The following is a 71,189-nucleotide window of genomic DNA, read 5'->3' on the forward strand; positions in this document are numbered from 1 at the left end:
CATTATTGATGCCTTTCGCATTCGTGATCATTTATTGATGAAACGTTCCTTTTTCTTAGAAATGAAGCATCTGTTTATTGTTATTGTCAGCTGGTGTTTCCAAGGGACTCTCACAGCCCCAGCTCCAAGCCAGTGAATGGTGGATGCTTGACTCTCGTACCCTCTTTGAAAATCCCAGCCATTATGAGGACAATGCCACCGAGACAGCCCAATGAAAACCAAGGCCCAGTTGTTTTAGGATAACATCTACTAGCTCCCATTATAGAGCCACCTCCCACTCTGCCAAGTGCTGTACAGACACAGAACAAAAAGGCAGTCCCTGTCCATGTGCTAGGTGCTGTACATCTATATTGTAAGAGACACAAAAGCTTGTAGTCTAAGGCCTTGTGTACACTGGGGGCAGCCTGTACAGTATACAGAGCTCCAGGTGGCAGTGAAAGAGAGGCTGCATCCTCCCCAACGTGTGCAGCTACCTGCGGCAGTGAAAATCTCTGGCAGTGGGACGCTAAAAAAATTGCTATGTAGCTGTGGAAATTTTGCTTGGATACGAAGAGAACTGTGGAGGGTACATACCCTGGGTCTAGCATATCTCTACTCCCCTGTGCCATACCTGACCATACGATTATCATTCCCATTTGACAGAGGTGGAACTGAGACCCAGAGGCATTAAGTAACCTGACCAAGGTCACTTAGGATGTCTGTGGCAGAGCCGAGAGTTGACCCTCCATCTCTTGAATTCCAGCCCAGTGTCTTTACCCAGCGCTCATCCTTCTCTTAATGGGGTTGTGACGCTGGGAGATTAAGTTCCAGCTCATGCCAAGATCCCCGTGTCTCAAGTGAGCACTGACAAATGCACAGCTGGAGTCAGCCTGGCTCCCCTGGGTGTCAGTGTTGTGAAAAGCCGTATTCGAATGATAAGAACGTGTTTAGTGTTTCAACTGTATTGAACATTTATAAGTTGCTGCCGGTCTTCATCTCCCTTATGGCATCTGTAGCCCATATTGAGAGGTCGTATTATGAGTCTCTTTTGACTAACAAATCGCCAGAAAGGAGAGAGAGAACATCTTTGAGGGGCAATGAGATGTTGAGGGTTTGTTCATTCTTTTCCTGTTGAGTTCCCAGTGGGATATTCTCCCATGTGCATGGGTACAACTGCAGGATGATGCCTCCCTCCAGAAAACAGAGGTGAGACCTGAGATCCTTGCTGGAAGAGTGAGCCACGGGCTCTGATTCTCTCTGCCCTAAAAGAGGAAGGGACAAAAGTAGACTGAGGCTCCTTTGCATCCTGGGCAGGGGCCCTACTGCCCCCTGGTGTCATTTAGAAGGGCTGCTCTCCAACAAAAGATGTCATGCCTTGCCAAAAGGAAAGGGCCATCAATACCAGATGGACTATTGTGGGACACTGCAGCTGGAATTTCCTCACCATCAACAAGAGGACAAAAGACTTTTGTTGTCCTGCTCCCCCCGCCCCCAGATGAGCCTTGCACCTGGCCTCCTCCCATCAGCTGAGTTTCTCAGCACGGGGCAGGAAGCAAATAAAATCCCCAAACAAAAGGGACTTGGGATCTCTGTCCTGCTTGGACTCTGGGGGTACAAAGCATTTCGAAGCATAAACAAGAGAACCCCTGCTGCTGAGCCTGGGTTAACCCTGACCTATGGGATTGCTGCATATAAAAGCTTCTATTCCCCTTTGAAATGCACCACTGTAAGACACATGCATCTGTGTAACCATGTAAGTAACTCTCATTTCTTTTACCTAGTGAATAAATCTTTAGCAGTTCATGACAGGATTGGCTTCAAGCCATGTCTCCTGTGTTAGTTCTAAGGTGCAATCGAGCTGGGGGGACAGATCCTTAGGAAATTGGGACATCCTGAATATTGCTGAGAGTTGTGGTGCAAGCAATCAGCAGCAGGAGTGGCCCGAGGCAGGCTGTGGCAGCTGGCCCCCCAGGCGGAACGCGGGATTGGCGCCCCCGCCTGCACGGCCGTCAATGGAGCGACATCATCATCGAGCGCCCCGTGCACCCCGTGATGTCATCATCGGGCACCCCGTTGAAGGCAGCACCCTAGGCGACGGCCAAGTTAGCCTATAGTCACAGGCCGCCCCGGATCATCAGCTGTCACGTTGGTGGCAAGATAGCTGGGATTGGGAGTGCCAAGGGGACTGTCTGTGACTCCGAGTTAAGACTCCTAGAGCAGCGGAGGAATTTAGATTTGATAATGGGATGGTGAGATCTTCGTCCTCACAGCTGATTTGTAGGTTATGTCCCAGTTCCTCCCTAAGGTTGGTACGCATGCTCTTAAGTTACTGCAAGCCCCGGTACAACTATCCTGAAACGAACCCGTGTGGATCTGTCCACTACAAACAATTTCCTGCAGTCGGGGTAGCTCCATGCACTTCTGTCTGGGTCCTATCGCTGAACAAAGTTTCTGCAACGGCTGAGTCCCACTGGGCAGCGCCAAGGATTCAGAGAGCAAAGTTTATCCGGCCTTGCCCCCAAGCATTCCATTTTGCCTCTGTGTATGTATCGCTCTGGAACCGTCCCGTGATCCCTCCATAGGCTAATAAGATCCATTTCCCTGGCGACCACTCGGCTGGGAAAACACTTGCAGGGATGAAGACCCAGCATCCTTCAATGAGCTGAGAACGGCATGTTGACAGAGCAGCCTGTGCTATTCTTTACCGCCCATTAACTCCATTTGGGCTCTAGAGACGCTCTTTCTGTCTCGCACAAGACAGCCAAGACTGAGCACAAGGGAAACGTACGGGCCTGAGACGGGAAGAAAATAGCCGAGCTGTATCTGAAACAGTTTCCTGGCTGCGATTTCTGTGCAATGTGACTTTTATTACCAGCCATAGAGAACCTAGGGAGCCAAAGAGACCCAGTGTTTTCAGACCCGTGCGGCAGCATCTCTCTCATTCTTTCGGGGAAAGAAGAAAAATTACATGCTTTATATTCCGGCAGCCCCACCCTTTCCCTCACATAAAGCAGCAGCCCCTGGACCGGCAGAGAGCTGCCTTTTATTAGCAGGCTGAAGAGGGATCTAAAGTATTAACAGGAGTAAAAACGAATCCCTTTCCCAGCAACTCCAGAGAGGCGAGCGTCGGGTGTTGTGCAGCAAGGGGACTGGTGGAGGGGTGCAGAGATGTTTGCATGGAGGCCGTGCTCCTGCAGGAAGAGATCACCCACCCTAGGCCAGGCCTGCCTCTTTCCCTGGCCAGAAGGTTGGCATTCACAACCACCGTAGAGGGGCCAGATTGTCCACGTGCCTCCCGCTGCAGTTCCCAATGGAGCCTGCAGGGGGCGGAATTCTCCGTGGTTCTCAATGTGAGGTGCCACTGTAGTAGGCAGCGCCATGAGGAACCCTGCTGATCCCTGGGCTGGTGAAGAGAGGCACCCAGAGGAGCTCAGAGGGAGGGAGGGGAGGAGAGTGGAGTTGTCCTTGGTGGGGCAATGAAATGTTAATGCTTTTCCTGTCGAGCCCCCGGTGGGGTGTTCTCCCCTGTGCCTGGGCACGGCTGCTGCCCTCCAGCAAGCAAAGGTGGGGCCAGATCCTGGGTCTCCGGCTGGAAGGGAGAGTGAAGGGATCTGATTCTCCCTGCCCTGACAGGAGAGGGGACAAAAGCGGATTAAGGCTCCTTTGCTTTCCCCATACTCTGTGACCGGGTCCTGCTGCCCCCTGGTGTAATTTAGAGCAATCTAGCAGCTGCTCTAACTCCCCGCCCCGTCCCAGCAAGCTGTGAACAGACACAGTGAACTCCAGCCACCATCCCGATCCAACGCCCTCCCTCACCAGGGACTCGGGCCATGAGAGACCTTCCCCCAGCTCTCCCATAGCCAGGTGTTTCCAGGAGATAATCTCACCCCTGTTAAGGCCCCTTTAGATTGGCAGGGAGACTCCACATGAGGAGCCGACTCCACATGCCTTGGCCTCTGGCGCAAAGGAATCAGCTTCACCCATCGGCAGCATTGGCTCAGCCCTGCAACCTTTTGCAAGCCATTCAAATCCCTGCGGGAGGCTATTAGAAACCCTGCCCTGGCTCTCTGGGGAAGTGAAGGCGTGTGTCCTTTCCTCCCCATGCTCTTGCAGGGTGCTCCCGCAGAAGCTGTGTCTCAGCGATGGGAAATGCTTTGGGAGCCCCACCGGATGAAAGGTGTTAGGGCAGGGATGGGCAACCACAAATAGTGGGTGGGCTGCATGTGTGGCCCCTCCTTCACCTCAGTGGGCTGCAGCAGCCGTGGCCAACTGGGCTCCACCTGTGGTCTACAGACCCTCTGTCTGCTCCCCCTCCCCATACACTGGGGCACTGCAGCCCCCGCACGTACCTGCTCCTCCCCCTTCCCCTCCCTCCCCACACTTTTGGCGTGTGCAAAGCAGACGATTTGCGTTCTGTCCCCACTCCTCCCCCTGCCTCCCAGAGCTGGAACACTGCAAACAGCTGATTCACAGCATTCCAGCTCTGGGAGGGAGGGGGAGAAGCAGCGACCTAGCACGAATCAGGTGATTTGCGGCTCCTCCAAAAGTGCTGGGAGGGAGGGGCAGGCGTAGGAAGTGCGGGGCTCCGGGGCCTCAGTGCGCCAGAGGCTTGTGAGGGCAAAGGGCATCCAGGGAGTCCATGGGCCACAGGTGGAGCCCCTGTGGGCTGCATGCAGCCTGCAGGCTGCCCACCACTGTGCTAGGGACAAGTCGTGTCTCAAGGCACAGCAATATGGCTGTAAGTGGGCGTGTTACCCAATAGAGAGAGCTGGGGGGGTGGAACTAGAACCCACAACGCCCCTTTGCCAGGCACCAAGAATGCACACCAGATTCCTGCAACGCTTTCTTTTGCATAATACCCACAATTCCTGTCCCTGGGGCCTCTTCGCAGGCTGCAGAAAAATCCAGCCTCCTCTCCGGCCACAGTTAACAGTTCTGCCAGCATCCCAGGGACTGACTCGGTTTGTTAATCCTGCTGGAGCTGCCCTTGTCCCCCATAAGCCTAGCTGGGCCCTGCGAGGTGAGGAACATCCCTTTGGAGCACCTACATGTGGAACTTGGTTTGCCAACTGGACTGCCCCTCCCTTCTGATCAGCTGTTAACAATGCAGGGCAGGTACATACACTGCAGGGGATCCACTGCTGATTGAATGCTGTGCTGCTTCATGCCTAGCTAGGACCATTTACCAACCACGTTCTGTCCCTGATCTTTGGCAAGGGGGAGTCAGAATCCCAGAGAGAAAGGTTGAGCTTTGATCTCTGTAACAGACCAAACTGGATCCAAAATTCTGAGCTGTGGGGGGCTCCAACGTCCAAGCAGAATTTTCCAACCCTGGGCACTATCTCTGTTACACCTGCCATAACACCCCCCATCTGGGCATCAGCCCATGCACCAAAGAGCAGCATCAAGCATGGTGGAGGAGTAACCAACTCCCTGCCTCTTTATTAAAGGGCTGCTGCAGGAATACAGCACGGCTAGCATAGAATCATAGCACACTAGAACTGGAAGGGCCCTTGAGAGGGCATCAAGTCCAGTTCTCTGCCCTCACGGCAGGACCAAGCACTGTCTAGAGTAGACCATCCCTGACAGGTGTCTGTAACCTGCTCTTAAACATCTCCAGTGATGGAGATTCCACAACCTCCCTAGGCAATTTATTCCCGTGCTTAACCAGCCTGACAGGACGTTTTTCCTAATGTCCAACCTAAACCTCCCTTGATGCAATTTAACCTCATCGCTTCTTGTCCTAGTATCAGAGACCAAGAAGAACAATTTTTCTCCCTCCTCCTTGTAACACCCTTTTAGGTACCGGTACTTGAAAACCGCTATCAGGTCCTTTCTCAGTCCTCCCTTTTCCAAATTTTCCCAAATGGGACCAAATGGTCCGTTGTTGATGAGGTTCAACAAGGACAAGTACAGAGTCCTGTACTTGGGACGGAAGAATCCCAAGCATTGTTACAGACTGGCTAAGCAGCAGTTTGGGAGAAAAGGACCTGGGGATTACAGTGGATGAGAAGCTGGATATGAGTCAACATGGTGCCCTTTTAGCCAAGAAAGCTAATGGCATATTAGGTTGCATTAGGAGGAGCATTGCCAGCAGATCTAGAAAAGTGATTATTCCCCTTTATTCGGCACTGGTGAGGCTACATTTGGAGTATTGCGTCCAGTTCTCAGCCCCCCACTACAGAAAGGATGTGGACACGTTGGCGAGGGTACAGCGGAGGGCAACCAAAATGATGAGGGGGCTGGAGCACACCACCTACGAGAAGATGCTGAGGGATTTGGGGCTTGCTTAGTCTGCAGAAGAGAAGAGTGAGGGGGGATTTGATAGCAGCCTTCAACTACCTGAAGGAGGGTTCCAAAGAGAATGGAGAGCAGTTGTTCTCAGTGGTGATGGGCGGCAGAATGAGGAGCAATGGTCTCAAGTTGCAGTGGGGAACGTCTTGGTTGGATATTAGGAAAAACTATTTCTCTTTGAGGAGGGTCTCTTCCAGCCCTAGAATTCTATGATTCTATGATTCCCTTACTCCTCATGAAGAGCAGGAGTAGAGGCACTGAGCAGGGGTGGAGGTACCCTCTGAATTCGACTTAGGGGGTCTATACTAGACCCACTAAATCAAACCAGGGAAGATCGATCACAGGAGCATCGATCTTCCATGTTGTGTAGACATGCCCTTGGTGGAGTTGACTGACTTAGAGGCTTCATAGGGGTAACCGAGTTAGTCTGTAAGGGGAAAAACTTAAAAAACAACAAATAGTCGAGCAGCACCTTAAAGACTAACAAAACATGTAGCTGGTATCACGAGCCTTAGTGGGCAAAACCCAGCTTCTTCAGATGACTTAGAGGGTTCACTGTGAAATCTTTGGAGGCAAGGTGCTCCGCTCTCTTATCTAGTCTCTCTCTCCGTGTCTCCTGAGAGGAACAGTGACACTGTCTCTGCCTGACTACAGCAGCGGGCTCAGAGCCTAGCCACCCCCCCTCAAGACTCAGCTCCCTCCCTAGGAACGTTTGGCAAGGAGCCGAGCCCTCTGCTGCTGCTGGAACCCTTCCAAAGCTTGGCTGTGCGGAGTCTATTTCATTCTTTGATTGTTTTCCTTAAAGGCAGAGAAATAACTCATCTCAGCAGGGGCGTAGATCTCACAGGGACATCCAACCTACAATACATTTAATTGAAGTACATTACACATTACACAGGTACGAGCGAGTCGGCGGCTTCTCTGGGCCCCTGAGCAAGGTGGGGGCAAGGAGGCGGCTACGGCAGAAAGCCGGGCGGCGGAGCCAGGCCGCATGGAATTGTAATGGCTTTCCCAGAGACGCTGTCCTTCATTTCATATTTCAGACACTTTTGGAGGGAGGGGGGGACCACCCTGCGCACCATCTGGGAAACCAGTTCTGGGCCGTGACCTGCCCAATCTCTCCCTGAAGGTAGGTAGGATTTATTTCAAAGGACGGGACGCTGGGAAAGCTAGTATGGATTGGAAGAAGTGCTAAAATGTTCCACAGGGTCCTCCGCTGCCTATCAACATGGCTTAGAGAGAGCAGGCCACCTGCGAAGAGAGCCGAGCTAGCATAGAAAGCCTGTGTACCTGCTGGAAAGGGGGAGATCTACCTGCAATGAAGTGCCGGCGGGTATCAAGTATGTTACCCTTCAGCTCAGAAACCCTGGATTGTTTTAAGAGGGGATCTACATTCTGCCCTTAATACTACGCATCTCCGTATGCACCTCGTACCCTAAACGGTTGCTGTGCACTATTAAACCGCTGATTCGTTCCACCCCAGAAGCGGTTGCATCTCAGGAAGAGCTGGAGCGATTCCTGTGTACTATATGTCACTAAGGATATGTCTAGACTACATGCCTCTGTCGACAGAGGCATGTAAAATAGGCTACCCGACATAGTCAATGAAGCGGGGATTTAAATATCCCCGGCTTCATTAAAATAAAAATGGCTGCTGCGCTGTGCCGGATCAGCTGATTGCCGGCACAGCGCACGAGTCAAGATGCAGATCGGTTGACAAGAGAAGCCTTTGTCGACCGCTCTTGTAAACCTCATTCCACGAGGCATAAGGGAGCAGTCGACAAAGGCTTCCCCTGTCGACCAATCTGCATTTTGACTCGCGTGCTGTGCTGGCAATCAGCTGATCCGGCACAGCGTGGCAGCCACTTTTATTTTAATGAAGCCGGGGATATTTAAATCCCCGCTTCATTGACTATGTCGGGTAGCCTATTTTACATGCCTCTGCTGACAGAGGCATGTAGTCTAGACATACCCCAAGTGCCTGGCTGTCTAAAAAGAGGGCTTTTGTGCCCTGTAGAACACACTGAAGCTGAGCAAAGCAGACAGCTGTGAACACATGGCAGTAATGCTTTATGTTCTGCATTGGCTACCTGTTAGCATGCAGGCGCAGTTTGGGGTGTCCGATACAGCAGCATAGTCGATCTGTGGAACTCCTTGCTTGAGGAGGTTGTGAAGGCTAGGACTATAACAGGGTTTAAAAGAGAACTAGATAAATTCATGGAGGTTAAGTCCATTAATGGCTATTAGCCAGTATGGATAAGGTATGGTGTCCCTAGCCTCTGTTGTCAGAAGGTGGAGATGGATGGCAGGAGAGAGGTCGCTTGATCATTACCTGTTCGATTCACTCCCTCTGGGACACCTGGTATTGGCCACTGTTGGTAGACAGGATACTGGGTTGGATGGACCTTTATGGTCTGACCCAGTATGGCCGTTCGTATGTTCTTATGCTGATTGTCCTCTGTCCCCAGGGCAGAAAAGAACGGCAACGGGGTCGGAGAAATCCTGGTACCTGCTAGTGCACTCGATCAAGGAACATTTTGCAATGCCTGTGGACTAGAGCTGGCGTGTGTGTTCAGTCCCCGTCTGACTCTGATGACCCAGAACCGCGGAATCTCTCCCTTTAGAGAACATATGCACTAATACATCCCGTGGTACTGCACAGTGGAAGAGAAAAGCTCATTTTCTTCACGGCTGGAAGCTTATCTCCCGACCACAGGTGTTTCTATTAGCAGCCACCACTGTCATTTCTAAACATTAAAAGTCAATTGGGTCTGACAGCTGTCCATTGCAGACTGTCCAATGTATCAGTAGCACACAGTAGCTGAAGAACAACAGGAGCTCCTACAAGATTTCCTCTCAAATCCAAAGGATCACTTTTAAAATGGGAAGCAGGATCACCAAGGGGCATGTGGCGCATAAGTGACAGGGGAGAGTGGGTGCAGGGAGACTAGGAGGGGGTAAGGGAGGACACTCCATTTAGTAACTGAAATTTGGTGGGGGCACAAGGAGCTGGCGCATCTCTCAAGTGCTACCACACATCACCTATGAGGCAGAGCGTTTAAGTATAAACCACAGAATGTCACTCAGGTGATAGGGGGCCCCAAGGGGATATGATAGAGGTCTTAGAAATTAGGAGACTAAGGGGTGGATAGGATAGAGGCCTATAAAATCATGACTGTTGTAGGAAAAGTGAATAAGGAGAAGTTATTTACTTGTTCCCACAATATAAGAACTTAGGATCACCAAATGAAATTAATGGGCAGCAGGTTTAAAACAAACAGAAGGAAGTATTTCTTCACTCAGCGCACAACCCGTGGAACTCCTTGCCAGAGGATGTGGTGAAGTCTAGGACTTTAACAGGGTTCAAAAAAGAGCTAGATAAATTCATGGAGGTTAGATCCATCAATGGCTATTAGCCAGGTTGGGTAGGAATGGTGTCCCTAGCCTCTGTTTGTCTGGGAATGGGTGACGGGGAGGGATCATATGAGGATTACCTGTTGTGTTCCCTCCCTCTGGGGCATCTGGCACTGGCCACTGTTGACAGACAGGACACTGGTCTAGATGGACCATTGGTCTGACCCAGTGTGGCTATTCTTAAGGGCAAATACACCTCCCTCAGAACAGAGTTTCACAGGCAACTTACACATGGGAAGCAAGGCCCAAGAGATGGGCCGATCAGGAGAAGCCCAAGGTCCCTTCCATTAGGTCACACAGAGCCAGTTACATGAAGGCCTCTAAAGGCCACCCTGGTACCACAGGATGCCCCAAAGGGTATTGGGCCAGCCTGCTGAGTGTGGCCCCCTCCCCTTCAGACAGAACACCTTGCTCGCAGGCCGCTGCACAGGGTACAGGGAGACAATGCACTCGGATTCCCCGGGCACAGCTCCGGTCTGGCCTCCCCTTGAAAGTGAAGCCAACCTGACTAGGTGGCTCAGGCGACTGAAAAATCCATACCACTGAGTGGGGTAATGAACCGACCTAGCCCCCCTGCCCGGGGTACACAGCGCTGCGTTTATTGACCCAGCTACTGCCTCTTGGGGAGGTGGGTTAGCTATGTCGAAGGGAGAACCCCTCCCGGGGGGGGGGGGGGGTGAAAAGCATCCACACTCGACGTGCAAGAGAGGTGCAGAGGCAGTGGTGCGGCGAGAGCATTTTGAGTGTAGAGAAGTGCGTCAAGGTGCCCTGAGGCTGCTCCGACCTACCCTAGAGGCAGGGCAGGCACTAGCCAGTCCTAGAATATGGGATGCAAAATCCCTGATCTCCTGTCCTGAGCACAGGAACAGAGTAACTTCATACAGTGTGATCCAGGGCGAAAGCATAAACCACATGAGTCCCCCCCACAAAAAATACAGCTGCACCATGGGGGGGGGGGGGGATTTGCATTTCTTTATTCCCCTTTCAGTCCCCCATACTTTCAGTGCCCTCCCCGAAATGCGCACAACTAGCAGTTCCCTTGCCAGCTTCCTGCGTGGATTTGCACTTGGCCGATTTTATGGAAAGGCCTCGTTTGGCTCCTCTCTTCTCCAAGGCTATGTCTAGACTGCAAGCCTCTTTCGAAAGAGAGCGTGTAGACTGTACGCGGAATTTCGAAAAAGCAAGCCGCTTTTTCGAAAGAAAGCACCCAGTGAGTCTGGATGCTCTCTTTCTAAAAAGCCTGTTTGCTTTCAAGAACGCCTTCTTTCGAAAGAGCACTTTCGAAAGAAGGCGTTCTTCCTCGTGGAATTAGGTTTACTACCGTCGAAAGAAAAGCCGCATTCTTTCGATTTAATTTCGAAAGAACGCGGCTGCAGTCTAGACGCAGGTGAAGTTTTTTTGAAAAAAGGCTACTTTTTTCGAAAAAACCCCTGAGTCTGGACACAGCCCAAGTGATTTCTCTTCATGCTAGTAACTGACCTTCCATTCAGCTCTGGCGGCTTTCACAGCACACAGCGTTCGTTCAGCACCATCTTGCTAACTCCCTGATGCCTGGGAAAGCCATTTCCTCCATGAAGGACCCAACCTCAGCAGGTAGATTTCAAACTCGACTCCATGAGTCCCTCTCCTCATTGGCGTGGTTACACTTTCTCTCAATACATTACAGATATTTGCAGCCTCTCTTAGGGTATGTCTACACTAGCTCCTAGTGGAACGAGGAGTAACAGTAGTTCGAATTAGGCTCTCTAATTCGAACTACCTACTCCGTGCCGCGTGTGGCCACGGGCACGGAGTTCGGACTAAGGGGGATTTAAAAATGGCGGCGCCCGGGAACATGCAAATGAAGCCCGGGATATTTAAATCCTGGGCTTCATTTGCAACTCCGGTTGCCCTCATTTGCCTATCTAGCTCGAACTAACGAGCTAGTGTAGACATACCCTTATTGTAAAGCCAGCTGGGAGCGACGAGGAGGCAAAATCTAGGTTCCATGGAGATAGATGCTAAGAAAAAATGGAAGGAAAAAAGGATGAAATATAAATATATAGATCGATAGATATGTAACCTAGAGGCACTGAGAAAGGAAGAATGAAATCTCCAAAAAAGCCTTAATGAAGCGCCTTGTTAAGAGTGTCATGCAGTAGATAGAGGTAGCTAGCCCCTAAGGTCCCAGGTTTAATTCCACCTGCCAATAAGCCAGGTCTATCAGTTTGACAGACAGGCAGGTCTGATGGAGCGTGTGGAAGTTCTCCAGAGTTACATCCAGGGTTTTTTTCTAAACAGAGGAAGATCATCTGAATGCAGCATCCCAGTGGAGTGGGGATACCTGGGGTGCCAGAAACACTCTCCTCTGTTCTGCAGAGGGCTTGTTTTTTAACTTGGCCCCAGAGACCACTGACTACATGATGGCCTGCTCTCACACCACAGACTGTTGGCCCAGCTTTCCAGTGTAGATCAAGATACAGCCCTGCGGGGATACAAAATTGGTAGCCTCATTTGCAAAAATTATCCTCGGATACGGCTATCCAGGGATGCGGATCCCCATGGATATAAAGTGGCTGTCTACAAATGGGCAGGGCTCTAGCTACAGAATTGGTAGCCACATCGGCAAAAAATGAGCCCCGGAGACCCACATCCATGGCTGCGGCTATCCGTGGATTTGCAGGGCTTTAGGGACACGTGACTTGTGAGAGGTCTGACCTTAGAAATCCCATGACTCATATAGGCTCTTCACATCGCCCTGTTGTGTCCTTGCGGAGCATCTCCTTGGCCGGGGACCCAGCCTCTCCTGTGCAGCGGGTGAGGAAGTGGGTTTTCAGGGCAAGTGAGGGAGGTACTGCTTTGAAATCCCTCGGGTGAATAGGGTCCGCAATAGGCCACCCTGGCTGGGTTTGGAGAGACCGTCCTTTCTCCATGAGCCCTAGAGACTCTCATTACTGAGTCCAGGCTTTCGAGGGAGGAAGGAGACGAGGCCTCCAGCCCAGGGATGGGCAATAATTTTTTACCAGGAGCCACTTCAGAAATTTTTGAAGTGGCCCCCGGTCACACTGGAAGAGGCGGGGCCTCAAGCGGAAGGGGCAGGGCCAGGATACTTCTGGGCTTCCCCACCCACAAACCATTATCAGTCTGGGAGTGGGGGAGCGCCCTTCCCCCCTCCCAGGTTCCCTCTAAGCACCCATGCCCCTGGCGGTGGGAAGAGACTTCCCACACTCCCCCACCCCCAGGCCAATCAGGGCTTGGAGGCGGGAGAGCGCGCGCAAAGTCTCCTCTCACCTGCCAGGAGCACGTGGTGCTTCTAAGCACCGCACGCTCCTTGCAGGATGGAGGAAAGTTTGTGTGCTTCCTCCTGCCATCCCCTAATTGGCCTGGGGGCGGGGGAGTAGCTGGGCCCCCATGGGCCAGCTTAACCCGCTTGGCAGGCCGGATCCGGCCCCCAGAGGCCCTTTTGCCCACGCCTGCTCCAGCCTGTAATCAACCCCCCAGCTCTCGGGAGAAAGGAATGGTACGTTCCTAGGCTCCGGGGACCAGGATCTGGCCTGGTATCACAGTGGGACAAGTCAGAGGCTGCTCCAGTCAAGTCAGCAAAGTGGCACGTGATAACGGGGAGTTTGGGTCGCTTTCCCCACGTCCCACCCTAAGGAACAACTTAAAATAGTTGGCAGCTCCAGCAAATTCCAGTCCCCACTTGCTGCCAGATTCAAAGGAGAAATGGGGAGGGAGGTCACAAGCATCCGCCAGACACAGCAAGAGAGAGCAGAGGCTGGGAGAGCTCAGAAAAGAACACATGCAGGGCAGTGGTGGGGCATGTGTGGACACACAAAGGGGAAGGGAAAGCACATGCGGTGCACAGGGGCCTAGCTGGGACCTATTTACAGTATCAAGGGGGCTTATCTTTGCTGCCCAGGGAGCTTACAGGAAGCCAAAGTACAGGGACGAACACACTGGAGTATATATGTAAGCGGGGGAAGGGTCCCGCTATTGTGGGGAACTTTCCTGGCTTCTATGCTACTCCAGTGAAATGGACCAGCAAAAGGATCTGAGTCCCTGCTCCCACTTCTTATACCTAAAGGCCTCTCTGACCCTGAGGGCTCTCCTGAGAAGCAGAGTCCTCGAAATCCCAACAAGGCTGGGCCCAGGTTTTCTGGGGCTTAATCCCCAACCTTGTAGTCACTTGGGGCATGGGCTAGGGTGTCCCCACTCCGGGGTGCTCTCTTCACACTGCATGCTTTCTTGGCCCAGTGATCACTATATACAGCTCAAAGCAAATACAATTTATTAAACAGCAACTGATTCAAAATAAAAGAATAAGGAAAAAATGAGAAAGGTTAAATGAGAACACATAGTCCTGCCCTGTAGCATGGGGACATCACAAACAGCAGTTTACAGAGTGCAAGGACAGTTCACAGTTGTTCCTTATAGATCCCAGGGCTGTCTCTCAGGATGGTTTAATAGATGAGCTTTCGTGGGCCAGACTCACTTCCTCAGATCATATTCTGGAAGAGAATTGGCATGACCATATATACCAAAGGAATACAATGAAAAAAGGAAACACATTATAAACTGACAAATCAGATTTAGTACAGAAGGTGGGGTGAGGGAGAAGGAGGGAAGGAGGGAGGAAATAGCTATTTATGAATCACTGAATGGCTAAATTTAAATTAATAAAGTGTCAAATTTAAGCATGAATGAAAGTAATCTGGTGTTAAAGTCTCTTTGAAGTAAGATGCATGTAGTAAGGTCGTTAAGACTATGTCCAGGTAGGTTGAAACAGAAAGCAACTGGTTTTTCCTTGTGAAGATGTCTGATTTGTGGGCATTAATTCTTTGGCGAAGTGTCTGAGAAGTCTGTCCAATATACTTAGCAAAAGAACACTGTTGGCACATGATGGCATAAATTATATTTCTGGATGACAGGAATATGTGTTCTTGATCATATAACTGACATGGTTAGGTCCAGTGATGGTGTCACCAGAGTAAATATGTGGACAAAGTTGGCAACGGGGTTTGTTGCAAGGGAAAGTTCCAGGGTTGGTATTAATGCGGTATGTCCTTGACTTTAACACCAGATTACAGAGGGAAACTTCAGAACTTTAATGCATGCTTAAATTTGACACTTTACGAACGGGCCTTAACAAAGATGATAATTACCTTACTCATTACAAAGATAGCTTCCCCTCTTATCACCCCTGATTAGCCATTCATTGATTCCCTCCCTCTCCCTCACCCCACCTTCTGTACTAAATCTGATTTGTCAGTTTTATAATGTGTTTACTTTTTTCATTGTATTCCTTTGGTATATATGATCATGCCAATTCTCTTCCAGAATATGATCTGAGGAAGTGGGTCTGGCCCACGAAAGCTCATCACCTAATAAACCATCTTGTTAGTCTTTCAAGTGCTACATAGTTTTTCCTTTTGTTGTAGCAAGATCAGACTAACCTGGCTACCTCTCTATTACTATTCTTCTTTTCTCAGACAGACCCACAGAATCCCAGCTCACACGGAGGACAGGACCTGGCCTCCTAATTTCCTCATTGGCCTGTCCAACCTGTGCTGAGCTGGAGTGTTGGCCTCTTTCCATTGTCCCTGGGGTCTTTCAGTCTCAAGGCCTTGATTTCTCATGGATCCTTCCCCTTTTGCTACTGGGAGCTGGCCAACCAAAAACTCCCACTGAGTTTTAGTAAGAGGCTAACGGTCCCCTTACATATACTTAATAAGAAGTGGGAAATGGCACACCAGAACTCTGGGGTCTGTTCCTGGCTCTGACCAGCTACAGCCAATCAACTGTGTCTCTCTGGGCCTCAGTTTTCCCACCTGTAAAATAGGCATAATGATACCACCCTCCTTTGTAAGTCCTATGAGACCTGCTGATGGCAGTGCTATATTTGATCTAGGTATCTGCCTTGTCTATATCCATTGGAGGCTGCAGGCCTCCTGACACTTAACCAGCAGGGCCTGTTTTTAACCACTAAACACTGTGTCTGTGGGCATGTCTACAGCAGGAAATTATTTCAAAGTTACTACATTTGATTTAACTCCTGATTTTACAATATCGAAATAGCGTGTCCCCACTATGGGGAGCCTCGAAATTAGTCCAAGGCAGAGCTCCGTTAATGTGAACATGCTATCTCAACTTAAAGCCCCAGGAAGCACTGGGCAGTAGTTAGTCTGAATGACTCTGGGGAGTCGTTATTTTGAAATAGCAGCACAAGAGCATCCACACTACCACTATTTTGAAAGAACTATTTTGGAATTAGTGTTAATCCCCAAGGGAAGGAGGAGTATAGATTTCTAAATAAGCGGCCTGTTATTTCAAAATAACGAGCTTGGTCGTGTGGACGCGGGATGATTTGCTTCCTGCTAGCAAGAGATTCTCCCATTGTGCCACTCTGGCTCTAGAAAACGTGTCATTTATTTATTTCGTTTGAGGGAAAACATTAAAGCCTCTCCCATGGAAACAGCGTGACCCCAGAGGATCTGGGGACCCAAGGTGGCAAAGACTTTCCAGTGAAACACAAGCATTGTTTATAAAACACCCACCAAATAACTCTCCATAGAGTCAAAGTTTCCAGGAGCGGCACTGGGGCTGCTCTCCGAAGCCACATTGTCTCCGAGTGACCCGTCTCTCTCCTCAGACTCTCTCAAATCTCAATTCAAGAATGTTGTTTGGGTTGAAAAAACTATTACTAGGAAAAGTGAGATCATGGGTAAGGAGGAAGGTCCAGGGAGAATTAACTTTCCCCTCCTGATTCGGGTTTTTGGGATGGAAGGTTGTACCAAGGCTTGGCAGAATTCAATGTTTTATATAATTTAATGGCTAATATCAGTCTTTATTGTGAAGCTTTTTTTCCCCCCAATGTTGATTGATTTAAATGATCACAGTTGCATGAAATGACAGGGCAGAGGGGCAGGCAGATTTTTAATGAGAGTAAACATAGAGACTGAAAAAACTAAACTGTTAACACAAAATTATCAACATCATGTGTTAAAATATACAAAGCAAATAGCCTTAAATCAACAAGCCATCTCTGTTTCTACTGTTCACTGGCTAGTGTCTTTATAACAAGCATAACTTAAAATTCTAAATGACTACATTTTGGCTGTTATAAGTTCTCAAGCATAATTTTTTTACTTTTTTCATCTATTTCTATTATCAATGGAAGTATTTCTTCATCGTGTGTATGTGTATCTACGCATGGTGAAATCTGTGTTTACTAAATAAGGAATATAAAGGATAATAAACAAATAAATAAGGAAGTGTTATTTACTCCTCTCATACAAGAACTAGGGGTCACCAAATGAAATTTATAGGCAGGAGTTTAAAACAAACAAAAGGAAGGTTTTTTTCCACACACTGTACAGCCAACCTGTGGAACTCCTTGCCAGAGGTTGGTGTGAAGGCCAAGACTATACCATAGTTCAAAAAAGAATTTGGTAAATTCATGGAGAGTAGGTTCATCAATGGTTATTAGCCAAGATAGGCAGGAATGATGTCCCTCGCCTCTGTTTCTCAGAAGCTGGGAATGGGTGATCACTTGATGATTCCCTGTGCTGTTCATTCCCTCTCGGACACTTTGGCATTGATCACTGTCAGCAGGCAGGATACTGGGCTAGATGGACCTTTGGTCTAACCCAATATGGATGTTATGTTCTAATTTTTACTGATACAAAGCTAATTCTTCCAAGCCTAGTTAGAACTACTGGTTACAGCCAGATGTTATGTAAGTGCCATGCAAGCTTTCTATGCACTCTTTGACCAAGACATTCTCATCCATCACATGCACTAATAACCCTCTGCCACCTTCACCCTGGCCTTCCTTCCGAACCTTTACTGCACTCTGCTAGAGCACCTCAAGACCACCCAGTTCCACTGCAGCTCTGTCAACACACCTGAGTCCAGACCTGCAGCATCCCTGTCTACTTCTCTCTTTGACTCCAGCAGCACTTCCACTTCTCACCCCTATCCTGCCCCAGGCCTGGCCATGCTATGATTGTTGTTTCTATAGTAGGAGAGCCTAGAGGCTCAAGGCAGGACTGAGCCCCCTTGTGCAAGGTGATGTACAAATATAGTTAGATGTGGTCCCACCTTGGGAAGAGTTTTCTATCTAAAAGGACTAGAGCAGTGTTCCTTAAACAGTGTTCCGCAGCACACCAAGGCAGTCGGAGGTGCGCTGTGGAGAACAACGAAATTCAAAATGGCCGCTCTTAAAAGGGCAGGTGACCTTTTTTTTTTTTTTGGCTCAATAACTTTCCCTCTGACCCTTTTGTTAGTTCGTTAGTTCGTTCGTTCGTTCGTTCGGTGTTCATCGGTTTTGAAAAATTTAAGAAACACTGGACTAGAGAGATGGACAGTGATAGATGGAAGCAGAATGTCAACATGTTTTGGGGGTTTTTTTGGGTCAATGAAGAACCTGTCCAGGGGCTCGGATACGCCAGGAGCCTACTCTTCCATGGGAAGGCTAAGCAAGCCACACAAGGGAGCAGGGTTTGAGAGGTGCTTGGTTTCCCAGAGTCACGCTTCCCAGGAGCAGCATGTTTCAAGTGAGCAGACGGAGTTCTGGGGCCGCTGCTTATATTTCCTGGGGAAGAGGCTATGCCCAACCCCTGGGACGAAGGGAGGGATTTTTGAGGGTTCAAAGGGGGGGTTGCAAGCAGGGGGGTGGCACTTGGTGCCACTGGGTGTTACCGGTGTCATGAGGAGAGAGGAAAGGGAGTTTGTTGTTTCAGGGAGCAGCATGAAACTGGGGACCCCAGCAACGTGTGATTGAGAGATCCAGCTCGGATGGCATCGTTGGTTCTGACAAGTGGGAGGACAATGAGAGAAAGGGTCCTGGTGACCTGCCCAGCTGGGGGTGGGAGGGATGGATGGAGGAGAGGAGAAGCGGAGAAGAGAGGGGCCCAGGCGACCCTGTTTACCTGATAGAAGACAAAGGACAGAGGAAGGGCACTGATATTGGAAGCTCACCTGGAAGGAGGGAGTTTCTGGACTGGGCACAGGGAACAAGGGACATTCAGACGTGCTGGGGGGAGAGAGGCCAGGCCTAGAGTTGAGAGAGTTCCTAGGCTGTGTTCCTACGCTCAGCAGACCCTCCTGTTTTGCTGAGAGACTCTCCAGGCTAGAGTGGAGGGCCCAGGGGTCCAGAGTGAGAGGATTCCCTGAGAGAGCCCATGGCAGAGACAGGTGAGCTGGAGGCTCAGAGATGTGCGGTCTCAGGAGATGGAGGGGCTTAACCCCCAAGAGACAGTGGGCCCCCGAGAAGGGTTGTCCTACTGAAGGGGTCTCCGCCGGGGGGCACGACCCGTGAGTCTGTGACAACCCCAAATACCCCTTTCCCAGGCGCAGGCTCTTATAACACACTTCAGGAATGAAATGATTTCCTTGCTATGCTACCGGGCACAAGCCGGTGCGTCCCACCCTGGCTGTTCCCCTGGGAATGTAAGAGACCCTCTGATCTCTCCGACTGCACCCTTCCAGAACAAACAGCAGCTTCTCCACTGGATGAGTCCATGCAGCCAGGCCCCTCCCTAGGAACATCTGTTCTTTCCAGCTACAGTGTGTGCTCCTCATAGCAAAATTGTCGTGGGTTATTAGGGTCACTGCAAGCATCCCGAAAAGCAGTGGTAGTTTAGGCTGGGATTGGCAAAGGAATCCAAGTAAATACAAATCTCTAAGGCAGCCTGGCAGTCAGCGCCTGTTGAACTGAACTAATTTATTCCAGGCTCCTTCAGAAACCCTACCCCCGATGCCCTGAATGCTGCTGTATTTAGGGGTGATTAGCAGCTGGATGAGGATCTATTGGTTTTTCTTTGGTGAAGGGCGGGGGGAGGAAATGTTTGAATAACTCGTAATTATGACTTGCAGCTTTAAAAATACCATGTGCATTGAGAGCTGGTGAAAGCCGATAGCCCTGGAGTTACAAAGGCCTCTTGCTTCTCCAGAGGCAAGTTGGCAGGGAACGAGGTGGAATCTGGAAGCAGCTTGGACGGCCATGGCCCGTGTGATGGATGAATAATGATATTTAAGTCCCTGCAAGGGCCCATTTTATCCACACATCTCAAGGCGCTTTGCAAAGCTGGATAACTGTGTTATCTTCATAACACAGACGGGGAAACGGGCACTGAGCAGTGAAGTCACTTGCATACGTTTACACCAGCAAGCTAACATCTGTGAGAAAACTGGGAGCAGAGCCCTCTGGGCAAGAAGGGTCGGGCAGCACTTGGTGTGCCAGCCTCGGATTCTGAACACTCAGCTCCAGTTCCTTTGTCTATCTGGATCTGGGCAAATTCCTGCGGGCTTGTCTACATGGGAGTTATTCCCTTTTGCAAGTGGATTAAGCTGATTTGGAGTCAGAGCATCCACATGTGGCATTAATCAAGAACAGTGAATCCACTTTCAATGAACAAAAACAAGGAGTCCGGTGGTACTTTAAAGACTAACAAGTGGAGTAAGGTATTAGAGCCTGGCAGACAGAAAAATTTCCAACACAGACTGCAGAGAGAAACTGTGGTGCTGAAATTCATATGCAAATGTGACACCCTGAACCAAGCTCTAAACCTGGGGTGGGGAACCTCTGGCCCTGGGGCCGGATGCAGCCCCCGGCTTGCCTGGATCCAGCCCGCAGCTCAAGGTTCACCCCCCAGCATTGGGGAGCCTGCACTGGTGCTCCAGGCCTCCTTGCTACTCCACCGCATGGCTGAGGAGTCTCTTTCTGCTTCTCAGCCGAGGGGCCACATCACTGAGGGGCTGGCTTTTTTTAAAATTTTTGCTTGTCACTTGTGTGCAGCCCCCGACTGATTTTTTTGTGGGTGGCCCCCAACCCAAAAAAGGTTGCCCACCCTTGGTCTATACATACACAGGGAGTGGTTCTCACTTCCCAACAGGTAATTTCCCATTCCGGTCCTTTCACCTTCTCCCCACTGCTGGAGACGGGCCACATCCACTCTGATTTCATTAGCATTGATGTCACATTCCCATCTCTGTCTCCTTCTTTTCCCCTCTTCAGCATCTGAGGAAGAGAGTTGTAGTTCACAAAAGCGTAGGCTCTCACACCCTAATACATGTGTTAAAAAGTACCACCAGACTCCTTGTTTTTGCTGAAACAGAGTAACATGCCTACTACCCCTCTGAAACCTTTTGGATACGTCTAGACTGCTCCCTCTTGTGCAAGACCCGTTCTACCTTTTTTTTTCAGGAAGAACTGCTCTTGCACAAAATGGCGGCTCATTAAGTATGCAAATGAGGTGCAGCAATATTCACTGCTTCACTTCATTTGCATATTTTCTTGTGCAAGAGGGGGCAGTCTAGATGTAGCCTTAAATTAACAGTTTTCCTTATTCCAGATGTGGAGACAAGGCCCTAAATATCTCTGAACCTCAGCTCACCACCTGTAAAATGGGAATAATAGTCCTGCTCTTACAGTATAGGAGTGTGATAAAGATTCAGGATTGTAAAATGGTCAATATAGTAATGGGGATTGGTGCGGGTACTAGTGTGCAGGGGATGCTGCGGCACCCCCTGGCTCTCCACTTAGCACCCTGGGTCCCAGTTACCGGCTCCAGCTGCTCTGTTGCCAGCGCCGTAAGTTGGGGTCCTAGGTTGAGCCCCGTACACCAGGGATCGCTACAGCTGGTCCCATGCCTGGAGTGCTGGCTGCTTGCCTTGCATGCTGGGGCTTTGTTCCTGGCCTCAGCTTGGGGTGGAGGTAGACAGGGATAAGAGGACTCAGCATCTTCCCCCGTTTAAAAATATTCCCACACCGCTGGTAAGGGGGACCTGAAATGTATAGAGACTCAAGACTCCCAAGTGCCCATCTGTGCTCTACGGGTGCGGCCGTCTACACGGCCCCGTAGGTCGAAATTGAGGTACGCAAGCTGACCTACACAAATGGCGTTGCTCATTTCGATGTTATTTCGAATGTGCTTATTTCAAAAATTTAAAAGGCGTCGTCTACACCACACTTCTTTCGAAATAAATCGCTATTTTGAAACGCCCCTTACTCCTTGTGGAATGAGGCTTACAGGGACGTCACAACAGCGAGCCCGTTATATTTTGAAATAACGGGCTTGCAGTTAAGACACAGGATAGCGAATTCAGGACACCGCCGGTATCCTGAAACAGCGCTGCAGTGCAGACGTAGCCTATGTGTCTTAGACATTTCTATGGCTCCCTTCCCCACAGTATCGAAGCAAGAAAATATGTTGCCTCCCGTGTGGCTTGGCAGAGAAGCACAGCCAGCAGGGTGTCCATGTGGCACCTTTCGGCGGCAGGTGAAACAAATTCTTAGTGTTACATTAGCTTCTCGGTATGTAGTTTATGTACCTTGGATGCCGCTTCGTTAGAATAAATATTTCTAGAAACATTCCTGTTTAATAGTAAAATTATAAAATATCAAGGCTTGCTGGTGACATGGCCATCAGATACAACCATTAGGCCATTCTGCCATCTCCCCAGCCACGAAAACCGTGAAGATGCTTTGCTTCTAAACAGCTCATCCAGAGCATCTTCCCCCCTCCAAAAGTCTGATTTATTTTTTTTAAACCCAGCCTCATCGTCTCTGTGTGATGAGAAACACAGGCGACCTCAGAAAAGTCGGTTCAAAACAACACCCACTGTTCCACTAACTTGTTCAACAGAGAGAGGCTGCAACCTGCCAAAGCCTCTGCAAGGAAAGACACCAGTGTGCAAGAGGAGAGCGGAAAAGCTGGTTGTTTATAACGTCAGGCAGCATTAGGGCATCTTCGCTCTACTCTGCGAGCTGTCTGCTACAGGGAAGCCGCTCCAAAAGGAAAATCCAGCAGTGCCCATGACCTGCAAGCACAATATTTGATCAGGACGGCAGGGCGGGCACCAACCCTGGCAAACTGAGACACACACATGCTCGTTAATACACAGGAGATCAGGCAGAAGAACACTGGGGCTCTGAGTCTGGTAAGTTGATTTCTGTGTTTATCGTGGGTTGGGACTTTTTTTTAAATTATTTGTTTGCCTACCTGTGCCGCAAAGGGAATGCTACCCCCTTGCCATGCAGGCGGCACGACACTGACACAGGGAACCAGGGGAATCACATGCCAACGACACGGATGGCACAGAGCTGGGGCAGCTTTGTGCCTTATTAACAATGCCTTTCTTCCTTTGATGACGTGTTACGTTCCGGGCAGGGAGGGGCAAGACAAGCTAGACAGATTCAAACCAGAGTCTACTCTCCTGATCCCACCACCACCCTCTCCACCCAGCACAACGCCTACATGGCTCTGCATTGGATTCTAGCGCCTCGTTAACAGTGTTGAGAAGGTGGCACTGATAGGGATGGAGGAAGCTCATGCTGTCCATTAACACCAGGTGCCCGTGCAAGGTGCCTTCTGCAGCACAACCCCAGTTAGATGGGCAGCCTGGGGAACCAGTACCCCTGGCAGGACATGCCACCTGTTTTATCCTACACATGAAAGGGATGCAGACCCACTATGGACATGGAGCTGGACCAGGGCTGTAGATTGAGAGAGAATTGCCACAGACATAGCATTGGACAGAGGGAAACTGGGCTGTCTATGCAAGAGAGACCCCAGAGGAACAGCTAAACAGGGGGGAAAGACCCCCTTAGAATGGGGAGGTACATGCAGGAAGGCAGCCCTAGGAACACCACTGAATGCAGGAGAGATTCCCCCTTAGCAACAGTCCCATACCTGGGGAGACCCCTAGAAATTGGAACAGGCCCCCTAGGAATGATGCCAATCAGGAGGAGGGGGGCAGACCTCCTAGGAATAGTGCCACATTGGGGGAGGGGGAGGCAGATCCCCTAGGAATGGAGCAGCACAGTAGGAAAGATGGCTTTCCAGGGGGGTGGAGGAAGCCTATTTTCCGGGAAGCGGGGAGACTTTGCCAGTCAAGGTACCCCCAGGATAGGAGGAGAGCTGCTCTCTGAAACAGCCTGCATGCCTGGCTCCGGACCGCACCCAGTTTCAGCAACGCACCACGTGTCACTGGCCCTGTTGGCAGCAGGAACTCCCGTACGCATGGAAAATGGAAGAAACCCAAGAGCCCAGCCACGGAGTGCCTCAATCCCTCTTTTCTTCCCACACCAGCAGCTTGCCAGCCAGCACTGCATCTAGGTGGCGATGTGCAGACTGGCTCAGCGCTGGACTGTACCCTCTTTGTCTAGCCCGCCGGGATTCCACATTCGGGCTGGAGCTATAAATATATCCCCCTTCCTGCAGCTCTGTCCTGTGGGTATGTCTGAGCCTCGGCCATGGACGCCATCGGGCCAGTACCAGCGACTCAGAGGCCTGCTGTGATCATTAGTCTGGGACCCTCCCTGAACAAAGACCTGGTTTGAACAGGCTGTCTACACGGCAGGGGCAGCAAATCCAGATCAGACTGTACCGTGGGCACCGCTGTAGCTATGTGCGCCCACTTAGGAGAGACCGCAATGCCGCCCAGCTGATTAGCAGAGAGCCCACAGCTTGCTTTGGTATTTTTCCTCGTAGTGCACATTAGGTGCACATAAAAAATTATTCTGCACATTGATGGAAAAGAGTGGAGGGAACATCGGTGGGCACCAATTTCACAGCTTTGCAAAACCCTGGGCTTGCCTGTAAGGGGCCTCTAATCCTCCACTATTACGTGGAGTACAGTAGCACCTGCTAAGAACATGGCTCCACCGCGCTAGGCACTGTACATACCCACAGTGACAGTCCTTGTCCCCCAAAGCCTACAGAGAGAATGCCAGGCAGTGTTATTGCTACCCTATTCACAGATGGGGAACTGTGGCCCAGGGCGAGATACGGCGATGCAGGCAGACTGGCAGGGATGGGAGCTGCAACCTAGTGGGCAGCCTTCCCTCTCCGCAGAGCCAAACCTTCGCAATAAGCTGGACTCACACAATGCTCGGGGTAATTGGGAGCCTCAGGGAGCAGCCCCACTGGTTCCTGCTGTTCTGTGTTGACCCAGCACTTTGGGGGAGGTGCTGGCAGATTCCTTAGTCTGAAGGGCCCCTCTCCCTGCCTGAGCCCAGTCCTGCCCCCACCGGGAGTCTGCTCACTGGTTTCAGGAGCTCAGCCTGTGCCCACTGTGGCACGTAAGAGGAGGTGACTGAGAGGGTCAGGAAGGGACCTACAACCAGGATCAGACTCCTTTCTCCCCAGGCGTCTCAAGCCTTCCTTCTCCCTACCCCTTCCCACACGCTGCCCTGGTAGCTACATGTGGGGAGAACAATGCACATGACCCTGGCTCTCAGACTCCATCCAGCCCTGGGCGGGTGGTGTGATAGCTGGGGTGACTGGGCTAAGAACCCTCTCCCCAGACCACATGGTGGGAAGTTCCAGATTATGGTGATACAGTGGGAATGACCTAGTTAAAAGACCCTAATAATGAAGGGGCGGAACTCCCTGCTGCAGGACAAGGGAGCTTCTTTCAGCAGTGGACAGGTCCACTGAGCAGGGTGGGGTGTGTGCGCAAAGGGGGCAGTCGCCCCCCAGGCCCAGGAATTCAAGGGGGCCCAGGGCTCCTGGCCACTGCTGCTGCTACTGCCCTTTAAATCACCACCAGAGCACTCGGTGTGGATCTGCGAGTAAAGAGGAGGGGCGTCCCACCCTCTAAATCATGGGTTCCCAAACTGGGGGGCATGCCCCCCTGGGGGAGGCATGAAGAAATTCCAGGGGGGGTGCAAGGCGATCCAGCCACCCCCCCCTATCAAGTTTTGCTGCCCCGCTCAGTTCCTTTTTTTTTTTTTTTTTGCTCAACAAGTTTTGCTGCTATTTTTGGGGGGGCTGTGAGGGTTTTTCAAAAATCAAAAAGGGGGGGGCGTGATGCCAAAAAGTCTGGGAACCACTGCTCTAAGGGTATGTCTACACTACCCTCCTAGTTCGAACTAGGAGGGTAATGTAGGCATACCGCACTTGCAAATGAAGCCCGGGATTTGAATTTCCCGGGCTTCATTTGCATAAGCCGGGCGCCACCATTTTTAAATCCCGGCTCGTTCGAACCCCGTGCCGCGTGTAGCCGCGTGGCACAGGGTTCGAACGAGCCGGGATTTAAAAATGGCGGCGCCCGGCTTATGCAAATGAAGCCCGGGAAATTCAAACCCCGGGCTTCATTTGCAAGTGCGGTATGCCTACATTACCCTCCTAGTTCGAACTAGGAGGGTAGTGTAGACATACCCTAAGTGATACAGTGGGCTGACTGCTCCTGGTCCCGCCCCTTCCACTCCAGGTCCCGCCCCTTCCACAAGCACAGAACCAGTCCTCCACACACCTTGCCCAGGGACCCACAGAGGTTGTCGGCTCCCCTGGAAGTGGACTATGCAATACCAGCTAGATGGTGATAAGGGAAATGTGGCGCTCAGAGTCCGTATTAGCCATCACTCCTTCCAGTGGAGCAGAGATTATAGAGGAGTCTGAATACCAAGTCCCTTATGCAGGGGTCAGCAGTCACACCCGAACCTCCCCCACTCAGTGCATCCTGGGGTATTTCCCGGGGGCATTCTAACTCTCTTCCATGCATGCTGTTCCATGCACTCAGCATTAGGGAACAGGCATAAGCCACTGTGGGGGCAGTTATAGGTCTTCATGGCCATGACATGTCAACATCTCATTGTCATAATGGGTGTCAACCTCTGAGCAACCTGGTAATGTAGGGATGTACTAACCCCATTGTACAGAAGTAGAACTGAGGCCCGGGGTAGATTGAGTCACCTACCCAAGTCACAAAAGTCATCTATGACAGAGTCAGGAGGGGAAGCTAGGTTTCCCAAATCCCAATCTTTCCAATAGGCCACAACTCTTCCCCACAGAAACAGCTTTTGTCTCATTGTATCCAGATGTCCGGGTCTGTTACAGCAGCCTGATGAAATATTAACAGAAATAATTTCATGCCACTAATTTAGCTCCTTTTCTTCCACGTGCATATTATTCCCGAATAGACTTTGATCTTTATAAACATATTTGCCATGCAAAAGTTGATGGCAAATGGTTACTTCAGCCTTTGTGTTTAATATTGACTATTTATCACTTCAAACACTTGCTATTCACGCGGTCTAAAGTCACATGGTATTGTTTCTGCTTCCTGATTGGGTGACGCCTAAAGCGCTTCCAAGCAACCACTTAAAATGCAAATCTTTATACGGATCCACGTGCATAACATGTAAGTTTGCAATGTCAGATGGACATGTTAGTTCTTTTCTCAGCTTACCACTGAAGTGTTGTGTCACCTGGTATGTGTCATTGGTGACTGTCTCTCCTCCATCATGTGTACTTCTTGTCTATATATATTGCAAACTCTTTGAGAGCAGGAACTGTCTCTGTTACCATGTACAGCTCCTAGCACAATGGGGCTCCAATCTCATTGGTAGCCTCTGTTGACACTACTGTAATGATAATAAGTCATTGCGAACAAACCAGCCCTGGCAGAAATGTTCTCAAAAAACAAACAAAAGAGCGTCAAAGTAGTATTGGAGTATTTATCCAGCTCTATTACTGCATTTCAAGGGCACCCTCCCTCAGTGGTTATCACTCCTGGCTCGTATACAGCACTTTTCCTTAGCAGACTTCAAAGCATTTAAAAAAGTGTGATTATCCCCGTTGTACAGATGGGGAAACTGAGATACAAGGAGAAGAAGTGACTTGTTACCCAGAAAACTAGTGATTGAGTCAGGAATAGAACCAACATCTCCTGCCTCATCACGCTAAGCCCCATGCACCTCCCCATGATACACTCCCTCCTTCTTCCTATTTCTAGTCACTTGTGCCTGGCCTAATGTTGCTCATATTTTTCCTCCTTCCGTACAGGTTCCATGAGGTTCTGCAGGATGCACTGGGCTTCCATCCTGATAGCGGCTGGGCTGTGTGTGGTCTCCTTCGGCCAGTATGAAGAAGATGAAGACATGTACTGGTTGCATCATTACCTCCGCAGCCAGTCGTCCTATTATAACTACCTGCCGTTCTACGAGGAGGAGGGCCCCCCTTACCCTTATGTCCCGGCTGAGTTCTCTAATCCAGAGCCCATCCCCGAGTCCGTTTCCCGGGAGTGCCCCCAGGAGTGCGAATGCCCCCCCAACTTCTCCACGGCGTTGTACTGCGACAGCCGCAGCCTGAGGTACCTCCCCTTTGTGCCTTCCAGGATGAAGTACGCCTACTTCCAGAACAACCAAATCACCGCTGTCCAAGAGGGGGCCTTCGACAACGCCACCACGCTGGAATGGATCGCATTGCACGGCAACCAGATAACCAGCGAGAAGATGGGCAAGAGGATCTTTGCCAAGCTCAAGCACCTTGAGAGGCTGTATCTGGATAACAACAACCTAACCAAGATGCCCAGCTTCCTGCCCAGGTCCCTGAGAGAGCTCCACCTGTCTTACAATCAGATCACCAGGATCCCAGCCAATGCTCTGGAGGGCTTGGAGAACCTCACTGCCCTGTACCTCAGCCACAACGAGATCCATGATATAGCAGCATCTCTCAAAGGGTTAAAGTCCTTGATCCTTGTTGACCTGAGCTACAATCACCTCAGGAAGGTCCCTGATGGCCTGCCAAGCTCTCTGGAGCAGCTGTACCTAGAGCACAACTACATCCACAGCATCCCTGATGAGTATTTCAAGGTGGCCCCCAAGCTGCTTTACATCAGGCTGTCCCACAACAGCTTGACCAGTGACGGGCTCTCCTCCAACACCTTCAACACCAGTAGCATCCTAGAGCTGGATCTGTCCTACAACAGGCTCCAGAAGATCCCCCGGGTTAGCACCCACCTCGAGAACCTCTACCTCCAAGGGAACCAAATCAATGGTGAGCAACGTCTGACCAGCAACTCCTTGAGGCTAGCGGGTCGCATTGTCAAATGGCCAGGACAAGCAGTAGGGAAATGGGGAGCCGGGTTCTGCCACTGGTCTCAGGGTCTGATCAGAAGGCCTGGGACACACAAAACCTAAATTCCATCACTGTCTCTGCCACCAATTTCTTACGTGGCCTTAAGCCAATCACGTCCCTACTCTATGTCTCCGTATTCCAACCGCTTCCCTCCTCCGTGCCCCGCCCACATAGAATTTTCACAAAGTTCTTTGAGATGCTGGGATGGACACCGCTCGGGTAAGTGCAAGTTGCTATCCTTTCGCGCACTCGTGTCTGTGAGATTATCTTTCTTCATTCTGGAAGCGGAGGCAGAACTCCAGAGAGAACTTCATGAGACAGACGTACGTTAATAGTTAAAAATACACTGGCTGAATTAAATGGTCAGAGATCAGAGGAGAAAGGCCAACTTAGGCACAAGGGATGTGGCTGCACTGAAGAAGGGGGACTGCCACTGAGAGATGTGGACATCAAAAAGCATAGCGTATAAGAATAGGATAGTATCCCTTTAAATATGTCATGGTGTCCTCTATATTATAAACCAGTGAGAGCAGCAGCCGTGTGTAGGCGGCTAGACCCGGGGTGTTTGTGTACCTTGAGTCAACACAATTATTTGGGACCCAGCTGTGCCCATGTGGTTTCCTTATATGAATTTTTGTTGTGTAAAGAGAAAAAAAACACAAAAAAGGTGCAGAAGGAACAGAAACTTGCCCTCTGTACGGCAGGGGAAAGACAATATTCGCACACACACAGGTTCACAATTGAGTAACCCTAGAGACATGCATTTAGCTCCCTGCACAAGGATGTAAACTGTGCAACACACCTGATTCTGTTCTCACGTAGGTAGGTGTAAATAAGAGTGATTCCACTGGTGTCAGTGGTGCAGGTGGGAGCAGAGTTGGGTCCAGGTGACACAGATTTGATCAGAAAGGAGGGGTAAGTGGCAAAGTGGTGTAACTTATGCCACACTTCAGCACTCAGCGTTAGAGCGGTCTGCCGCTGGGTCATTGGGGAATCCCACCGAAACACACTGAGCTTACATGGTCTGTCACACACACACACGCATACACACATATGTGTCCTATCATTGTCTCTTGTGAGGCAATGCATGAGGCTTTGGGGTCTCCAGGGTCCCCAGCACAGGTCACCTCCTGGGGCTCCATCAGACACAGAGAGCCAAGCCGGCCCTTGGGGTCTCCAGCCTCTGTAGGTCAGGGCTGTAACCAGCCTTCAGCAGGAGTGTCCTTCCCCTCTGGTTTCCAGTGCTTCCTCCCTTTATACTGCTGTAGCATTTGGAGCATGCCCAGTCCGGCTTAGGAGAAGGAACTTCTGTCCATAAAGTGGATTTAACCCCGTCTTGACTAGTGCAGGGTATGCCCACCCTGTCATAGGGGACCTGACTAGTAAGCACAATTCTATTAAACCCAATGGGGATTGTGCCTGCTTTCATCAGGCCTGAAGCTATCTCTGGATAATAGAACAGGGGCACCTTCCCATTTGCGTGCGTGGGCAGAGGCTGCTTTCTAAATGCCAGATCAGCACAAGGTTTGGTACTTTGCCACTTCTATGCCATCAGGGAAACTGCAGGCCCAGAATGGAGAGGGGGTGCAACCCTAAATTGTAGCTTGAATGCTGGCTAATTACTTAATAATGTCTACAACTATTCCCAACAGTGTCCCCTGCAAGGTAAGTGGTTGGGCGGCTGCCCAGGAGAGATTCACATGCTCCCCAGCTGATTAGCAGAGCGCCCACAGCCAGCAGCATGCGTGTCTATTCATGGTGCACATATGCTTTTGTATTGGTGCACATAACAAAATTTATTCTGCACATGCATGGAAAAAATAGAGGGAACATTGATTTCCAACACACATTGAACAAACATGGGAAGGAGGATACCTTCAGTCTATGACAGCATGTAACTGAAGCAATCCATATTGCGGGCTCCAGTTACCAGTACACCAAAGTTACTGGGTTTCCTAGATTAATCTTAATTCAGAGGGATCCCAAGAGGACACATGGAAAGAAGAAAGATTCTGGGTTTTGTGTGGTCCTTTCAGTCGGCCTATTTCCATCTCTCTCCTCATTGGGATTCATTAAACTTCTGCCATACGCATCTCTGAAATTTCTCCAATTTGGCACCACCGGGGAATTCAGTTTTGGGCCCATTTATTCTAACTCCTTGGCTCACCCGCAGCAGCTTGGATGTCATGGGAAGATTCTTTCACATTGGAAAGTCTCATGTCAGCATCTAGATTTCTCTCCAAATCATCCAAGTCACAGGAGCAAAATACCTATTCAAAATGTGGTGCCCCCTTTAAAGGCAAATGGAAAAAACTGGTTTGAGAGTCCAAATGTGCTATTTTGTGGTGGTTTGGGAACCTTTCACCTGATAGTCACCACTTCCAATCCGGACTGGGTCCATTGTCAGCCAAAAGCCATGAATGTTATTTTCAGTTCCCTGAAAGGAGTTTCATATTATTTATAATTGTTTTGATTGTAGACCCAACCAAGATCGAGACCTTATTGTGGTAGGGGCTGCATAGTTTTATGGTGAAAGATAGCCCTGCTCCAATGAGTTTGCATGCAAATTCTCCAAGGTATTTAGGTGTCTAGCTCTCATTTATTTCAGCTTGCCTATAAAGCAGAGTGTGCCAATTCAGAATAAGGCATTCCTATTTCAGAATAAGAGCATCCACACATAGAATGAATCAGGAATAGTTAATCTGGTTTAAATTCACATCCTACTGAGTCAGGCCAGAGGGCTACAGAGAGTAATAGAAGGGAAACACACTATGTTAGCCCCAGATTAAATAGGTCCCTGTTCCTAGGGTAAACTAACAAAGGCTGTTGTAGAATCACCAGGACTCTGCTGGAAACAATCAAGGCAATCAGGCCAATTAAAACACCTGGAGCCAATTAGGAGGCTTCCCGACTCAAGGGAGCCAGACTAATCAGATCGTGTGTGGGCCAATTAAGAACCTGTTGAGAGTGATTTAAAAAAGGCTTCCTTTCTGTTTCCTTAGTATGCAAGGAAGGAGCTGAGGAGAGAAGCTGTTGTGCAGTGTGTGGGAGGAGAAAGTGCAAGTGGGTACCAAGGGGAGGTGCCTGCAACAAGGCAGGTGCTGGGAAGGCTGTGGGGAAGTAGCCCAGGGTATTGTAGCTGCCATACAGCAGTTATTGGAGGCATCTTCAGACAGCATTTTCACAGGGTCCCTGGGCTAGAACCCAGAGTAGAGGGTGGGCTGGGTTTCCCCCCTACCCAGCCTCTCCCCATTTCAGTACCAGAAAGGACTGGCTTTGGGAAAGGGATTTGGTCACAGAGACTATGGAGTTTAGTTTCCCCTCTTTGCTCTATGCTGACCAGTGCTGGGAGTAGCTCAACAAACAGCAAGCTGGTGCCCTAGAGAAAATGCTTAAGGTGAGGGCCACTGTGAGCCTTTGAGGGAAACAATCTGCCTGAAAATGCAGGACTCACCAAGGCTGGGGAGGAACTTTGTCCACATTTTACTGGATTATTTTCTTGTGTTGACCAGCCATTTGGACTCTTCTGCCTCAGCTTGCCATCTGTCCTAGGCAGCTACCTACTGCACAGTGGACTTCTGAGGGCAAATCCATGGGTTTTTTTAAATTGGGGAGGAGGAGAGTGCTCAGTTACTATAATCATGAGGGCCATGTAAGCAAGCAATACACCCTAAGAGGGGCCCTTCCAACTTAGTGAAGACATGCTGTGTAGGAATCTTGCCCTGTCATTCTCTGTGCTGCCTCAGTGCTGTGATTAAACAGAAGCCTTTCATCTCCAGCCTCTTTCAGCCAGGCAAAAATCACTTGCATAAGAAATCAAATGGAATATTTATTTTTAAGCTGAATGACTGGAAAAATCCGCTCCCCTGACAAGCCTCTGCCAAGAGGATGCTCCGAGAAACCAGAGCAACAAACCGTGCTGCCTGCATCACGTTAATTAAGCAGCAGCGAAGCCAGCGACTGGTTCAGGGGAAGCACGTCGCCCCACAGTGGGGAGCTGATAGATGTGCAGAACAAGAACAGACGCCCAAGCGTTGGCTTGCAACAAGTGCAGCCATGGAGGCTGCACAAAGATGGCATTAAAACAAGCTGGCGTTTAAGCCCCTCTGTTTGAGCCATGCATTTTTATGGCTGCGTGTGCAGCTGAACTTGACAGGTTTTACAAGCGAGGCTCTCTTGTAATGGCCTCGATGAGGGGATGGATTGCACCCTCAGCAAGTTAGCAGATGACACTAAGCTAAGGGGAGAGGTAGATATATGCTGGAGGGTAGGGAGAAGGTCCAGAGTGACCTAGACAAATTGGAGGATGGGGCCAAAAGAAATCTGATGAAGTTCAACAAGAAGTGCAGAGTCCTGCACTTGGGATGGAAGAATCCCAAGCATTGTAGCAGTTTGGCAGAAAAGGACCTGGGGATTATGGTGGATGTGAAGCTGGATATGAGTCAACACGGTGCCCTTGTAGCCAAGAAGCTAATAGCATATTAAGGTGCATTAGTAGGAGCATTGCCAGCAGATCTAGGGAGGTGATTATTCCCCTTTACTCAGCACATCTGGAGTATTGCGTCCAATTCTGCACGCACTCATGCACACACCCCGCCATTACAGAAAGGATGTGGACCCCACTCCAACAGAGGGCCACAAAACTGATGAGGGGGCTGGAGCGCATGACTTTTGAGAAGAGGCTGAAGGCTTTGGGCTTAGTTAGTCTAGAGAAGAGAAAAGTGAGGGGGGATTTGATAGTAGCCTTCAAGGGGGAGGAGGTTCCAAAGAAGATGGAGAGAGGCTGTTCTCAGTGGTGACAGATGATAGAATGAGGAACAATGGTCTCAAGGTGTGTGTGTGTGGGGAGGGGGAGTCTAGATTGCCTTCCCAAGGGAACCCTCGCCCATGCCTGATGTGCAGGGCCAGGAGCTGGGAGATGGGGTTGGTAGCAGGGCTCACTCTGGGTGCGTAGCCAGCATCAGAACTCCTGGGCATGGGGAGGCAGCCAGGAGATCCTGGTTGCTAGACTGGGAGCTTGGGGGTGTTGCAGCTGCTCCCTGCACCCATATCTCCTGTGCCTATGGTTGGAGCTTACAGACGTGACTGCAGTGTTCCCATCTACGTAATTATCTCGAGATACTCTACACACTAGTACTTGAGTATTTTGTTCTGTACTTAGTACTTCAGTGTAAGTGCCCTTTAAAGGTCCTTAGATAATATTAGCTGCAAATACTTACTCAAAAGAGCTGTTTGAAACAATCACACACTCACCCCGCCAGCTCTCCCAGAGTCAAGCTGGCCCCCAGAACGCATTGGCCTCGCTGAGGAGTTTCAGGCTCCAAGTTCCAGTTGCTGGGGCTTTTTTTTTTTTTGGTTGGCCCTGCTGTTCCACCACCAGGGGAGAGGGTGGCTTTGCCTCCTCCCCCTTCATTTCTGATTGGTCAGTCCAACCAACAGCAGGAGACACGGTCCAGCCACAGTAAGGTGGCTTGTTCACAGCAGCTGGGTTAACTCTAAAGCATGAGGCCCCCTTGTATGGATCCTTCTCTGCAGCAGAGAGTCTGTGACAGGCCAGTGTCCAAAGCAAAAACAGACAAGCTATCTATAAGAATTAACTTAAGCCTCATCATATGGGTTGGAAGAATTTTCAGGAGTACTTAGAAATACGTAAACTCAATTTCTACAGCATACAGATACTGCTAGGTAGCTCTGTAATGGTGTGCTTGAAACTTATACAGAAGTCCTTTTTATCAGCGTGTGTCAGAGCAGGAAAATGGAGTCAGTAGGAGATAAAGTGGACTTGACCTAACAACATAAGAATGGCCATACTACGTCAGACTAAAGGTTCATCTAACCCAGTGTCCTGTCTCTAGACAGTGGCCTATGCCAGGTGCCCCAAAGGGAATGAACAGAACAGGGAATCATCAAGCAATCCATCCCATGCACCCCATTCCCAGCATCTGAAAAACAAGAGGTTAGAGATACCATCCTTGCCCATCCTGGCTAATAGCCATTGATGGACCTAACCTCCATGAATTTATCTAGTTCCTTTTTGAACCCTGTTAAAGTCCTGGCCTTTATAACATCCTCTGGCAAGGAGTTCCACAGATTGATTGTGCATTGCTTGGAGAAATACTTCCTTTTGTTTGTTTTAAATCTGCTGCTTATTCATTTCATTTGGTGACCCTTCATTTTTATGTTATGGGAACAAGTAAATAACTTTTCCTTATTCACTTTCTCCACACCTGTCATGATTTTATAAATCTCTATCATACTCCCCTCCCCTTAGTCTCCTCTTTTCTAAGCTGAAAAGTCTCAGTCTTTTTAATCTTTAGTGAAAGAATAAGCAGAGGCAGGAATAGAACTCACTTTTCCCACCTCCCTGCTCCTATACATTAGGAGCTACTCCCCCTATGAAAGAGTTCTACAAGAGGCTGGGAGAGGGTTAGCGCCTATTCCCTGACCCACTGTCCCCTGGTGGTGCTAGAAAAATGGAGTCCAGGTTGCCTTCCTAGCTTTCAATATGGAACATCTGTGCTAGCCAATCCTCTCTCCCTCATTAGCAATGGGTTAAGTCTCTGCCAAGCCCTGGAGCTTTGCTGCCCCCTGGCAGCTTTCTTCCTTCCCAACACACCCTCTCCCACAATGCAGCAGGTTTATCCAGGTTTGCTGTAGCTCCGGTGGGATCACAACAAACAGCCCCCTTCACAACTAGCAGAGAAATCTGGCTAGAAATAAGAGGATCAGCTGCGAATTCCAATCTATTTCCCTTCCCTATGTTACCGGGAGAGCAGGGTCAATTCTCCACCAGTTACACTAATGTAACTGCATGGACATCAGTCGGGTTACTCCGGATTTACACAGGAATAAGTGCGAGGAGAATCTGAAAGAGTAGACAATGCCCTGGCTAGTGATTTTGGTAGTTGCTGGGTGCCCAGTGTAAAGGGTGCAGATTTGCTCCGCAGAGTCAGAAAATCAGGCCTCCTGAAGGTATCGCAAAATCATTCCTTGCCCCTTGTGCAAAGCAATACATGTTCCAACCCTTCCCCCTGAGGTAACCCGAGTGTGGTTTTAGTTGGGGATGGGTCTTGCACAGAGGAGAAGGGGGCAGAGTGGTTCTCAACTGAACTACAAAAGCTGTGTCTGCAATCATGGAATCACCAGGTGGGAAGAGACCTCAGGAAGCCATTGAGTCCAACCTCCTACTAAAAGCAGGACCAACCCCAACTAAATTAACCCAGCCAGGGCTGTGTCATGCCAGGACTTAAAAACCTCTAGGGATGGAGATTCCACCCCCTCCCTAGGAACCCATTCCAGTGCCTCCCCACTCTCCTAGGGAAATAGTTTTTCCTAATGCAACACAGACCTCCCCCACTGCAACTTGAGACCATTGCTCCTTGTTCTGTCATCTGTCACCACTGAACAGCCTCTCTCCATCCTCTTTGGCACCCTCCTTCAGGGAGCTGAAGGCTGCTATCAAATCGCCCCTCAATAAAATGTGCTATCTAAAAAAGTGTATTACCATAGTGCCTAAGCGTTCTACTCATCGTGGGTGCTCCGGGGCTGGAGCACCCAAGGGGGAAAGTTAGTGGGGGAGGGGGGGCGTGAGCCTCCTGCTCATGCCTCTCACTGGTGGCCTCGCTGACCAACTCCTAACCTCACCCCACGTCCCGCCTAGCGCTTCTGGGAGTGTCCCAAACTGCTGATGTGCAGTGTTCAGGAAGCTCTGGGAGGGATGGGGAGGAGTAGGTACAGGGCACACTTGGGGGAGGAGGTCAGAAGAGGTGGGGCAGGGGCTTGGAGGAAGGGGTGGAATGGGGTAGGGCCTGGGGAGTTGAGCAGCCTCTGCCCCCCAGCTAGAAGAGACGTCGGTGCCTAAGGTCACGTCCACTGTTATGACAATTACCAGGGGCGGCCCATCTACATAGGCAAACCTAGGGCGCCAAGTTAAATGGGGCACCAAATGGTGGTGCAATATCATTGAGGTGGGGGCGCTGATTGCATGGTTCACTTAGGGCGCCAGTTGCTGGCAGACAGTCTAGGGCCGCTCCTGACCATTACTACCCACAGTGCTGTTAGCAGTGGTCTGCCCTCCACGGGGCTCTTTTCCATCAGGATGGCAGGAGCGCTAACTAGCGAGTTCTGGACTCCCACTGTGTCTTAGAGCCTGTCTCCTTTTCCCCCTGCAGAATTCTCCATCAACAGCTTCTGCACCGTCGTCGACGTCATGAACTTTTCCAGGCTCCAGGTCTTGCGGCTGGAGGGGAACGAGCTGCAACGCAACGCAGTGCCCCCCGATGCTCCCCTCTGCCTGAGGCATGCTAATGTCATTGAGATTTAACCCCGTGCTCGCCCCCTGGTCCTCCAGGCACCCATGCCAGCTGGCCAGGCTGGGGGAGGCCTTCACGCTCATTTTAACGCAGCTTGATTTGATTTCTGCAATAGCGTAATATGGCTGCACAATAGCAGCCGACATGCAGGGTTCCCTGCTGAAGTAGGAGGAAGGTTTCATTAGCTCCTCCCACTAGCTGCTAACCCCTTTTGGCCTATCAGGTCAGTCCAGTATGGGGGCAAGTCTCTGCTTTGTCCTATAAAACCCCTCCCATTCCCTTTCTCTCTAGGCAGCCAATCAGTTCTCTCGATCATTCCCCACCCTTGTCTTACTGCATGTGGGTCTGCACGGCTCCCACCATCGTGGGTGGGTTGCCTAGAGGGAACTCAAAGGGACTCAGATAAACTGCATTGGATTTGAAAGTTTGACGCCACCTGGGGTGTTTTGGGGGGGTGCTTATTCCGGGTCGGAGGAACCGTAGCTAAGGGATCCGAGACAGGGGGAGGAGAGGAATTCACATTTTTAAAAGGTGGAAAAACAGAGCAGGACATGGGCCTGGGTGAGGGTCATTTGAGGAGGAAAGGTGCAGAGAGAGGAAGGGCGAGAGGGAAATTCTAATGGAAAAATAGCTATAATCCACGGGTCAGAACTTCACCAGGTGTAAATAGGTGTAGTGACACGGACGCCAATAAAATGATGCTGATTCACACCCGTGTACCTCCTGCATTTATAGGTCTCTGACCTGAGACTGCTGCGCTTCCAGGGGACTAGCCGCTGAACATTCGCCGCAGGCGTCTGTGCAGCTAGCACCATGTAGGAGCTGGTTTATAATGGGGAACTAGGGGGGAGTGAGCAGGAATTTGTGTGGTTCAAAGGTTTGCAGGCTCGTTTTTCAAGGCCCATGCTTAGCTTCCCTCCTCAGGATGTGGGCCAACCTGGAGAGCCTACTGGGTGATGCAGTTTCACCCTCGAGGTGCAATTGGACAGTAGGATGTTTCAAACTGAACAGGTTAAAAAAAAAGCCCATAGATATTTAAAGCCCAGTTCCCATTTATCCTACCGCCCTTTTGAACTGCAAGCGCATGGCACAGTGGCTTTGACATGAGCGCAATTACCTTTAGTGCCAGCAAGGCTGCATGCTGTGGGTTTTGAAACCTGCTGGACCAGGAGCCAGGGTGTCAAATCCAGAACAACTCCACAGGATAAACTAGAAGGGTGATAAACCCTCTTGCTTTTAGGTACAAGCCAACCAGTAACTGCCGGAGTTAGGGTGAAACTACAGGCTGAAACTCTTTAGTCTAGCACACGCTCTGCTCCGGCAACATCCGTGGCCCGGCATGACTGTAGTTAGCCGTGAATCCACATATCAGGGTGGGGCCAAGTTTCCTGAAGTCCCATAAAGTTTGTACAGCCACCAGACCTGGCTCTCAGTGTTCTGTGCTGTTCTTTAGCTCTAATGGCTCCTCAGAGCCCAGTAAACAGTGGAAGTGTTGGTAATGCTGCTAGACCAGGGCTAAGCAACCTGCCTCACACTTTGATCTAGCCCGTGAATGGCATCTGGCTACTTTCTAGTCATACCCTGCTTCCTGTGCCACTGAATTTCCCAGCAGTGGCTCAGCCAGCAGGATCCTATTGAAACGAATCACGGCTCCCAGTCACAGCACTACCGCAAGCAGGGGCCAGAGCTGTGAGCTCTTTAAATAGCTGCAGCAACCCCAGGCAACACGATAGCAGCAAAGCCAGGCGCCCTTTACTGAGTTTTTAATTCAAAGCCTTTGGTCCCAGCCAAGTCGGGGAGAGGAGGGAGGCTAATCCTCAGCCCCGCCTCTTCCACCCCAGGTCCCGCCCCTTTCAGGGGTGGAGGCAATCTGTGAACAACAAACCAAAATTCATTAAGTGCCCCCCCTGTGAAAATTATTGCCCACCCCTGTGCTAGACAATAATGATCTCCTATAGTCTAGCAGCAGTCGGGCCCCAAGAGTGCTGGCTTGGAGAGGTTCAACCTGTACGGATAAGGGAAATGCATCCAAGAATTCTCCAGGAAGGAATTTCTTTAATATTGCTCTGGAGCAGCTGGTACTGGTCATTGTCAGAGACCAGATACCAGATGGCTGGACTCCTGGTTTCTCATTTATCCCTATAGCATTTACAGAGTGCCTGGAAGTCAGTGAGGGGTGGTTCTGGATTTCTGCCAGAGATCCAAATGTAACCTCTCCTCTTTGAATTCACTCTTAACTCATAGACACAAACAGCCTTGGTGGGAAAAGTCAGAGCAACATATGGGGCAGCCACGTGAAGCATTTACCAGGCAGCAGCAGCTTTATGGGTGTATGGGGGGTTCTTTTGTCCCTGGCCTGTCGGCCAGCCATGCCGAAGGGTCTACAGCACAGGGGCAGGGCGACATGAAGTGGTCTCGATGGGGTATGTCTCAACTACAAGCCTCTTTCGAAAGCGATCATCTAGACAGCCACAAGACTTTCGAAAAAGTGATTCACTTTTTCTAAAGAGAGCACCCAGGCAATCTGGACGCTCTCTTTCGAAAAAGCCCGGTTTGCGTTCAAGAACGCCTTTTTTCGAAAGAGCTCTTTCAAAAAAAAGTCATTCTTCCTTGTAAAATGAGGTTTACCGCTGTTGAAAACCCCGCCACATTCTTTCAATTTAATTTCAAATGAACGCAACAGCAGTCTAGATGCAGGTGAAGTTTTTTGAAAAAAGGCCATTAAAAAAAAACTCTTGTAGTCTAGACATAGCCCATTCTAGCAATGTTTTACAGTTTGGTTCAATGGTTCCCAGCACCCCCATGATAAACATTGCTCTTGCACCTCTGCCTATAATCCTGAAGCCTTGCAATTCCCCCTTTTCCTGCAAGGTTCGATAACTGAATTCCTACCAAACTTGGTCCCCCCTGGGTGGGAGAAGTGGAATTCCCAGACTGCAAGATCATTACGTTTGCAGTCGCTCTAAGCTGAAAATGATAAGCTGCTGGCACAATATAGCGATCTTTTACAGTCCAGGTAGCAGAAGGGCAGATGGTGGGGGACGGCTTCCTCCCAGTATTGTTCTCCGAGCGGCCTTGCTGCATCCACTCCACCAAATGAATTTACAGGTTACCAGCCAGTCCTAGGAGGAGGCAGAGCAGCAGCCATCACCTGGGAGGAAAGGCATTATTGTAACGCCTGCTTTTATGCCTAGAGCATGTGGATCAGACCTTCCTTTCCATATGCTGCTTGGCTGCTGATGAAGAATACGACAGTTTACCCAAGTGACGTTCAGAGTCAGCTGAAATGATACCCACCTTGGCGTTATGGCGGGACTCGTGCTGGTTCAGAGAGTTTGTGCTCTAAAGCAGACAGAGGGAAAGCTGGTTTCACAGCCTAGTAGCAATCCAACCCCAGGAGCTTCCTAAACGAGTCCTTATTGCTGATGCCCACTGTATCTTCCCATTGTGGTTAATTGCATCAACTAAACATAGCACCTGGCTGTACAATTGTTGGCTTTTTTCTTGAGAGACTCACGGTGTAATGGTGCTTGGTCTGCTCTAAGGACCAGCACTGCTGGATTGTTCAGTTTGAAACACCCCCTTCCTAAAGAATTGGGGTCCCATTTAAAAGAAAACAAATCTTGGCAGTGAATTAGAATTCCACAAAAGCCACCATACTAGCTGGGTTCATTGGACAAAGCAGAGAGCAAGGGGGCAGATGAGCTTTTGGGCAACTTGGAAAACTCAAGAGGCCATCTAAACCCTCACATTTAAACTGCATGCTAATATAAAGAAATCTGTAATCTCACCAAAGCATGAATTGTCGATAGCATACTGACCAATAAAACCCTTTCCATAATTGCCTGGAATGTGTTTCAGGAATGCAAAGTAGAGAGGCCAAGTTCTGAATATCCGGATGGCAATTAGAGAGGGCTTTGAAATGTTCAACAGAGCTTTATAAAGAGCGAAGCCTACATTTTCAAAAGTGACTCTTGATTTTGGGTACTAGTGAACATGAGATTTTAACCTTAAAGGGAGATGGGGGGCTTCAGAGGGCATGACTCTCAACGCTTGTTGAAAATCAAGACGTCTCTTAAGAGTCTCAAATTGGGCATCTAACAAAGGAGGTGACCAAGACCACTAGCTGGACTTTAGAGTCCAAATCCAGATCCTAATTTTACTATCAATACCTGTGACCGCATGGACCAGGTCCTGAGGCCTCCTGCCAGAGGCCCTATGGTCCTGCCACACCCTGCCCCAGAAAGATAATAGGTCCTCCAAGCAGGCTAGAGCGGCTACAGGAGAAGTGGCCAATCAGGAGCCAGAAAGGCCCTATAAAAGGAGCAGGGGAGGAGGGCAGCAGTCTGTTCCTCTGGAGACCTGAAGGCGTGTAGTCTGAGAGACTGACTGCCTGAGAGTGTGGCAGGACTGCACGTTGTGGTGAGCTTAGTGAAGGCTGAACTATGATGGGACCCTGAGGTAAGGGAGAGGATGTTGTCTCCAGGAGAGGAAGCCCTTGGGCCACCAGAGTGGGGAACAGACTCAGAGGGACACTACAGAGCGTACCAAGATGGGCTCCTGTTAGATGTATACCCTGGAAGGGGTTTGTTGATTTGCACATGGGGTGTGTGCGACTCGGCCGCTGAAGAGGCTTTGAACAGAGGGGACGCTTGTAGGAAGTGAATGCCACCCCATTACAATACCATACTCCAACCCTGTGGTGTCCAACCCGTTCTGAAGCAGGAGCCACTGTAGCAGCTACTGCTGTAGAGAACTAGCCACGTTATTCTGAAAATAGAAATAATTTTGTGAGCCAACTAGCCACACTCAACGGGCCAAATAGCCACATGTGGCTACTGTGTTGGACATTACAGCTCCAACCCTTCCTGAGCTTTGGGAGTTCTGAAACTGAATACCTGGAGCCTATTTTTACATCTTGAATTCATCTTCAGCAGTGGCTGGCACGTTCTCATTTTAATAAAAAAACAAACAAACAGTGAATAGTCCTGCAGCACCTTAGAGACTAACAAAACTTGTAGGTGGGATCATGAGCTTTCGTAGGTACAGCCCGCTTCTTCAGATGAATGCTTCTTCATTTTAATGCTTGTCTATTCTGAAAGATTCTGGAAGAAGGACTCTGAATGGAAGGGGGGCGGATTATTTGAAACAAACAGAACAGCAGCTACACAAAATTATGAGAAACCTGCTGACACAATCACACAAGGTAACCAGATCTGTCAGTGGGCTAATAGGACAGATATTCCGCTGATGCAAACTGTATAGCTCCACTGACATGTCCAGAAAGCAATCCAAGGACAGTGTCCTGGCAAGGGCTTTCTGCCAAAAGTCCCCTTGTCCAGTAACTTTACTATTATAGCTCTTTGAGGTCGAAATGCACCAATGCACTTGGTGCTTTATGCTCATTTAGTAAACAGGGTTCTTGCTCTAAGAGTTTAGGGGATGGTGTCACCCTCTCCAGATACTGCCAAAACGTCCCTGCAACCAGAGCTCAAATTCAGCCAGAGCTGCATTTAAGCAGAGCGCCGGGAAATATTTTCAAACCCATGGGGCAGAAGCTTTGAGCCCTGACACTCCCGCACAGAGCCTTGGCACGTCCCATGGGGCTGAAGTCCTCCGACCCCCTCTCCCTGCAGCTGAAGCCTGGAGCTCCGAAGGGGAAGAGGCTGGGGGCCTCCAGGAAATACTGTGTGAGAATGTAAGTCCTGTCTGCATCCCTTACTATAGCACGGGGTGGTCAATAATTTTTAAAAGGGGGCCACTTCAGCCCCGGGCCACCCCACAAGGGGCGGGGCCTTGGGCAGAAGGGGCAGGGCCAGGAGACTTCTTGTGCTCCCCCCCACCATTGGCCTGGGGTGGGGGTGCACAAGAAGTCTTTCCCCCCTCCCTCCCCCGATCTGCCCCCTAGGCTGTGTCCAGACTCAGGGTTTTTTTCGGAAAAAGTACCCTTTTTTCGAAAAAACTTCACCTACGTCTAGACTGCAGCCGCGTTCTTTCGAAATTAAATCGAAAGAACGTGGCTTTTCTTTCAACGGCGGTAAACCTAATTTCACGAGGAAGAATGCCTTTTTTCGAAAGTGCTCTTTCGAAAAAAGGCGTTCTTGAATGCAAATGGGGGTTTTTCAAAAGAGCATCCAGACTGCCTGGGTGCTCTCTTTTGAAAAAGCGGCTTGCTTTTTTGAAAGTTCCGCTTGCAGTCTAGATGCTCTTTTTCGAAAGAGGCTTTTTCGAACGTATCTTTCGAAAAAGCCTCTTTCGAAAGAGGCTTGCAGTCTAGACATAGCCCTAGAGAGAAACACCAGGACTTTGTCGACACTCGCGGCTTCTTGCGCAAGAAATATGCAAATGAGGCTAAGCGTGGAATATCGCCAAGCCTCATTTGCATACCTAATGAGCCACCATTTTTGCAGAAGTAGTTCTTGCACCAGAAGGAGCTGTCTACGCTGCCCCTTCTTGTGCAAGAAAAGCCCTCTTGCGCAATGCCCTTATTCCTGAAAATAATCAGCGTAGCGGCATTGCGCAAGAGGGCTTTCTTGCGCAAGAAGGGGCAGTGTAGACAGCTCCTTCTGGCACAAGAGACTCTTCTGCAAAAATGGCGGCTCATTAGGTATGCAAATGAGGCTCGGCGATATTCCACGCTTAGCCTCATTTGCATATTCCTTGCGCAAGAAGCCGCTAATGTAGACATAGCCCAGCTGTTTTAAAACAGCTGGCATTCCCTGTAATGTGCCTACCATGTCTCTATCTGCTGCGTCCCCCTGGAAGGACAGGGAAAGGATGCAAGAGACTTCGCGCGCTCCCTGCCCCCAGTACCTGATTGGCCTGGAGGTGGGGGAGTGGCAGAGCAGCCACGGGCCGGATCCACTGGCTTGGTGGGCCAAATTTGGCCCACGGAGCACCCTTTGCCCACCCCACTATAGCCAGTGCCTGGGGCTGTTGTTGCTTTCAAGCAGAGCCCAGGAGCAGCAGTGGAACGCACAGGATAAATGCGTATTTACCAAAACGAATACAATCTTTCTAGCACCACTGTATTTCTATCGCTAGGGGTCAGCGTTGCCCTACACTTGCATTCACTTGGGCTACGTCTACACTGCAGTGCTCCAGTATCCCAAAACAGCTATTCCACGTTGTTTGAGTGCGCTCGTTATTTCGAAATATAACGGGCTCGCTATTCCAACATCCCTGTATACCTCATTCCACGAGGAGCAAGGGACATTTCAGAATAGTGATTCATTTAGAAAGAAGTGCTGTAGACCGCACCAAATTTCAAAGTACGCCATTTTCAAAATAACATTGAAATAAGCTATGCAATTGCGTAGCTCGAATTGCGTATCTTATTTTGACCTTGGGTGCAGTGTAGACATCCCCTTGCTGTGCCTTTAGAGCGGAGCTGGGACAGGAGCGTCTTCCCAAGTGTTTCAGTCCCCAATGCCCACACATCAGCCACCTCACTAAGAAATCGACGGCAGAGCAGTGATGGGTGTGAACAAAACCTGGCTAATTGTTCCGTGTTCTGGAGGGTTGGACTGGGCTGAAATGGGAGGGCTATCAAGTATTGAGGAGGAGAAAGGACGGAAGGAAGCTGTCTCTAGGGGTATGTCTACACTACCCCCCTAGTTCGAACTGGGGGGGGGGGTAATGTAGTCATACAGAGTTGCAAATGAAGCCCGGGATTTGAATTTCCCGGGCTTCATTTGCATAAAGCCAGCCAGCACCATTTTTAAATGCCGGCTAGGTCGGACCCCGTGCCGCGCGGCTACACGCGGCACGGACTAGCTAGTTCGGATTAGGAACGAGGCGTACAGCTAGTTTGGATTAGGAAGCCTTATCCGAACTAGCTAGTCCGTGCCGCGTGTAGCCGCACGGCATGGGGTCCGACCTAGCCGGCATTGAAAAATGGCGCCGGCCGGCTTTATGCAAATGAAGCCCGGGAAATTCAAATCCCGGGCTTCATTTGCAACTCCGTATGACTACATTACCCCCCCTAGTTTGAACAAAGGGGGGGTAGTGTAGACATACCCTAGGAGAGTCTGGTTCTAGGGATGAGGCACCTGTCTCCAGGATCCCCCAAAATATTCAGGAATCCAGGACCCCAGGGCCGGCCCACAACATTTTGGCACCTGAGGGGGGGAGCTCAAATGACGCCCCCATGGCCCCTTGCTTGGGCCAAAACTTTGAAAGGTCTCAATTCTGCTTCCTTCCTGTTCTACTCCTCTCATGGGACTGCTCTGCTACCTACCTATGCACCAGTAGCAGACACAATTTTCTACACTCTGGGTCCTAGTGGCACCCCCCACAGTCTGGCACCTGAGGCGGCCGCCTCAGTTTGCCTCATGGTAAGGCCAGCCCTGCAGAACCCCGAGCGCTATCATCTGTCCCTGTGCTGTGGGAAGGCAGGACAAGATGGGGAGTATCGGGGAGCCAAGGCATAGCCATAGCTGCCAAAATTAGAGGGGAGGGGGAAGATGGGGTGCTGCAGTAGCCTTGGCTTCCGGCCACCTCCCTGTGCATCGCAGGCGAGACTATCACTCAGGGGGCCCTGCTGCTGTCTCTGCTCCAGCTGCTGGCCCCATGTGCCAGGGCTTTGTCCCCTGCCTCCGCTGGGGGAGGGAGAATGGGGTAAGGAGCAGTGTGTCAGCTCCCCCACTCTGAACAATGTCCTCCCGCCACTGTGCACAGCCACAGCGAGTGCCTGTTAAAAGACTTGGCCCTGGGCAGGTTAGAGCAGAGGCTGTTGAAAAGCTAAAAGCCTGCGAGCTGTCGGGGGTACCCGCAGCCCTTCTCCATTCAGAGAAACCAATGGGGTGACGTGAATGGTGCTTTGGACCAGACTCACCTAAAACACAGGCTCTTCCTGGAGGGGCAGGATGAGCCTGTGATAAACAGTCCTGGGATTCCCAGAGGTTGGTTTCGAATTTGCTGCCACTGGTTGGATGCTGGCACTTCACGGGCTCAGCTGCCTCCAGATGGGATGCCTTTCCATGCCCATTATCTCGAGGTGGGACCCTTCTGTAGATGTTCTACCTGCAGAGCCACCCAGAAGCTATTGCCTCCTGGTGGGGGTAGCCCCATGGCCTCTTCTCGTGGCTTCCCAGCACCAGCTAGCGATGAAGCCCACAGGCACTTGTGCGTGCCCCATGCTGCTCGTGGTCAGGGCCAGCTTGTTGAGCTAAGCTGCCTGGTATCCCAGCAGTCCCTCGGGAAGAAAGGAAGCCCCTGGAGTTGGAAAATGAGGAGGGGGGAGGGAGTCTCACCTACCAGCCGGACCACTGAGCGGACACAGTCCAAGTTCACCCGCAGTCCCACAACTGAACTGAACCCCTTCTGCACCCAATCTGGGTCATCTCCAGCGAAGCCGCCTCAGCCAGGGGACCCAGCGTGGGTCTACGGATGAGCTCAGCTGCTGCTGCTGGAATAGCTGGGTCAGCCAGGCGGGAGGCTGCCTGGCAGAGAAACTGGGGCAGCAAAAGTCGCAAGGAGGTGCCCACTGCCAGCCTTGACCCAGTTGCCTTGACACAGGTGCACTGCGCCGAGGTGACACACTCCGAAGATGGGAGATAATGGCCGTGTCTCTCCGGCAGCCTGCCCCGGCGGGCGGCCCCCGCCCCACGGCTCAGGAAGAAGGGAGCAGCTTGCAGCATGACCCAGATAAAGGGAGAGACCTTTAACCAGGGCAGTGCCTGAACGCACGGGAGCTCAACGTGCTCTCTCTGGCTCGGCGTTTGCAGGAAACATGTTCATGGGGCACACACCAAGCTGTGGCCTGGTGTTCTGCAAGTGACCCCGCACTCATCTGCCTTCAGTCCCAAGGCCCCGCCAGAGGCAGCCGACAACCCCCCAGCAACATGCCCATCCTCTCTAATAGCCTCCATTCACCCAGATCAAAGTAGGCTGGGAGGAGGAGCTAAGAACGGGAAACACTTCCTCCCCAGTGGTGTGGGGAGTGAGCATTTGTAGGACCGTTTTCCTTGTGCCAGGAAGGCTGCAAATCCCTTCCTTTTCAGAGGCTCAGCGCCACCCTCCCCTTCCTGCGCTTGAAAGCCGCCCAAGGGCCCTATACACATGGCTCTTTGTTCCCTGCTCAGACTTTTGCCGCCCTTCCAAAAACAACACGGTCCTACAGGAGCAAAAGAGAGCCGGGACGCTGCACTGGAAACACCTGCCTGCTGTCCTACATTCCCATAGTCATCACATTTGGCCTGGTTGTAGAAAAAAGAAAGGGGGCGGGGAGAGAAAAAAAACCAAAGACACTGTAGGATCTGCGATCTGCTTTTAATGTCAGGAAGCAGTTCTTATAGTAGGCAGTGAGGTAGAATCACAGAGGCAAGTCCTTTGTACACTCTGCCTTGCAGGTATAACCCCTACCAGGCAGATTTGAACTTGGGAGTGCTGAAAGTTTAGAATAAGAGCCTCTACAGCTTGAGCTATAAAGCCAGCTGACTCTTAGCTAAGGCTGTAGAGCTCCCTTGTTCTGATCTCTTGCTGTAAGTGGTCTATGTCTAGACTAGGGCTATGTCTACATGGCCCCTCTCTTGCAGAAAAACATATGCAAATGAGGCTAAGCATGGAATATCGCCGTGCCTCTTTTGTATAATTAATGAGGCTCCGTTTTTGCGCAAGAGGCTTTTGCACATGAGCCGTTCCTCCAAACAAAAAGGCAGAATAAGGGCCCTTGTGCAAGAGGGGGTTTTGTGCAAAAACGGAGCCTCGTTAATTATGCAAATGAGGCACGGCAATATTCCACGCTTAGCCTCATTTGCTTATGTTTTTCCGCAAGAGGGGCAGCTTAGACATAGCCTAGGCATCTGGGTTACATAGGTTCACGTTAGCTGAGAATCCAGCCGGTGGACACCAGGGGAGGGATGTTGACTCACACGAGCTGGTGACATTGTCGTCAATGGAGCGGTGCCAATTAACACTCAGTAGGAATCTGGCCCCAGGCCCGGCCGTAGGGCCAGGCGGTTGCTGTGGGCCCTGTGCCTTCAGGGTCTCGCACTCTGGGCGGGGGATGTCACCGTGATGTCTCATTTGTGTGCAGCCAGGCCCTGCAAACTATTTGACTGGGCCTGATGTTTGGTTTTCTGCATAATGCCCCCCCTCCCCCCCGGGCCTGGGTCTATTGTCCTGGGCTGGAGGTGGCTTGTGCTGCTTTCCGGACGATTGTACGGCTGCTGGGGGAAGGGAGGGGGGACTCGCTGCGCCAGGAGCGGGGAGGCGACTGCTTGCTTGGCCCCTGTCGGGGCAGGGGGGCCAAAGCACCGGGCAGGACCCACCTAGCCAGCAGCACGTGGAGAAGGGAAGGGGCTTGGAGCCGGGCAAGCGCAGGCCCCGGAGCCGCAGTGTGGGCTGCGAGCAGGACCTGGAGGAGTGGGTAGGCGTTGGGCTGGGAGCCAGCGCCACCCGGCAGAGGGGACAGCGCGTGCCCCTCAGGCCCGGCCTTAAGGCATTACGCCGTGCCCTCAGGGCCCCGCGCTGCACATGGGCGACGTCACATTTATGCACGGCTGGGCCCCGCGGTGAGTGTGCCTCCTGGGGCCCCACAAGCCATCTGGCCCCTAACAGTCAGCTTCACAAAAGGTTCTGGGGCTGGGAGAGGACCCTTCCCCTACACAACTCGCCCGGCCCCGGATGGCCTGTCTCCGAGGCAGCCTCCAAAACATCACTGTGCGGTTCCAGCGTTGTCTGGAAGGGAACAGGCTACACGGGGCGGGGACGAAGATCCCAGCTTGGCCGGGGCTGGTGTCCTGCCTAATCCATCTGCGTCAGCAGGCTGACAAGGGGGCTTTAGTGTCCCGCTCCCTTAATAAAACGGGACCGGGGCTTGGAAAGCAGGTCAGCACTGCCAAAACACTCTGCAAACAGGCTTTGCCTGGCAGGCTGCCCTCCGCACACACGCAGCTGCAAAGTCCCCTTCCTCCTCGCCTCCCTCCTCCACCACCAAAAGCCACAGCTGATTTCTAAGGGGCCTGCCCCTCCACCCTCTCTCTGCAGCAGCACAGCAACCCTTTAACTACACCCCAATCACGACTCCTCCTTTTATCCCCCAAAGAGGCCCCCCATTGGGCCGCCCAGCCTCTCGGCTGCCCAATCAGAGATCTGTTGTCAAGGTGGAGCAAACCAGAGGGAGGGAGTTGGAGGGGGAGATTTTTCACACTGTTGCTGGGAGAAGGAGGCAGAGGTTGGTACGATAAGCTGCCCTGTAGGGATGGGAGCGGGATGGGAGCAGCCGAAGTTTCATCCATCTACCCAGGACTGGCTGTTCCCACCCACTGCGGGGGAAGTGACCTTTGTCTTTGCCTAGTTTCCTAGAACACCAAAAATAAAACTCCTGGAGTGCTTTGCCGTGCAATCCTGGTGCAGTGTGCAAAGAGGGGGGCAGGGTGTCCATCTTGGGGCACACCGCTGGGGGATGGTTAGAGGGTTCAACAAGCCACAGTTTCGCAAGTGGCCTCGGTTTCAGACACCTCCCTTTTAGGGCTCTTGCTTTACGTTGGGTTTTTCAAATGTGCTGATCCCAAGCAAAGCTGCAGCTACTCCCCTCAGACGCACTCGATGCTGGATGTTTAGGGGCTCAGTTTTCAGAAGAACTCAGCCCCCATGTAGGCCCCTAACAGGCCAGGTTTTGCAAAGTTCTCAGCACCCGGCAACTCCCTGCCGTGATACAGAGGGGCAGATTTTTCACAAGCGCTCCGCACCTAAAATGTACATCATGTGCAGAGTGCCTGTGAAAATCTATGAAATACCTTAAAATTTGGACTCCAATGGTTAAAACCAGATTAAAAAAAGCCGAGCATCCAGGTCCAGATTTTGAGAAGTAGGCCAAGTTCTTCACAAACTATCTCATTTTCACAACACTTCTGGGAGGTAGGGGGACTATTATGCCCATTTTACAGAAGGGGAAGCTGAGGCCAGGAGAAGGTAAATTATTTATCCTAAGTTATACAGCTGAGTCACCCCTTTTAAACAACTCCTGGGTTCTCAAGGTTATTTGGGTTTGCTGTTTCAGCAAGTGCAATTTGTGTTTATATTTCCCCCCAAGATAAGTACAAAAAAGCACAAGGAAAATTACAATGCAATGAGCAATGCAGTTAAGATGATTAATGCTACTCTGTGATAAAAAAAAAGCAGAGAGAAATGGTCTCTATTTATCTAAGGCCTTGATTCTATAAACTTTAAGCATGTGTGTAAATGTTAACATAATCACAGCCTGACCCATAACAAAGGGAAGTATACACACACATGCACACACACTGTCTATTGTTTTGTGTTTTTCCCTTCTCCGTTGGGTTTCTCCCTGTTTGAATTTATCCTTCAGAGTCACTTTTTTCAGGCACAGGCAAAATTTTGCTCTCTGCTATGTCAGTGACTCTATGTCAGTGACTCTACTCAGCTGAGTTTATTTGGCATGACACTTGTGTAGCTAGAGGCTTCCCTTTAAAACAAAATAATAAATATTTAGCTCTGGTGCAGCACTTTTCACTTAAGGCCTTTCAAGTTCTTCACAAACTATCTCATTTTCACAACACTTCTGGGAGGTAGGGGAACTATTATCCCCATTTTACAGAAGGGGAAGCTAAGGCCAGAAGAGGTAAATTATTTATCCTAAGTTAAGTTACACAGCTGAGTCAGGGCTTGAAGGCAAGAGTGCTGAGTCCCATCCCTTGCTCTAACTGTTAAATCCCCACTATAAGACGGGAATGGAACCTAGGAGCCCTGACTGCCAGTGATCTCACCATTAGGCAACCCTGCCTCCCCAGTGTATTTTGAGACTGCACCTGTACCTCCCTGTACACAAGTAAGTCTTTGATCAGTATTTTTGGAGTGTAAGGGAACAGAAGCGAGGGGGAAGGGAATTTATAATCAGTTCGGCTCTCATTCTCTTCTCTCTTTTTGATTAACCTGCCATCTGTCTCTCTGTACAGTGCACCGTGCCCCATTATACGATAGCAGCGCGCGTGCCATAAATATCAAGACAGGCTTTGTTTCTGCTTCAAAGACGCTGTGGGCCCAAAGCGGTTCCCAAATGGGAGCTGCAGGGTAGGAAGGCACGGGAGCCCGCAGGGTTCGCTGTGCCAGTCCGGCTTCCCCCTGGCCTTGCGTTGGAGAGGTAAAGAATCGGGCAAGTAGCGTTTCCATTGTCTCCTCTTGCTAACCTGGCAGTGTTTCACTCTGACCCCAGATGAAAAGGAGCCGCTCTCACTGTCCCTGCTCCAGCCTCAGCTGCTGGGGTTTTGTCCTCGTCATAATACTCACCCTGCTGCTGCAGGAAAACTGTATTCAGGGGAAAGGGTCTGGGGAGGGGGTGGTCCCACTGCCTAGAAGTGTGCGTGTGTGTTGCCCCTGGAGATGGTGCTCCAGCTAACATCTGCCGGTGCCATGCTCGCAGAGTTCAGGAGAATGGGAACCGCAGAAAGGCCTCCTTTCCCTTTTGTTGCTGCAGCAGACAGAAATGTAAATAAACCCCGGGGTCCTGCTCCCCCAATGAGCACCAGAGAAAGGCGCTGGTAACCCCCATTTCAAATGGCTTGTTCTCCAGGCAGGGTGTTGCAGAGACAAAAGAAAACTGTTGGGTTTTTCTCCTAGCACCTTTCGTCCAAGGATCACAAAGCACTTGACCAGTGAATAGGCCTCAAAACCCTCCTGGGAAATAGGGAACGGTTCCCCCCCATTTTACAGGAAGGACAACTCAGGCAGAGAGATCTGAAATCAGTTGCCGAAGGCTGTACAGCACATAACGCAGGAGGCTAGACAGTGTTCCCTCTAAGCTGTGCACTTGGGCAGCCACCCAGGAGAGCAGAGCGCCCAGAGCTGGCAGCGTGTGTGTCTACCGGTGGTGCACATCCGCACATGTCTCAGTGCCCATAACATTTATCCTGCACAGGGATGGAAAAAATTAGAGGGAATATTGCTGGATTCTAACCATTAGTCCATGCTCCCCTTCCCAGTGAGCCTTTCAAAAGATCAGGGAGCAAGAAAAAGCATCTTGCCCCAGGCTCTGGTTGCGCCTGGTGGTCCACTCCAAGAGCAGTCATCATTATACTTGGGGAGGGCATAAGGAAGAAAGGGTACCAGCCTCCAAAGTGCCACCAAAGTCCCTGAGCACAGGGTGCCCGGTCCCTGAGCACAGGGAGGAGGAGCGGGACAACCATATGGAGAAAGCCCTGACCGGGAAGGACCTGGGAGGGTGGGGATGCAGTAGAGAAGCGACTGGCCCTCTCCAGCTGAGCAAGTTGTGAGGACGGGCGGATTTTCCGATGTGATGGCTGGAGCCCTGCGGGGATACAAAACTGGTGTCAATTGACAGAACACAGGGCCTGTCCACCTAGGGCAGGGCTGGGCAAGATACAGCCTGGGAGCTGGATCCTGCCCACCTAACACTTTGATCAAGCCCGTGGATGGCATCTGGCCACTTTCTGTTCATATCCTGCTGCCTGTGCCACTGAATTTCCAGGCAGAGGCTTAGGCAGCAGGATCCTATTTAAATGCCTCCCTGTCACGGTGCTACCCGAACAGGGGCCAGAGCTGTTTAAGGCTTGCAATAGCTGCAGCAACTCCCGGCAGCCGCCAGGCAATACAGTAGCGGCAGGGTCAGGAACTACGAGCCCTTTGCTGGGTTTTTAATTCAAAGCCTCCAGCCCCAGACAACTCTGGGGTGAGACTAGTCCCAAGCCCCACCTCTTCTGCCCCACGCCCTGCCCCTTTCAGGGGTGGAGTCGGCCCGTGCCCAGGTACCAAAATTCATTAAGTGGCCCCACTGCGAAAATGATTGTCCGCCCCAACCTACGAGCTGAAACTGTGTTTTAATACTATTTCCCAGTTTGCTGGATAGGGCCCTATGTTGGCCTTCCTCTTTCATGCTTATTTTTTGTTTCCCCCTTTTTGTTCTTTCTCACTTACCCTGCTTGCTCCGTTTTCCCACTTCTCTCCTTAGGAGCCTCAAGTGACTAGAACAGAACATGCTGAAGGACAGTCCTGCCAGCCAACAGCAGCAGCTGTCGTTTATACTAACAGTGTACTCAGCATAGTACATTACACAAAACAAAGTCAGCTTCTGCCCCGGATTATTTACAGGTTCAGGGACAGACACACATGACATGTTGTAGTATCTGAGTACCAGGGAACAGACAGTTTATGGGAGGGGCGTTGATTTGGCTCTCACTACTGATAAGTCATAGAATCCTAGAACTGGAAGGGACCTTGAGGGATCATCAAGTACAGTCCCCTGCCCTCATGGCAGGATCAAGCACCATCTAGATCACCCCTGACAGGTGGCTGTCTAAACCACTCTTAAATATCTCCAATGATGGAGATTCCGCAACCTCCCTAGGCAATTTATTCCGGTGTTTAACCACCCTGACAGGCAGGACGTTTTCCCTAATGTCCAAAATAAACCTCCCTTGCTGCAGTTTAAGCCCTTTGCTTCTTGTCCTATCATCAGAGGCCAAGGAGAATAACTTTTCTCCCTCCTCTTTGTAACATCCTTTTAGATACATGTGTGACAAACAGCAAAGATGAGGTTCAGAGGGGTAGCTGAGTTAGTCTGTAAGGGTACGTCTACACTAGCCCCCTAGTTCGAACTAGGGAGGCTAATGAGGGCGACTGAAATTGCAAATGAAGCGCGGGATTTAAATACCCCGCGCTTCATTAGCATGTTCCCGGGTGGTCGCCATTTTGGAAATTGATTAGCCCAAAGTAACTGCCCACGTCTATACGCGGTAGTGAAACGGGAATTCGAAGTAAACTCCTAATTCGAATTAGCTGTTACTCCTCGTGGAATGAGTTTTAACAGCTAATGCGAGTTAAGGGGTTTAACTTTGAACTCCCATTTCACTGCCGCGGGCAGATACTCCAAGCTAGTCAATTTCCAAAATGGCAACTGCCCGGGAACATGCTAATGAAGCGCGGGATATTTAAATCCTGCGCTTCATTTTCAATTTCGGTCGCCCTCATTAGCCTCCCTAATTCGAACTACTGTAGACGTACCTTAACAGAAAAAACTTAAAAAACAACAAGTAGTCTAGTAGCACCTTAAAGACTAACAAAACATGTAGATGGTATCACGAGCTTTTGGGCACGCAACCCACTTCTTCAGATGACAGGAATATAAGGAGTCCAGATCCAAGAATAAATAATGGGAAGGGGGGCGGGGGGGGAAGGAGAAGAGAAAAAAGGAGGGGGAGGGAAAAAAAGAGAAAGACCGTGAATAGATGATTCTGTCTCTCTTTTTTCCTCTCCCCTCCCTTTTTCTCTCTTTTTGTTCCTCCTTCCCCTTCCCCTCCTCCTCCCCTCCTTCCCTTATTTATTTTTGGATCTGGACTCCTTATACTCAAGTCATCTGAACAAGTGGGTTGCACTCATGAAAGCTCACGATACCATCTACATGTTTTGTTAGTCTTTAAGGTGCTACAAGACTATTTGTTGTTTAGCAAAGATGAGGTTGATGCAATAGCAGCTCTAAACTCCAGGCAACTTTTAAAAAGAAAGGGGTCTCTCTTTTAGTGAGGTAATCCAGCAGAGGAGGTCCCAGATAAAAATCCAGGAGACCTAGGGTCTGTTTCCAACTCTACCATCAATCTGGGTAAATTCACTTTTCTCTTCTGTTCTCCCTGCCACCTTTGTCTGTTTCAATTGTCAGTTCTTTAGGGCAGGGACTGTCTCGCACTCTGGTTCTGATCCAAATCCCATTGAAAAACTCCCACTGAGCTCCAGAACTGGTGTATATGTTTATACGCCATGGTCCATCTGGATTCTATGGTAATACCACCAATAATAGTTTCTGATATCACTAATCATCTGCCTTTGAGTGCCAAACATTCCAGTCATCAGGCAGCAAATACCAGAGCACTCCATGGGAGTGATTATCTAATTAGTAGGTGGTAGCATGCTACAGTAATAGAGCGTGGGACTGGGAATCAAGTGTCTTGCTGTGTGACCTTGGCTAAACCTCTTCAACTCCCCATGCCTCAGTTTCTTCATCTTTAAAATGGGTATAACACCGCAGAATGGACTTGGGAGAGGGCTTTAATATCCTGGGGTGAAAGACACTGTAGAAGCACAACATATTGATAAAAAATGGGTGCAAACAGCATTTCTAACAAGCTAAGATTCCAGGCGGCTTTTACAAATGAATCGCCAGTGGCTGAACCCAGAGGATAGTACAAAGCGGATGCATGCCAAGGCATAAAAATAGCTATACCGTTTCACACCAAATCAAAATGCTTCCGCCCCACAGGTCCTCCTCCCGCAATCTAAGGCCTGACGGGCGAAAGTGCCTGTTTGCTTTGGCTGTCTCCTCTGTACAAATAAAGGGATATTCTGAACTCACCCGTCGGCGAGGGATTGGGGATTTTGTTTTTCTGGGTAACAGATCCCTTCTTAGAATCAGTGCCCACCCTCAGTTTCACTCCAAAAATGCCATTTATTTCTCCCCGTGCTAGAAAAAAACACTTGGTGTGAGGCACATGGTGCACCAGCCTCTATCAGACACACTGTGGTGCATGAAATACGCTGCCAGCAGGTAATGCACCTTGACACGACTCAGCTTTGGGTGGAACATGCCCTATAATACATTCATGCACTCTCAGCTAGTATCTCCTAACCTGAGCCTGTGTATTCTAGCTGCCTCTGACCTGAGGACGAGTCATGTCCGGACCTGATCTGTCATGCCCTAGAATGTCCTAACACAATCTAGCATACCCTGTAGCAGTCTAACTAGACGTGTCCGGACCTAATGCCTGTAAACCACATTGTTCTAACATGTTCCACTGTACCCGGAGATTGTGTTTGAGACCTCAGCTGTGTTGTTTAAAGCTTGTTCTCTCTGGGGGATTACGTGAGAGGCCTGGACAGCTTATTCCATTAAGTCTCGGCTTAACAAAACCCTGGCTGGGTTGATTTAGTTGGGATTGGTCCTGCCTAGGGCAGGGGGCTGGACTTGATGACCTTCTAAGGTCTCTTCCAGCTCTATGGTTCTATGATTCTCCTATTGAAAAATGATAGAAATGTAGCCGTGGTAGTCTGGTATAGCTGAAACAAAATACAGGACTATGTAGCACTTTAAAGACTAACAAGATGGTTTATTAGATGATGAGCTTTCGTTGGCCAGACCCACTTCCTCAGATCAAATAGTGGAAGAAAATAGTCACAACCATATATACCAAAGGATACAAATAAAAAAAAATTAATTGTATCCTTTGGTATATATGGTTGTGACTATTTTCTTCCACTATTTGATCTGAGGAAGTGGGTCTGGCCCACGAAAACTCATCATCTAAAGACTAACAAGATGGTTTATTAAAGTGCTACATAGTCCTATTGAAAAAGTTATCCCAAACATCTTTATTTGCTCCTACCCGACACAACCTGGTCCAAGGAGGGTGTTCGCTCAATAGGTCAGAAGACCAGCTGTGTTGGAGAAGATTTGTTTCTGATGATATTCCCCCACTCTTCCTTCTGTCTGTCTTTGAACAGCTGTTGTTCAGGACCCAGTGCAATAAAAGTAAGCAAGAGCTGAAGGACTACACCCCTGCACAGCTAGGACGGAGTGTGTGGGTAGATGTCTGTGTTCCCTTCCCCCCCGCCATGTATTTATGTCTGCATGTGTGAAATAGAAAGGTATGTGTGTCCCAGGCAGGAATGCGGGGAGCGGGGGGAGGACCATGGATGGACGCCATACAAGTACCTAGACAGAGACACCTTTATTTCACTATTTCTGCTGCTAAGTACGTTCAGTACTGACAACACCTTGCATCATAGGCAGGAGCGTTGGAATAATTTGTATAGTGGGAGTCAGAGCCGTCCCACCATAGGACAACTAGGGACAGCTGCCCCAGGCTCTGTGCTATGGGGGACCCACAGCGGCCGCCTCAATCATCCTACAGATGGGAGGGACCCGGGGTATTACGGAGCCTGGAGGGGGCAGCAGCAGGATCGGCCCCCCCCAACACACACACACATACACTCACCACGGCAGTGGGCACCGGAGTGGCCCGGCAGCCTGCTCCACCTCGCTGCCCTCTCCTGGTTGGTGCGCTCTGCTTCATTGCAGCAGCAGGAAGTAGCGCACCCCAGCCCTGGGGCGCGCCGCTTCACACCGCTGCAGGAAAGTGGGGTGCAGTGGGCTGGGAGGGCAATGTGGCAGGGACAGAGCAGGCTGCCAGGCTGCTCCAGCTCCTGTCACCACGGTAACACCTGCTGCAACCCCCCATCAGGCCCCGTAATCCCCCAGCTCCCATTGCTCAGGGGAAGGGCAAAAGGGTGAAGCAGGGGTGGGGCACAAGCAAAAAGGAGGCGGGGCTTGGGGAAGGGGCAGGGTGGAGCCGAGGGGCCTGCGACATGGGAATTGCTCTGGAACCCACACCTGAGGCACAGGAGAGGGGGTTGCCTCAGGCCCTGCACCCCTCTAGAGACAGCCCTGGTGGGGGTGCTGAGAGCCATTGAACCAAACTACACTTTGTATATAACAGAAACCGCTTCAAGTCCCAGCACCCCTAGTTCCAGCATCTAGGACCAGAGAATTTCAATGCACTTTTCAAAAATGAATCAATTAAACCTCCAATGGGTAGATGGGGAACCGTTAACCCTGTTTTACAGATGGGTAAACTACGGACCAGAGTGCCTGAGTAACGAATACACATGGCAGCGTCAAGAATAAAACCGAAACATTCTGAACGCCAGTCACCTACTAGGTCAGTGCTTCATTTCAGATGAAACTTAAACAAAACTTTGTTCACAGCCACACTGGGTCAAATTCAAGCTAATCCCATTGAAGATTTCCCCTGTTGGAACAGGAGGAGATTGGCCTTCCTTTTTTGAATAAGCAAGGTAGCCTGTTTTCTGGCTCCACCAAAGCCTATTAATTAACAATGCAGTGAATGGCTCTGTAACAACAGCTGCTCTGCTTTAGTGTCGTGTTTTCACTTTTTATGTAATCGTTCGATATAATAGAAATAAACTTCTGGGGGAAAAGAGCATTGTCGGAGGAGAAATGTTCCCAGCGCTAAAATAAGAACATCTCAGCTGCGCCTTAGCCTTTATCTGCCAGCTAGAGATGCCCTGGGACATAATACAGGTTTGTTGACATTGCTGCATATTAAATATTCCCAGGAACGTGTTTTCTAGACGTTCCTAAAGGAGTGTTTGTATTCCGATAATAGAAAAGCCTGCAGAGCTGAGTTATTACAGTGCTGGGCGCCAATGTAAGCACAAAGACGACTGGCATTAGCACAAGGACTCTTACCTCCACGATGTTTTTAAACCACAGGGCTGGATGGTGCAAGGGATCAGGAATAGACAGCAAAGCCTCCTGCCTGCTAAGATCAGACGTCCAGATCGTAGCAGTGACCGAGAGTTGTTTCCACCTTGTGGCTTGTCTATGAAGAAGGAATGGCTGACTTCTGATCCCATTCCTTTTCCCAGGGATTTGTATCACAAACCCCACCAGCACGTTTGCACCCACCTGAGGTGTGAAGGATAAGAATATAAGAACGGCTGTACTGGGTCGGACCAAAGGTCCATTTAGCCCAGTAGCCTGTCTGCTGACAGTGGCCAGCACCAGGTGCCCCAGAGGGGGTAGACTAAAGACATCTCCAGCCTCTGACAAACAGAGGCCAGGGACACCATTTCTACCCCCTGGCTAATAGCCTTTTATGGACCTAACCTCCCTGAAATTATCTAGCTTCTCTTTAAACTCTGTTATAGTCCTAGCCTTCACAGCCTCCTCTGGCAAGGAGTTCCACAGGTTGACTATTGCGGTGTGAAGAAGATTAGCTCCCAAACTCCAATGGCTGGGGAAACCTGGCCAGCCCTTTGCCTTTCTAGAGACCAGACAGCAGCAACGACTCCGTGTGCAGGACAAATTGGGAACCGTCTCTTCCCAATGGGGAAGCGGTGCTAAGCTGTGAGGAATGCTCAGGGTGGCCAGGCCAATGTGTTGTTAGCCACAGCCCTCTCCAGAGGCTGCATACAAGCTGGGTTTGGACCTGGGGTGGGAAGTGTCTCAGGAGAGTGACAGCAGGAGAAAGACACTGCCAGAATGTCCAACGTACAGAGCACTGGGTCACAGCTCCCAGCACCTGGCTCATTCCCCCCACAGCTCCATCCAGTTCTTAGCCAGAAACACTCAATGGCCCAATTCATTGGACCAGCAGCCTGGTGGCTTGACTGGCTAACGGCCTGGGGGCATTTTTAAGTAGGGAGTGCTGACACACACCCCCTTACCCCGTCCTGCTCCCTTCAACTAAGGCCAGGAGCAAAGCCAGCAGCTGGGACCCAAGGCACAGGGCTGACAGCAGAGCCCGCAGCACGCAGGGCCGGCAGCCAAGTCCTGGGTGGATGAGACAGCAGCCAGAACCTGCGGGGCAGTAGCCGGGACCCCGGACACTAGGCCAGGAGCCCAGGAGCACCCCTAGTTCTGGCGCCTTTGCTGACAGCCAGCCTGGAGAGTGCAAAACCCGGGCAAGAAATAAAAGCCCCATGTCAGGAGTTTTCCATCACACTTGGCCACCTGTCTCCCCCGCTGTGAGAATGGCAGCTGCATTCACCCCGCAGGGCGTTTTATGGGCTGCTTCTGCTTTGGTTCCCTTCCTCTTCGCTGTCAGCAGAGGCTGCCCCATCTCTGAGCCATGGGAACAGTTCGCCGCGCCTGTGACCCTGCCCGGCCCCGGGGGAGTTGAAGCCTCAGGTGCGTCGGCTGGGTGGCCAGTCTCCTTGACTCCCCGCAAGCAGAGAAAGCCGCCAGCATGGTGCGAGGGGCAAAGCAACCCTTAGGGCTTCACTTCTCCCTTCCCCCCCATCTTATCCCATTGCCTCCCCACCACGAAAGAGGACAAGGGGCAGGCTAACTCCAGTGCTCCTCATGGGAGGGGAGAGTTCATCCTTCATTTGCAGCCCACCAGGGCCGCACTGTGACTTTCGTGGGCCCTAGGCACTTTTGCCTTCGTGGGCCCCTTCCTCCATAAAAAAAAAATATATATTAAAAATTATTTTTGATATAACTTTAAATACTTCAACATTTTTTTTTGTTTTAGGCAAAATGTAATAGATTTTCGTGAGCCTAAAAGTTTCATTTTTTTCTGATGTGAGAAAAAAATGAAAACATTTTCTTCGACCCTAAAAGTTCATTTTTTTTCTTCTGATTTTAACAGAAATTAAAACATTTTCGTGGGCCCCTAAAAGTATCGTGGGCCCCTGGCACGGTGCCTACTGTGCCTAATGGATAAGTTGGCCTTGCAGCCCACAGGGATAGAAGCAGGGAGTTGCTTTTCCTGCAATCCAGCCTTCTCAGCATGGGCCGTGCCTGGACCGCTCCCTCTCCCCCAGAGGGCTATGTGGGGTAGAACGTTGGTGGGGGAGGAGAGTTACCATTAGGGTCTTCCTTCACCTTCAGCTTTGACAGATTCCTCGGAGGGGGGGGGGCAGATCAGCATGCAAATCCCCCTGCTAGTGATGCAAGCGCTGCCCTGACCTATGTAATGAACAAACAAAGAGAGGCCACTTTATTCCCAAGCTCCCCCCAGCCCCCTGAGAGACAAAAAGGTGCCAGCTTAGCGTTGCCTGAAAGGAGAAACAAAACACAGCCTCCCCCTCGCCACCGCCCCCTCCTCCCAACCCCCCTTGCAACGTCCCCCACGAGACAGATGGCAACAGTTGCCCCCGAACACCAGTTGCGTGCCGCAGAGAACAAGCCCCTTGTATTCCACAACGGGTCCTCAATGAGAAGGCTGCCCGCAGACGCCACGGAGGAGTGCCTGGGGAGGAATTGTTCTGTCAGGACACTCAGAGGGAGACAAAAAAGCAACTCCCGTGGGAGCCCATCTGTCAGCCTTTCCGGACCCCTTGGCCACGCGCGTGAGGGGTTCGTGCGCTCTGCTGACGCAAGCCCATCAAGCATTCTGTGGATAACTCTCTGGGCTTCTCCAGGTGGTTCTTCCCCACAGATCTCAAATACTCGCTTCACAAGACCACACGCGAACCTGTGGCACTTTTGGGCATGTCTACACAGGGAGTTATTTCCCTTATTTTGAAATAAGACTTGGTTGTGTGGCTGCTCGCCTTGTTATTTCGAAATAACGGGCTTGTTCTTTCTAAATAATAACGTGGCTGTCACTTTACAGAGGACTCAGGATCTCCCCCACCCCTACACCGGTGTATTTCTGGTCACAAACAGGATTATTGTTTATTATGTGCATTGTGGTAGCACCGAGAAACTCCTCCTGAGACTAGAGCCCCCTGGTGCTAGGCACTGTACGATACATAAGGAGACAGAGAGTCCCTGCCCCCAAAGAACTTACAATCTAAATAGGAAAAAAGGATGGGAAGGAGACATCCTCATGTACAGGGTGGATGCATATCACCAGCCTCTATTGTTCTTATTACAATAGCACCGAGAGGCCCAAGCAGAGATCAGGGCCTCATTGTGCATAGAATTTGCTGCGTACAAAGGAAGAGACACTTTGTGTCCCAAACAGCTCCTCGCCTGAGCAGGAACGCCGCTTTGAGTCCAGCCCAAGCCCAGCCCTGCTGTCCAAGTTTGTCACCCTCTCTTTGAGTGCACCCCTCTGTTCGGAGAGGGGACGTCACTGAGAGCCATTCCGCCTCCCTCACGCTGGCTGAGGCCTGGCGTGACGCGAGGAGAAGGACGCTTCCCGGCTCCATTGTTCTCCATGGGAAGTGCCCGTGTTCCGGGAAGTGTCATGGAGACAGTCGCTGACTTTTTTCCAACCTGGGGACGTTTATTCTTATTTTTTTCCCCCCTCTCCGTTTTAATTTTTGGTAACAAACAAAAGTGCAAGGCTTGCAGAGCTCAGTGTCTCCAGCTACAGGGCAGGTTTTGTGTTCTCCGCCCTGCGAGGCTGTTGTGTGAAAGGAAGCGAGCAGACAATGAGCTGAAGGAAGGTGCCGTGTCGTTTAGTGGCTGGAAGGTTTTGCGGTTGTTTGGTGGGGGGGAGGTTGTTGGGGGGTTTTTTGGTGAGCATTAAAGAGCATTTCAGTCTGCTCTTGGAATTCTTCCAACTAGATCAAGCCCAAGGAACGAACCGAGAAAGAACACGCAGCCTTTACAGTAGCCTGTAGAAGAGAACAGGGTGTGTGGGGGTGTATATGTGCACACATATGCTTGTATCTGCATAAATATAGCTGACCCTCTTCAAGTCATATTTTCCATCACTCAGCTTCACTCCATCAAAGCTCCTGTAGAAGTAAAAACTTGAAATAAAGTTGTTACAGTGTATATATAGCACTTACGGACCCTAGTCATGACCCAGTGTGTCATGACCCAGCACTTACGGACCCTAGTCATCACCCAGAACAAAATGATGGTCCCTAGCCTAAAGAGCTTACAGTTTGGGTTGGCTAGCTGGCTTTGACTACTGGAGCTCGCGGTCTGTACACATACCTTGCTGCTAGCCCAACTGGCACTGAACGGAGGATCACTTACAGGAGAGGGGCAGAGAAAGACAGGGGCTACAGGAACCTTTATAACGACTGTGCAGCTGCCAGGATTTGGTGTAAGAACAATAGATGCAGCCCCAAGTTCAAAGTCAACATCTGGATTTCTGTCCACATTCGAGTGAGTGAAAGGTTTGGTTAGGTCCATTGTAGGGCCCGATGCAAAGTCTGGGTCACAGTCCACGCTTGTCCCAACACAATGAGATTTGGCTCCGGACCCATCTCTAGAGAAAATACCAGTCATGGGTTGTGTTCTCTCTAATTTTTTTCCATCCATGTGCAGAATACATTTTATTATGTGCACCGAGGTATGTGCAGATGTGCACCGCCAGTAGAAATACATGGGTGTGGGCGCCCTGCTAGTCAGCTGGGCAGCATTTGAATCTCTTGCAGGTGGCCACCCAAGTCCTCTTCTTAGAGGGAACACTGGTTATGGGGAATGTCAATTTGCACCCTCTCAAGGAAACCAGGGAAATCCAGCGTAATCCATATACCAACTGGGTGGGGTTCACTGCCCCACGTAGTGGTACTAAGACCACTTACAGAGAGAGAATGACTGTGCTCAACAGCCTTAGCTGAGAGCCAGCTCACTTTTCATGGAATCATAGAATACTAGAACTGGAAGGGACCTCGAGAAGTCATCAAGTCCAGTCCCCTGCCCTCATGGCAGGACCCTGCACCATCTAGACCATCCCTGATGGGTGTCTGTCTAACCTGCTCTTAAATATCTCCAGTGATGGAGATTCCACAACCTCCCTAGGCAATTTATTCCAGTGTTTCACCACCCTGAAAGTTAGGAAGTTTTTCTGATTGTCCAACTTCAACTTCCCTTGCTGCAATTTAGCTCAAGTTGTAGAGGCTCATGCCCTAAGCTCCAGAGGTCCCAGGTTCGGGTCTGCCTGTTGGCGTTACACCAGCACTATTTATATATATGGGAATGACCTGGTAGTCTGTGATGTTCAGGGGGGCACAGTAGCTGATCCCTTTCCACCTTGAACTCGACGACTACGACAGTCCTTCACCATCCTGAACATTTGCCCTGTTTCCAGGCACCTCTTACGGGAGCTTGGCAAAGCTGCCATGTGCCCCAGAGCGGCCGACATGGTGGGAGGAGGCTCCATCAGTGCAGACAGCCACTTCGCCCACCCGCACAAAGGTACGCCCATACACACGGGATTCTGCTAGGAGATAAGATATGTAGTATGACTCATCGTGCCCTGTTAGGACCCAGGAGCTGCTTGGTAAAGCGCCACCCATTCTTGAGGCAAACGAGATGGTCTGAGCCTGCACCCGGCTTCCTTCCCTCTCCGCCTCCATGGCTCGGGGAGGCAGGTGTTGCAATTCAGCTTCAGGCCTGCAGCCACGTCTCCCCAGATACAAGAGCTCACAGCTTCACCCACGCAACTGCCTGATTGGCCCCGGCAGCGCCAAAATAGAGTGCTCCCTGCCCCCACAGGCCCAATCAGAAAACAAAGACAGTGCAGGAAACACCTGGAGGCTGAGGGCCTTCTCCGGGAAACAGCCCTGCGAGGGCAGCTTAGTTTCGCTTCTGTCCCCACCAGCTGCTGGAGGGAAAAAAACAAAACAAAACAAAACAGCTGAAGCCTTCCCCAGCAGCCTGCCTGCGAGGATTAAACCCCCAACAACAATGGCGAAGCATTCTCAGCCCAAACATGCTCGCTAAGACCAAGCCAGAACACACACACACACACACACACACACACACACTCACTCCTCTCCCAAAAAAGCCAAGTCTGCAGTCCTTTCACTCTTGGCATTCATAGTCCAACAGGGTCCCTTCATCTCTGCAAAGGCACAAAGCAGTGGAGGAAAGATAGTTTTGTGGTTAAGGCCCTGGACTGGGGACTTGAGAGATCTATGTTTAGCTCTGTGCTTTGCCACAAGCTGCCTCTGGGTGACCTTGGGCAAGTCACTTATCCCCATTCACAGATGGGGAATTGAGGCACAGAAGTTAGTTCCCTTCCTCATTAAGGAATTTATGGGAATAAACTCATTAACATTTTGCGAGATGCTCAGATACTGTGCATCATGCAGTCAGTGTGTTCGGGCAAAGAGATACTGAACACAGCTACAAGTTGCTTCTATAGTACAAATAAGTCATGGGAACCACAGAAATAGACAGATATGGATAAAGCCCGAAAATCTGCTGTCCTTTCTACTTTGCATGGACATTAAAAACTAATTATAGGAGTGAGAGCGAGAAAGAAATCTATCCCTGTGCTTTCGTATGCTAGCTTTATCTTCCTTGTTGTGTGCTAGCTGCTGTCCTCCACACCAGAGATGGCTGCATTTCAGCAATACAGTAACTCCTACGTGGAGCTCACCCCCAGAAAGCTGCTCTATCTTTGGGCCATGAATTTGCTCTGAAAGGCTTCCCGGCCTCTCTGCTGAGCTGGGAGATGCTAGGAGATCATCAACATCTATCCGTAGCAGGAGTTATGAACCGGCCTCTCTCATTGGAGGAAGAAGTTTACAGCCAATTTATAGGACAAAGGGCTTAGCTCTCAGATATCAACACAGAGGCGGGCATGAACCATTGTTAGTCAAGATAGTTAAGTACAGAGCAGACTGGGAAGAGCTTCAAAAGAATCTCATAAAACTGGGTGACTGGACAATAAAATGGCAGATGAATTTTAAAGTTGATACATGCAAAGTAATGCATATTGCAACGTCAGGGACTACATTAGCTGTTACCACTTGGAGTCATTGTGGATAGTTCTCTGCAAATATCCACTCAATGTATAGCAACAGTGAAAAAAGCAAAGAGAATTTTAGGATTCATAAAGAAACAGATACAGAATGAGCATATCTTATTGCCTCTGTATAAATCCATGGTACACCCACAACTTGCATGCAGAAGTGGTCACGTCTTCTCTCAAAAGATATCTTGGATAAAGTTCAGAAAAGGACAGCAAAAATTATTAGGGGCATGGAACAGCTGCCATACAAGGAGATATAAATAAGACTGGGACTTGTCAGCTTGGAAAAGAGGGAATATGACAGGTCTATAAAATCATGACTGGTGTGGAAAAAGTGAAAAAATAAGAGTTGTTTACTCCTTCCCACAGCACAAGAACTAAGGGTCACCAAATGATATTAATACGTAGCAGGTTTAAAACAAATAAAAAGAAATATGTCTTCACACAACACACAGTCAACCTGTGGAACTCCTTGCTAGAGGATATTGTGAAGTCCAAGACTATAACAGGGTTCAAAAAAGAGCTAGACAAATGCATGGGAGATAGGTCTGTCAATGGCTTTTAGCCAGGATGGGCAGGAATGGCATCCCTAGTTTCTGTTTGTCAAAAGCTGGGAATGCGTGATAGGGGATGGATCACTTGATTATTCCCTGTTCTGTTCATTCCCTTTGGGACACTTGTCAGAAGATAGGATACTGGGTTAAATGGATCTCTGGTCTGCTCCAGTATGGCCATTCTTAAGTTCTTATGAAAAATCACTCTGTACAAAAAAGGCAAAATTGACTCTGTGGATGCTTTATTATAGATTCACAATATCACTCACCCCCAAAATCTTCTGTAAAAACAAAGTCCAGATTTCTGCAGGGAAGAGATTACCCTGATTAAACGGTGCCTTTATTATTTACTTAAGATCTTTTACACAGTCTGCTTCCATCTGGCAGGGGAGGAGCAAACCGCTTACCAAGCCCTGTTGGTGCCACTGTAAGATGAGCACAAAGTACTGTTCCAGCTGAGAGAGACTCAGCGCAGCTCCTGCCAGCTCTTTTCTCCTTACCTGATGGAGCTATATTGCCTGTTTGGATGTGGTTTGTATCTCTAGACCAGACTTGAACAACCACAAAAACAGGAAGTCCTCCACAATAGCTTTAGTTTGTCAAACCTCTGCTCTAAAATGGGCAAAAGTCTCTTCTCAGTCCATTTTGTGTCTGTCTTCCTAACTTCAAAAATCTCTCAATGCGGTCAATGGAAAAAGAATATAGGTTGAACCTCTCTAGTTTGGCAACATCCATGGTCTGGCATGATTTTAGTTATCTGGATGTCCACTTATCAGGGTATGGCCAAGTTTCCTGTGGTCCCATAAAGTTTGTTTACAACCACCTGTCCTGGCTCTCTGTGTTCTGTGCTATTATTTAGCTCTAATTTACCCCCAGTGTATTCGAAGAGCCCAGTAAGCAGTGGAAGAGTTGATAACGCTGCTAGACAATATTGGCCTTCCATGTTTTGGCAAATTCTCTGGATCAGCATCAGTCAAGTCCCAAGGGTGCTGGACTAGAGAGGTTCAACCTGAATTTAGATTCTTAATCTAAAACAACTTCATGCCTGGGGGGACTGAGACCTATATGTAAACCCACACTTTCAGTTAGCACTTACATGCTGCTTTTCATCCATAGACACAACAAAGGTGAGTTGTATGCCCTAGTAGAAGGGTAAAGAGAGGTACACAGCTGTTCCATCACCTAAATGAATTCAAGTTTCCCAGCTCTCAGTACAACGCCCTATGCTTGGGACATGACAGATTTCCGTTAACGAGGGAAGTCTCAGAGGGGTAGGTAGCCATGTTAGTCGGTAACTGTAAAAACAATCAGCAGTCCCGTGGCACCTTAGAAACTATCAAATATTTTAGGTCATGAGTGTTTGTGGGTAAAACCCAGAGACAGGTTTGGCGCAGGTAGAGAGATCTGTGTTAATTCCCAGCTCTGCCTCAGGTTTGCTAGGTGACCCTGCAAAACTTACTTCCCTTCTCTGTACCTTTGTTTCCCCATCTGCAAAATGGGGGTAATAATACCAGCCAGTTTTGTCAAGAGCCTTGAGATCTCCCGGTGGAAAGCGCGGTATAGGACATGGTGTCATCATGGGACCAAAATGCTTTCCTGAGGCCAGAGAGCTGAATGATACACAGTTCACCTATGCCTAAGCTCGGTTCAAATGGTCAGACTCCAGCCTCTCCATAGCCCCAATTTTAATGACTCTGCCAGAGGGAGAACTACAAAGCAAACACAATTATTTTAATGTACTGTCTTATTAAAGAGCAAGTGTTCACAGGTGGGGCCGGGTTGCTGTCCACGTATCATTCACTGCTTCCCAGCACTCTGTAGGGCGATGCCGTATTTTTAGCTCGGTTACCACATAAAATGGAGTGAGTCACAAGGTCACCTGAAAGGGTTGATCCGAGTACAACCTTGTCTCATGGTGATGAATGTAGTCAGGCCATTAGGAGGGCGGATATATGGCTCTAAATAGAACCTACATACTCTTAGGTAATCAGCGACAGATTAGGGCAGTCATTCCTTTCTAAAAACCCTGTTTAATAAGCAGTGGGCAACTAACAGGCTGGCCTACACTTAAACTTACATCAATATAGCTGCAGCACTTGGCCAGGGTGGGAGGGGGTGCATGTGAAAACTTCACACTTGTGTGCCCCCTACCTATGCCCACCTAACCCCCAGTGTAGACACAGGTTTTGTCTACACTGCTGGGAGAAAGCATCACAAGGGGAGGGGAGCTGCCAACAGTGTGGCCCCAGCGCTGTAGCCTGGTTCACACAGGCGCCTTACAGCCCTGCCACTTGCTGTGCTCAGCGGGGTGTTTTTTCACACCCCTGAGCCATAAAGTTACATCCCTGTGACGTGCCAGTGTAGGCTTAGCCACAGTCCGATTGACGGAGGAATTCTTCCACTGACATAGCAACTGTTGGTCAGGAAGGCACAGTGCCTACAGACAATGCAGCACCATTCTAGTCCGGGCCTAGCCTCCAGGATTACAGCATCAGAACTATGGCAGTGCCTAATGGGTAGACAGTGCAGGAGTATTTACTGAGGGGTGACTTTCAATCGAAGGAGTGTTTGACACAGCACCTATGCTGACCTAACACTTTGCATCCATGATACAGAAATTGTCTCCTTAAAGAGGACTCTTCCCATTTTGGTTTTTACCACCTCTGTACCTCTATCTTTGCTTCTGGGAGCCTTAATTACACATCTAAGACAGGTGCCATTGTGCATTGGTCTTCTGTTATTACCTTAGATTTTAAGGTAGCACTAGAACTGGGGTGGGTCACCTCATGAAATGAATAGGTAGCAGGTTTAAAACAAAGAAGAGGAAGAATTTCTTCATGCAGTGCACAACCCGTGGAACTCCTTGCTAGAGGATGTTGTAAAGACCAGGACTTTAACCGGGTTCAAAATAGAGCTAAATACATTTATGGAGGTTAGGTCCATCAATGGTTATTAGTCAGGGTGCGTAGGAATGGTGTCCCTATCCTCAGTTTGTCAGAGGCAGGAAATGGGTGACAGGGAAGGGAATCAAACTACAAACAAGGAATAGTCCTGCAGCACCTTAGAGACTAACAAAAAATGTAGACAGTATCATGAGCTTTTGTGGGTACAACCCACTTCTTCAGGTGAAACTGAAGGGAAGGGATCACTTGATGATCACTGTTCATTCCCTCTGGGGCACTTGGCATTGGCCACTGTCAGAACACTGGGCTAGATGAACCTTGGGCTGACCCAGTATTGTTGTTCTTATCTATAGGGCATCAACCAGCTTTTGGTCTGTTTGCACAGCGCCTGACACAATGGGGTGTAGTCCTCAGTGTTACTACACGACAAGTAACTAACCAGAGCTCATTCATGTTAGAGATGTCAGTGGGTTTGAGATCAAAGTCAACAGGAATGTCTCAGTTGATTTCAAAGGGCTTCAAATTCAGTCCTGAAACGGGCAATTTTAAATACTGCTTGACTCTCCACCCTAATTCCATGTTTACAGTCCTTTGTGGGAGCCATTCCTGGAGAAGCATGCATGGAAGAAGTCACCTCCTAGTATAATGCATTGGCCATATACATGGGAGAGAAGTCAGATCCAGGTAGATTCACTGTAGGCCCTTATGAGTCAACTCTAGCTGCCATTTTTATGAGTGCTGCAGAGCCAGAAGGACTCTCTAGGACTTCTGTCAGGAAAAAGAGCCTACTGGAATGGCCATTTGGAAACAGGACAGCAAGCTTCGGGGATACTGGCGTTATCAGATGTTTCCTTGTGATTGGCCAGGTGCTTTGTAGGCACCATGTGGTTTGGGGTCCTCCTCAGCAATACTAATACAGGGCCAGCATTAGACATTCCACAGTGGCAGAGTGACAGATCTAATAGGACTCTTATTAGAGAACTCCATGTTTTTAAATCCATGGGGAAGCATCACCCCAGAGGTTCAGGAAGCTATGCCACCTCTATGTTCTTCACTACCCTCCAGCCATGGAAGGATCCCCAGGTGCCACTGTTGTGTCAAGTGATTTAAACCTCACTGATCTCTTTTCACTGATTTCAAAAGGCTCTGAGCCAGCCCCAGTTCTTTTTCCTAGGAGATTTTTTTTTAAACTGAGTCCTGTCCATTGAGTGTGGGACCGTTCGCACCCTTTTACACACAATCCACCAGCACAGAGGAGATTCTCAGCACAAAGCCGTTCTTTTAAATTGCTACATTTTTATTAAAGTAACAAAACAAGTGTACATTTGTCAGTGTATCTGTACATTGTATATAAAAACACTACTGTACAATTAGTATTATTCCCTCCCCTTCCCCAAAAAAAAGCTTACAAACTTCCTACCGGTTTCGCCAACTACAAAGCAGGTCCCGCTCAACAGTCCAGCTCCGTTTAAAACAATGAAAGAGGAGAAAACCCAACAGACATTCCTAAAATACAATTCAGCTCTGCAACAGGCACAAGAAGGCAACAGAGAGCACACTTCAATTCACAGCTTTTACAGGTAACAAGCTACAAAAAAAAAAATGTTGTCTGAATTTGGTTGGTTTCAAAGCAAACGCAACTTAATACTTGTCCCTGGCATGGAGTTAATAGCATGAAATTTGGTAGGATTTTTTCCCCCACCCCTTTTAAGAAAGGGGCATGATTAGAACAATGGTAGTGTAGAAATTTGTATTTTTTCAAAAGCACTCTTTTAGTAGGAGGGAAGGAGTGAGGTGTAAGATTTGCTTTCACCACACCAAATTGGTAAACTAACCAAGTACCACCGTGTGGGAAATTCCAAATACAGGAGTGCAGAAAAGGAAACGGTTTGTTCTGGAAACTTTTTAGTTCTCATTTGTAGGTTTTCATCAAGACACCAGATAAAAGAGGATCCCACACAGCACTGTGAACCAAGACTTTCCTTGGAAGGGAAATTTACAGTGCAGAAGCGCCTACGTATTTCCTTTCATTGTGATACAAAATATTGCACAATTAGGCTCTTGGTCAGATCATAAGATACTCTTGTGTGCTTCACTGTAACTTCTGCTTTGCTGACCAAGCACGTACAACTGGAGAGAGGCAACTTCCGCCTTACAAGTCAGATCTTTTTGGGGACTATTATGCTGTGAGGTGGGAGATGCACCGGCCAACAGGCATCTTTAAAGGATATGCTGAGGATGAAGGGAAGTTTTCCAGTTCAGCAGTTCAAAAGCTGGTAAAAACTGTAGCAAAGAGGAATCCCCTTCCTCCTACACAGTGCCCAAGATTCAGAAATATATTGCACAGTATTTGAGAACTTGATTCAGAAAAGGCGGAGAAGGAATAGCTCTGGTTAGGCAAGTCCCTTGCCAGTTCAAAACAGTAAGGCAAAAAAACCCCAATGTGCTTTGAAACTCATCTGAGAAAGTTTCATTAAAAATAGAGTTTTAAGTGCCTTGTGTTTTTAATTACCTCTTAAAGGGCCACTGGCAGCATTGTCAGGAGCTTGATTAGTAGAAAAGGCAGTGAATGAGAAAGTCCAAGGGAAGCGTTCCCCAGCAGGTAGATCAATTCACATTGGTCTGGCACTTGGGCACATTACAAATGTGTGTTGGGAACTACCAAACAGTTTAAGGGCCCAACCCTGAATGCTGAAGGATCAAGGAACTTAGGCCACAA

General features: G+C 49.8%; 2 protein-coding genes across 2 annotated transcripts in view; one reads left to right on the forward strand and one right to left on the reverse strand.

The window, feature by feature from the left end:
* The first annotated feature begins 22,216 nt into the window (after nt 1–22,216).
* On the forward strand, nt 22,217–37,026 carry FMOD (fibromodulin). The gene is made up of 3 exons (XM_006133110.5): nt 22,217–22,611; nt 27,462–28,454; nt 36,707–37,026. Exons 2-3 carry the CDS (start codon nt 27,467–27,469, stop codon nt 36,856–36,858), a joined length of 1,140 nt encoding a protein of 379 aa, XP_006133172.3. The 5' UTR covers nt 22,217–22,611; nt 27,462–27,466; the 3' UTR covers nt 36,859–37,026.
* A 32,720-nt stretch (nt 37,027–69,746) lies between these two features.
* The window catches only part of BTG2 (BTG anti-proliferation factor 2), a 4,520-nt gene continuing 3,077 nt past the window's right edge, over nt 69,747–71,189 (reverse strand). The window contains exon 2 of the mRNA XM_006133111.5: nt 69,747–71,189. This exon is cut by the window's right edge and continues 1,219 nt beyond it. The gene's annotated coding sequence lies outside the window, so the exon portion shown is untranslated.

The sequence above is a fragment of the Pelodiscus sinensis genome, chromosome 27 (genome assembly GCF_052426305.1).
Source record: "Pelodiscus sinensis isolate ZL-2025 chromosome 27, ASM5242630v1, whole genome shotgun sequence".
Taxonomy (NCBI): domain Eukaryota; kingdom Metazoa; phylum Chordata; order Testudines; family Trionychidae; genus Pelodiscus; species Pelodiscus sinensis.

Excerpts from the sequence above, each read along its gene's own strand:
- FMOD (XM_006133110.5), top strand. The coding sequence starts at position 27,467 with ATGAGGTTCTGCAGGATGCACTGGGCTTCCATCCTGATAGCGGCTGGG. Across the intron at positions 28,455-36,706 it reads CCAAGGGAACCAAATCAATG|AATTCTCCATCAACAGCTTC; the intron begins GTGAGCAACGTC and ends TTCCCCCTGCAG.